Raw genomic sequence first — 72,089 nt, forward strand, 5'->3', positions numbered from 1 at the left:
GTAATCTCGTGAATATTTCAATGTTCCTGTTGTTAAAAGTTACACCATGGCGAACTAAAAGAGAAGACTTCCCACTGGGAGCGTTATAGCCATCCCCCTTGTTCACCAGACATATTAAATTTGATACTTCAAGAAAATACCTACTTGACACACTATTGAAAACCGATTTATGGCACAACAATATGAAACATTTTACTACTGATCCTGAAATTGTCGAATCTGGCCAATGCTTATCATCTGTAACACCTGGTCTAAAGTGTTATTATTATAAACGATTCATTAAAAACAAAATGTAACCCTTACTTCTTTCGAATGCATTTTTTGAATAAATCAAGCTCACTGTACTTTGTGGGCGGGGCTCGAAAGAGACGAGATTACGAGCGGTTAATCCTTTCTCTGAGGTCCACCTTTGTTTGACGAAAGACTATAATATTTTGAAACAAAAACAATTGTTTTAATTATTTATCCCAAAAGCGTGGCGATGTAACGATTTTGGCCAGAGGAGGAAGAAGGTCAATTCAAGATGCAGAAGGAACAGAATCCTCTTGCATTTAAACAGCAGGGTGGTGGCCCCTTGGATTGTCCCAGCGTTTGTTAACACATATAGTGTTACACTCAATTCATGATACCGTTCTGTGTGTTGCATTCCTTATAAAAGTGTAATCCATACTCGCGTATGATGTATAGAGGGAAAGGCCAGCAGAAATAAGACTTAATCTATTTTAATTTTCAATTAATTTAGTAAGTGAGTAATTAGCAGAAAAGTTTTTTGCAGTACCTTCTCCATTTTAAGTCAAAGGGCGAATCATAGTGTATTAAGTATTTGTTATCAATTCTGGCAATAGAAATTTATTTTTGTATCTTCATTGGATCTCGGGGTCGCCTATTTCTATTCTTTCCCAGAGTATACTCTTGGGCTTATGTGAAACTTGTTGCAATACAGCCACTTTGGATTGTGCTGTTACATTTTATAGTACAAAGTGCAGATTATCCCTGAGTTCCTCGACATCATAGGCTTCACCGTTTGAATGTAATTGGTTCAACACCGTTAAGGAAATTCGCCTGTTTCAATCCCCTGTCCATTTTTTCGCTTTCTTCGAACTACAATTTACTTGAGTTCCTCAACTCCGTTACGTTTTGCTTGGTGAATCTGAAATCATTGAAACAAAATGGAGGTTGAAATAGATTATATTGGATTATGGTGGGTCAGTGTATGCTACCAGTCTACTTCTTAAAAAATCCAATGTATCCAGAATTTATCTGTTACCCGTATTTGTTGTTTTATGTATAAAACAGAGACCCGAATGTTTTCGTCTTAATTACCAAGCAAGTGTGACATGGAAATTTTTGTATAGCAACATTGTGTTCATAAAACAGAAAAGCCGAGGGACACTTTTGTTTGTGCTGGGAGAGAGTGGCACTCGTTTTGTTTTTGACGGTAGGGTTTTGATGACTTATAGTATGTACATAAAACAAACTTTCCTGCAGTGTTAGTTTCTTCTCTGATCGTCATGCTTCCTTCGAGACTGCCAGATGATTTTAAAAGACAAAAAAAATGATAAATAGTGTCGAAGAACTAATCGCTGGAGGGCGCGTTTACCAATTCATAATCATTTGTTCTTGGTGATGTATGACCCTTTCTCTTAAAACTGAAAAGCTTCCATTTTAAGGTGTAAATAGCTTTTTTCTTCAGTAAACCTTGCTGCATTAGGCGTGATTGATCTGATGTACAATTTGTCCCAGAGTGCCATTTTAGAGAGAGAACACAGGTTTAGGAGATTAACAGGCAGTCCTGTTACATATTAATGAAGTCGAGAAATACATTGACGTGAAGCTAATTTAGTTAGTTGTTTCCACTGCATTCGCCCTTATTTGGGTTGTGATAGACCCCCGCGGTTGTTGCACACAGAACTGAGAAAGTAGGCTGTGATATCTTTCCAGAGACTACTGAACACCTGATGCAAAAAAAAAGAACCCACAAATGTTGACCAGCTCTATAGGGTTATTTCCTAGTTAACATGCCAGAGATCCAAAATTATTGTAGGAGAGTTGAGACCAAAGGCAAAATAAATAACCAAAAAAGGCACGTTAATATGGTAAATTATCAATCATATATATTTGTACCCTGGTGGTTCTTTTAAATAAATAAACATTTATAATGTTAATTGTTTTTCAGTAGATTACATCACAGAATGTTTGCATGATTTAGAATATGACTTTTGTTACATTCCAGTGGTCGAGAGTCTGACCTCGAGGAACCCCGGGTCACTCAGCTTGTTACCTTTTCAGTTTAGTTCCAGGGCACTCCATTAGAGTTTATCCTGCAGGGATTTTCACAGCCACCCCTTCAAGAAAAACAAACTTCCTGAAATACCCTTGGTGGACTACTAGCTAGATTATAAAAAAGAATTGCACTGGCGCAAAAAAATCCCCTGTAGATATATTGACATGAAATTGAATCCACTGAAATAGATTGATCATGATCTGTGTTGAAATCAAACATGTAGCAACCCCTTTAGTTTGTAATTTTGCATCTCCCTCTGTGTAGCGCACAATAAAATGTCAGATCTCGACAATGGTACTGGGAAAATATAATTGCGGGCGGTTTTTGTAAACGGTTTGGTATTTGCTGAGAAGTTTAAAGAAACGGGGAATTGAGCAAATTTGTTTAATTTATTAATATCTTTTCTTCAGGATTCGGGAAAGCACCCAAGCCGTTCAATTTTAAAATAAACTGTCCAGTACCGCTGTGCGAAATCTGTTGTAGACCCTTAATCCTTTGTGTGTACAGTTAAGGGTTTCTGTAACCCTCTTCTTTTAATCGGCGCGATTAATTAAACAGAAGGAGATTGGCCAGATCTGACAAAATCAATGTTTGTGAAAATGTCTGCAACCTATTTGTGGAAAAAAAGTTCTCCTACTCAAGCTGTCCGCCACTGGCACTCCATGTTATGTTCGTTTAAACACCATTTTTTAATCGTAGCATATAAAGACCTTTATTGTATTCTGCAACCTTGCAAAACTATGAATGGCTTAAAATATTTCCCAAGAAATATTGTTTTTTCTTCTGCTGATTTTTGCTCCTTTAAAATGTTTTGGAAAGTGTTTTTTTAATTTGGAAACGTTGTTACAAAGGAAAGGACAAATTAGAAGAAATTTTCTGTGATCAAAGGAAGAACAGAAAAGCAAGTATGGGCATTCAGGACGCTTGACTTATTCAGACAACTGCTTTGGAACAGAAGGGCAACAAGCGTGTCTTATATTCAAAAGACCGATCTATTCATAGTGCAGGTGCGAAATAGTGTGGCACATTCTGCCACATTATGTAAAGGTTGTTAGAGATTAGTGTTCAGACTTAATAACTAAGGCGCTTGATTTACATTGTAGAAAGCCTCTTCATCCGTGAAAGCAAAATAATTTAACGCGTGATCATTTGGAGTGCGGCTGATATCCTAATACATTTATTGTGTTCGAAAACTAGTGGAGTACTTTGCATTGCTTCTTTAGAAACCTATCATTTACACCCACTGCACTAATCTTAAGATTGGGCATTGACTCTGTGTGTGTGTGTGTGTGTGTGTGTGTGTGTGTGTGTGTGTGTGTGTGTGTGTGTGTGTGTGTGTGTGTGTGTGTGTGTCTCCCTCTCCCTCTCTCTGTGTGTCTTTAGTGGGGGTGGGGTGGTTCTCGCGTGCGCGTGTAAGAGAAGGGGGAGAAGGAGGAAGGAAACTGAAGGGAGTGGTCAGACTGGAAAAGAGGTAAGTGCAAAAAGGAAAAGGGAATGTTGAAACAAATGAGTGATTGCAAAAGCCAGTCAAGTTTGTTAAAAAAAATCAAGATAAATAAGGGATAAATCCTACTTAGACAGTCACTTGTGTATCGGCTGGTTATATTAGTTAGCCATTTCCTGCATTTGTTTCCAATATTATTGGGGGAAATATAGATCGGCTCATTCTTGTTATTTAGTCACGTGACCATATAGACACCACAGCTTGCTCACAAGCATTTTGGGGGCATTGTTACTAATCATTCAAGTTGTATGTCAATGTTTTATAATTTAAATTGTTACTCACACGTTGACCTATAAAAATAGCTCCAAATATTAGATCTATCATAAACACACAAACATATGTGCAAATAAATACAAGCAACCGTAACTAGTTTGAACGGAATACAAGAACGATATTGTTATTATTAAATTCAAAACTGTTCCAAACTAAAAACAAAGTAACCTGAAAAATAAACATCCTAAGTATAAAAGGAAAAAGTGTATCGTTCATCATAATTTTATGGATTGAAGTTTTCATCGTAGTTCATTACTTCTCCCATTTTCATTTATCTCAGGTATATTTTGATGTGTAGCGCAACTGAACTATACCTGGTGGTCACCTCAAAGATTTCAAGATATGAACAATCCACTGACAGGATGCAATATTTAAAACCAATTTTGACAGTGGAGGTTGGTGCTTGCGGAAGTTTGACATCCATATTTTCAGCGAGTGAAAAAAGACAACGTATAACTTTTATTTTAGCAATTATATTGAATTTAGCCTGAGGTGAGCTGCATACAGCAGACTGTAGTTTTCGACATCTAGACTTGCGGTACACCGTAGGGGGTTGTACAGTTTCTATGCATTGACAGTAGACTGTAAGTTCCGTTTGTCACTGGACTAGACACGACTAAGTTATGCTGAATCTAGAAGAGATACAATTTACTAAAAAGTAGTCTCCCTAACATATAAGCCGTGAGTTAAATCTTAAAGATTGTTTCCACATAAAAGGTCGTAAGTCAGTCCATTGCTGTCTGACCCTTGAGTTCCTTGTTAAAAGCATTATTCACACAGCCTCTAACAAAACCTCCTCAGCTTTCACGGAAATGTTTTTATCATTCTATTTTCTTACATGATTCGTTAATTAAGAAAGCTGAATGATTAGAATAGCACCTGCGTGTTGTCAGGACGATTTCTGCATACTAATCTGTACATCTTTATATCTAGTAATTATAACATAAAATAAGACATTGAATAGAACGCAAAGATTTTTTTCTAAGGCCTCTACTAATCCCCTATTAAAGGAGTCTTGTTAAATAATTCAGGACAGTTTCCGGAAGTGGGATTACCGACTCCATTATTTTTCAATGAAATGATATTTCACACTCAAATGAACCTCTGTATTTCTATAACAGCCTCTGAAAGGTCAGCTTCTATTTTCCAGAAATTAGAAATCTAAAGGGGAGCTTGATTCTTTTATGAACACAGGATGACAATAATCTCCTTACCCACAGCCGTAATTAAAAATGCAATGAAGAAACCAGGCTTTTTTTCCCCTTAATGTGGAATTTCACTATTTGACTGCATGTCGCCAAATATAAATGTGAACTTTCTTACCAGGCCACTGAACATACGACTGTTTTATTTCAGTTTTCCGATCATTTTTTTTCTTAACACTACTGCACTGATAAGCTTATGTGTGAATATTTTTTGTACCAAAATCTCAATAGCATGTTTTATGCAGAAAGAAGTGAAAACCTTCTTGGCAAAAACATTATTTTGTCGAAAGAATGCAAGCAAGGGAAAAGTCAAAACGGCAATTTAAGTTTCTATGATTTCCAGTCTGAAATTATTGGAGTTATACTGCAGTTGCTTCGTTTTCAACCAGCATGTTTATAATATGTTCTGCCAGTTCCCAAATACGTCATACAATTTGTTTACGTGTAATGTCAGACAGAGCAATACGCCTATATAAGTATGCACCTGAAATATTGGCAAATGTCAATGTTATCGTTCATTTCTCCTTATATATTTAAATATGGAATGGCGCTGCTGTTGCACCAAAAAATCATATTGAGATATATTAATGATTAAGACATGCCTTACAAACACCAGGCTGGCTGTATTTATCATTTCTGGAAAGCTGATGTTTGCATGCTTGATTGATTTATGTGGAACAGCACCAGATGCATGAGGAATACTGGAGCATTGCATGTTATTAATCTAAACTTTGGGAAATGAACATCACCATATGCATATCGCCAAACCCCGCATTACCTCAACGACAGTTGTGGCTCACTACCCTGAATAAGGATTTCAGGGTTATTTGCCACTTCAGGGAGATACTAAGTTTGCCAGAAACTAACATTTGCCAAAAAAGCGTTATTACAACTAGAACACACCTGACGGCCATAATTTTATACCTATTTATTGAAAGCTTCCAAAACATGTACCATAATACAAGTGATGCATGTTTCAGCTATGTAACGTTAAAATTAATTGACTATATTTTGATTCTCTGTGTTTTAAGGTTGAATGTCACGTTTAAGTGCAAGGGGGTTTTCTAAAAAAAAACATATTTGAAAGAGCATGTAATTTTCTGAATTAAATGTACAAAATTGTTGTTAACAGTGACATTGAATGAACCTTTAAGAAGTCGTCAGTCATCCAAACTTGCATATCTAGGCATCATTTCTACACAGTTATTGATGCTAAAGCAAAAAAAAACCCGCAAAAATATTTGTGTCTTCGTTTGATTTTATAGAGAAAAAAGAAAACAGCGATGAGAATATTTATCGAGAACATTTAAACGAAAGCTATCTTTCTTGTGGTTGATTTATTGCAATTTATATAATGTCTTCAACAAACTGTTTGTGTTTCGCAAGCCAAATGAAAACGTTGGCTATCTGAGGTTATATGGTGCAATTTCACAATTGCCCCTCTGCAATATAAATCCTGACGAACGTAGTTTCAGGATCCGTTTCGGTATGATTTTAAAAATAAGATTAGGAATATAACATTTCATCAGGTGTGATTTTAGTTGAGCTGCTAAACGCCAGCAAGATTAGTTATCATAATTATTATCGTGTAAATCGAAATTCACGAATACATATGCCAAAATTGTGCGACAGTCTGTACAGAATCATCCTCTTTCAACAACATGCATCCTTTATTTGAATTGCGTAGTATTTATAAATATCGTTATAATTACATCAACACTACAAACCGTGTTTTACCGCTTGGATATTTTCTTGAAAGTATGTACATGTGATTATTTAAGTATTCAAAGTCAAGATCATAAACTTATAAAGATTAAGGTGCATTCTATTATGAATGTAATATCTTAGAACTTGTTCCACAGAAGGGCCAATGGTAGATTGTTCGATATTATTGACAAATGCCACTTTTCATTCTTATATAAATAGGTTACATGAATAAAGTTGAACATGGTTCTTGAAATAAAGGTGTTGATTATTCTTTTAGAATGGTAGTAAAATTTTAAAAAAACATGTCTTAAAAGATTTTTAAATGTTTATTGCCTGAATGGGAAAGTAAATAGATTTTAAATATCATTTGGATTCTATGGAGACTCAATTCAATGTTACTAGATCGGTTAAACAGTGTCTTGCTTCGTCTTTATCCGCCCCTGCGTTTTTACCTCTCGTATTTAGGAACCGCATTCACCACATCTGATGTTACTACGGTTTATTATGAATTGTATAAATCAACATATGGTCCACAGCTTCAAAGGTTGACCGAAGCTGTACGATTTTAATAAGTCATGTGGGTGACATTGACGACGTCAGAATCTCTACCAGGGGTGATTGCTTCGGACAAATATTGTTTCTTGGAGCGAACTTCCGTCATTTCTGCTCCTTATTAGTTTCACTACAACCAAGAGTTATTAAGCAACATTATTTAAATTACGTTGTGGCGGGTGTTTTTTTTAACCAAGTTGCGAATATTCCCTTGTTACACATTGAAAGGAAGATATAAATAAGAGGGTGAATGTTGCAGGATCTAACGGTGTTCGGTTGGTGCGGATTGAACATGTTTTATTTTGAACCAATAATGTATTCGCCTTGCAATCTGATGTCTTTAGACTATCATTGAATAATATGACATAGGTGCCTATCATTCCCTAAGAGGCTATACCGCTATTAACGTTACTTGCATTTAGTGGAAGTCAGCTTTTCCCAGAGAAATCCATTTTAAATCACAGTGGAAGTGGGTTTTTTTTGTTTTACTTTAAATCTGCGCCTGATTTATTTGCAAATGCACAATTACATCGTTTTCCCCCATTATTCGACTTGCAGATCCTCGCCTTAGACTAAATGCTGTAGGGCGATGCAACAAGAAGCTGCTGAAATCTTGAACAAGCCTTAAGAAATCTATCAGGACGCTGGGTGGGGGGTTTGAAACCTCTGCTATTTTCAATGTTATATTCATAATCAATCACATATCACTTTCATGTAACGTGTATAAATGCTATGGAAGGACATTGTCCAATATTGCACAGTATGCTTTTAATAAGTATGTTGGTCAGAATGTTACTGAATATGCGGTGATTGTGCATTAGCCGATCTGTTGCTGAAATTCAGTTTTGATTATAAATTCTGACGTCAAGTTCTTTGCATAATATAATCATAAAAAATAAGGTACTGTGTTTTTGATTCATGTGCAAAATCGAAATTTGAATATCAGATTGACTACTTACAAGGCAAAAATATGGGGCACAAATATTTGAGTTGATTACTTTTTAACCAGTACATTGTTTTGTATCCTGGTCGCCTTGTTGTTTAGGGATACTAGTCCTTATACATGCGTTGCTTTGTTGTCAGGACTTATCAGTGAATGGACGTTAATTAATGCTCTCCAGAAGCTTGGATGGGGTGGATGATAGGAAGCAACAGGGGATGAATCCCTCCAAAATGGTTTGTCAACGATGAGAAAGAAAAGCCAGTGTCAATAAAAGAACCACTAATGATGGCCACACGTCTCTCAACATGTTGTCCAACGTGCCTTTCCATCTCTTGTTGACTATAGTCAAGTGTAATAACTGCATAACCTCAGTCAAGCATTATAGCCTTTCACCATGTGGATTAATTAGTAAGTGTTGTCACCTCTTCACTTTTTCTGACCACCATTTTGAACAAATATCGAAGTAAGCAAGTATGTGAACATAGAGCGAATGTCGGATTAAATTTCGATTTCCACTGTTCCAATCACTTAAAATCCATTTGGTCCTTAAAGGTTCATAAATTAGAGACGACAGAAAAATTGTTAAGTCACCGGAAAAATTGCTTGCTCATTTCACCATCAACCATAGCTTAAAAGAGAGCGCATGCGTATAGTTTTATATTCTATTGTGTTTTAACCAAGAAATGGGCCGAACTGTGATATTCATGAATTCGTTCCAAATAGAACAAATTTACTTATAGCTCTTGCTGCCACATTTATGTTTTAAAATATGTTCACCAAAACAGAGACATTTGACTGAAATAAAGCCAGCACTAACCAAAATCATGTGGCTGAAACCTTGCCATCGTTATGGTAAGTTGCCATTTACCTCACCATCGCGTGACTGATTCAAGGAAGCACTTCGCCCGATGTCATATCATATAACTCAAAAACAATTTAAGTTAAACGATGTAATTAAACAATATTTTAACAGAGAGCGATCACATTTTGAAGTCGACTTCCACAATTTATACAAAGATCCTTAATTTTTGTGTGTTAGTTACGAGGGGAAGTATCACCCCTAAACATTTAGGATCTACATTAAGAGATTTGCTGTTAGCAGGCTCTGAGCAACAATTGAAATAAAAACTTGATCACTTTAGAAGACATCAGTGTACAATCAGGGTGGGTGACTATCGAGTACAATACATATCTCGCATTTCCAGCAGCAATTCGATGTGATTTTCTACATCTATTATGATACTGTATTAAGAAACATTATGTACTTAATGTAGTTGCCAATAATTCCCTCGACTATATTGACAATAGATCATTTGCCTGAGATCCAAGTCTCAATTTAAGGTCCCTGAATGTCCATGCAAAATAAAGTGTTTCTTGGACTTGGAAGACGATTATACTGGGAGAAATTTTGCAATCATGGTAATAAATTCATTAGAAGATTGCTTCCCTGCAAATTGCAACTTGTCTGTCATTTTGAGTAGCAGCTATTTACGAAACGAATAGGCTGCTGACTTATTTCATTGTCAATGTACTCAAATTTGGAAACGATTGATTCGTGACACGAAGCTATAATAATCCCATCCGAAAGAATTCCTGATTAAAAGTTAATGTCTATTGTTTCCTTGGGCCTAACTTAGCGTGGACTTTAACATGGAATCCAACAGGACGGAATTGTGACCAGTTTTAAAGGCGACAAGGATAGAGCTATGAATAGTTTAATTAAAACTAGCTTATATTGTTAAACACGGTTTTGTGAAAAAAACTGCTGAAAGAATCTGTTTCAGGTTGAATGCTTTTTAACAGATTCCTTTTTAGTGGTGTCAGGCGCAATGTAATGCCTAGCACTTCTTGTATGGTGCCCATTTGCCGTGTTCTAAAAAAAACCCTACATAATCAAAAAGTGAACAGCAAACAAAAGATGTAGGCATTACAACCGATTGAAGAGCAAGGGGAAAGTGCATCTATTTACTCAGGAGAACTCGGCCCTAAATCCGTTCAGGGATAGTAAACAACAAGGGGAAAGAAATCCACATTTATTGTGTTTTTGTTTGTCCTGTGTACAATCTGACTCCGTTAAGCAATTGTAATCTAAAAGACTGACACGTAATAAGGAATTTTGTTGTACATTCAATACAACCCATATTATTGCGCCGATTACGTTTACTTTTTTTTTCTAGGCACTTTGTTCAATGAAGTTTTACCCATCTTTAATTTAAAGTTAAGTACAAGACCTTAAAGGCAATGTTTTATAAGAGTATTTTGCTAATAGAATTTGGATGAGAGAAATTAATTGAAAAAATAATATGCTCTTTGAGTAATAGAGATCACTGCGACTAAACCTTACTACAATAGTAAATTGCATTGAACAAAATGGCGACCGTGTAGTAGTTTGAAATGTAAAACCCGAGATTAATGTTTTTCTACATTGATATTATATGACTACTAGAAAATGAAATGGTCGATATTAATGCAGGAAACATTCAGTTAGTGAATGTATAAATGTAAGAAAAATCTTAGGTAAATGTTCCACTCATCACTCAAAGATTGTGACCTTTTAAACCACCGCTCCACTTCTATAACAATTTTCTTTCATCAGTTGTACGCATTTGAAGTTTCAGGGATGGACTACCATTTTTGAACACGGATTTGAACAGGTACGGCAGTATTACACCCACACAGAATTGTCCTTTATTCTAAAACGTATCAACAGTTCTAACACTCTCCGGTCTGCTCAAGGTAGTAATACAAGTCCTTCTATCTTTTATCTCTTTAGAAACGGTTTAGAACTAACGGACAGAAAACGCTTGACAGAGAGGAGAACAAATCGCTGACAAAGAACGCTTTCCGTTTCATCAGCGTCGTTAAGACGACGAGGAAGAATCCCTTAGATAATAACTCCCACTTCAAAGAATTTTGCCCTGAATAGAGAATGTACCATCCTTTTTATACAGCCACAAGGGTTTTCACTAAAGAGGACTCGACTGTTTGGTTATTTTTCACCGTGTTTATTTTTCGCCATTCATTGGGTACTTGTATAAAATAAACAACAAGACAATTACTAAAAGACGAATTCCCAACTTATCTGCTCACAGGGCCCAGATCAAACCCGCTGTGCTCCCTCTCCGAGGAGCCAAACCAGTTCGATTCAGACCATCCCTAATCCGCCTGAGAATTCGTCCCAACCCCAAAATATTAAAGATTATGATGAAGTGAAGATTGACTGTACTAACCTAGCATGAAACCAAAGGTCAACGCAAATGTATCTTAATAGAGTGTCTCGAATCGAATGTGCCTCCTTTGAAGGCAGTTTGCTATTGCTCCGTTCATTACCATAGCGATCCTAGTGTGCGGTGCTGATGTACCATAAAACTCACACTTTGGAATTCTAAAACCCAGCTCTTTGAACAGCCCGAGTCTGATTAGAGTCCTTGTGTCTTTTATTTTCTCTCTCGTTCTTTGGGCAAAAAGAAACTCCTAGTGCTTTTAAAAGTTTACAGAAAGTTGAACTCGCTTCCTAAGTAATTATATCAAATAGAAATAGGAAAGAAAAAGTTAATTGACACTCTATCTCAAGCCGTCTCTTTCTCTTCGCTGGAGGTTGTGGGGTTATACTTGATGTTTCATTTATGTTCTAAGTCATGCTTCGCACGAGGCTTTCTTTGCTCTCTAAAGTAGCAACACCGTAAAACAAATATATGTATACACTCATGTAAATGCACACACAAACTTGCTTACATATGGCTCTAAAAGAAGTAAACATTCCGTCCTTAATGAAAAGACTGGACTAGCTCCAGACTTGGCTTTCAGTATTTAAGTATGACTTGTCTATTGCCATAGAAATCCTAACTCACCATGAAGATTCACCGTTGCGAAGAAATACTTCTTTGTAGATTTTTCTGCTTTGATGTCTCCACGAGGATATTCAGGCTTTTGAGTTGAGGCTGCCTGGATTACCTATAGCAACTGGGTGGACATCTGCAACAAGTAAAGAAAAAAGGTGAACAGCTATCCAGCGTAATTATTCCATTTTTAAAATAGAAAAAAATGTAACATTTACGACTCCGAAAGGTTGCAAAATTAATCAACAGTTATTTTAATTTGTTTTATCATTTTCAACGAAAGTAACTCACATTTTTCCTGGTGAATTAAAAATAAATGTGTGAAAACTTTCTCTCCTTACTATTACTCAACTTTTATGGACTTCAGCATTATTCGTCGGTTCCCCCGTCTTCTGGGTCTATTACTGGTCAACAAAAAATAGGTTGCACAGGTCACCATATCTTTCAAGTGAATTTGAACATTTTAAGACAAGAATACTGCATCTTTCTGAAGATGCGTTTCCTCAATTTAAAAATTCGTTTCATGAACACTTTCTCTTTTTGTGTGTGTGTTCTGCAATGGTTTCAGCACTAGATCTCAAGGAAAACGTAATTAAGGGAAAATAACAAACTAACTTATTTAATAAGCTGTGAAGGAGGTCAGACAGCCATACAGACTGGCGGTGCAACAGAGTAAAACTGAGGAAAAGATGATTGGATTATTAATATCTTTTCACAGCTGTCCAGACTTTACTGGAATATATAGTAGATTAGGCTTTCTCTAAGGGAGAAACGAATATATTAACCCCATATTATTTATCTTGCATAGCAACCTAGTCCCCTTACTGTGCAACACGTTATATCCCCATTCGCTAGGCCCCTTACCAGAAAACGTGAAGAGAAAACGACCAGGCTGCGATAACTGCTAATGACAATCCCTAAACTCCTGGTCTTTGTGCGTAAGTGTTTGAGGAATAGCGAGGGAGAAAATAACGATGGTCCATATTTCAATCACTAACCGCAATTTAAGTTTAAGTAACAAAGTTTATTTTGCACTTGGTTGGGATTCCCGAAGGATTACTATTTTTGTCAAATATAGATTTTGATTCATCAAACGTGTCACAGGGGGATATTTGCACTAAACTGATACAAAATTAATTTGTCCACGGTGGTAATTTATCAATGGTTTCTTGTGCTGCATTTTTTCAGCAATATTTTAAACGTGAAGAATATATATATGTTTGTTTAGGAATCACTTATTACTATCCTTGTGTTTGTCGGCTATCATCTGTATAATTGACAACTACGTGGTTTTAGCTTTCCATTGTAAAGTGCAGCAAACAGTCATTTTTCATCTTATTTTACAAAATTTATTAATTTCCAAGACGCATTTATTTATGAGTTTTTGACAATACAATAGGAAACTATGCACAATTCATTCATACATTGGCAAAATACAAAGTGGTTTCAGTACACATTCCAACGACTTCTGCTTAAACAGTAGGGTTTCACCGTAACAATACCTCGGTCTTACAACTTCTTTACCAACTATATTTTAGGGTTCCACAAAAAGGAAAACGTGCTTCGGCGATGTTACTTATTTTCAAATGGAAAATGCGCTTTGAATAACGTACTTGTGGCGTAAAACGATGTACTAAGAAATGTATTGCTCCTGACTATAAAACATGACCAAGTCAATGAGTTAGGGTTTGTTCTTTAGAGGAGGTTAATTATATATGTCACAGAGATAGGACAGAAACAATGTTTTACTATACATATTAACAACAAATAGGTCAATTCCTAGAATGTCTTTAAACCGTAATCCTATTATTATCAATTTATTACAAACCAGTACCCATGTATATCAAAACAGGATCAAAAATACAGAAAGAAAATTATGCTACATAGTCAAAACCTCCATTTATAAAACACTATAATTTACAGAACACACGCTAATGATTTAAAATAATCTAAGAAAAAAATGTACACTGTCTAACTGCCCTGTGATAAAACACTTTGGTTCATTTATACAAAATGTGTTTTATTGTAACATTTTAAATAAATTATCTCAAGAAAAAAAAACAAGAAAACAAGAACGAATTACTTAACACAGACAAACGGTGCATATCAATACCAATATTTATATGATTTACAGGCTTATTCTGTAAAATGTATCATACGAAGACGTTTGTAAAAATGTTTAAAGATCAGACAGGCTTTTAAACAGACAGTATCCATCTTGTTTTGGCCTACAAAGGCTTGTGTACATTACTATTCACATCAGGTGTACCTTCTAACGTTTTCCTGTCTTTCAAACAGCAACGTAATATACTCCCTTGACAAAACGATATCGCAGTTTGTTTCTTTTCCCCAATAAGTAGAAAAATAGCAATGAAAAATTGAAAAGTAATTGGCCTTGTACAATATTCAGTGAAAACAATCCTATAAGGTAGTGGGATGGGCAAGGGGTAAGGTGGTGGGTAGGGGCACTTGTAAGTGATCGGAAATACTTTGCAGCTAAAGGTGCGTTATTCCTGACTATTGACCAACTTATGTAAGATTTTATCAAGGATACTTCCTCTTTAATACATGTCTGCATTGTCTGGTGCATACCAGTGCATTACATCATTTTCACATTACCTAGGCGCTGGGCCTCCAGAAACTTAAGTACTTCAAGTCAAATGTTGCGGCAAGTATGGGATTGCAAACATCTAATAAACAAAGATTTACTTAAGATTTCTTATTGTGAATGCATGTCCAAATAGTTCTGTGCTTCTTGTTAGAGAATAGTTCTGGGATCAGAGTTTCTGTAAGAATGTTCTCCTGGTCCAGGTGATGATGAATTGCTTGGAGGAGTTGGAATACCACTTGCTCCTGTGCTCTGACACACATACCATTCGCTCAGGTTAGCTGCGTGGGAAGATGTGATGGGGTCAAGCTGGGAGGCTGGAGCAGGGGGGTCCCGACCTGAGTCCGAAGACGGAGATACCAGCGAAGGGGTGGAGGATTCGTAGCCCGAGCTTGGAGGAGGAGATTTGCAGTGGACCTTCATATGCTTACGAAGGGAACTGGGGTGCGTGTACGATTTATCACAGCCTCTTACTTTGCAGTTATAGGGCTTGTCACTTGTATGCACATGAGAGTGTTTTTTCCTGTCGCTGCTGTTAGCAAAACGTCTGTCACAGCCTTCAAACTCGCATTTAAAGGGTTTTTCACCTAAAAGGAAACCACAAGGGGCAGAGTGATGAGTCAGAAACGTTAAGGTATTTTTGTTTCATTGTTGACGTTAAGGTATTATCTTCCACTATTAAAAGTACACATTAGTCACTGACCCGCGTTTTAATAAATATTGAAATAACTACTTGAGGAATTAGAGTGATATGTTGCAGCCACTGTCTTTTAGATTGGAGGATAGTTTATTCTGGCTGCTATCCATCATTTAGGCATTTTCCTTGTGATTTACAATAAATGCCTAACACAGCAAAAGTGGGCAACAGCACAAAAAATGATTTTGGTAATTATTTTAATAAAACATTTCAACATCATTAAATCTGAGATTAATACAAAGAGCTATATCTGCAGTAAATATAAAACAGTCAGCTACAGTGTAAAGCTACGTGCTCTCTCCCCCGAACTCTCAAAATGTCGATTTAATATTACACCGTAATTAGCCAAACGTTCAGAAAGCCGTTAGAATAATTTGACCTTCACTTGCTAGGTTGAGACGGCCAATCAACGATATTAGTGTAGTACAAGCTAGTAGTAAGTTAGTGGGCCCATGGGGAAGCCCAGACGCATAAACACTGTTATTGTGCCGTGTCTGGAGCGTCCGACACTACGAGCATGAAGTCTGCTCTGACAATTCCCGAGAGCTCTAAACTCCTCCTGGCTACACATTTCTCCTTCTTTACTATTAATGCTGTGTATAAAAGAGTGAGTAATGTAAGATTAACTGCGACCAATCCTTGTTAACTGTCATTTCACCAGCTAGCTTAGCCTTGGCTGAAATTTTTTAAAAAGACTCTAAAGCTTTCTTGAACTTTGTATTAGATAACTTTGGAAAAGATGGCTACCTGGTGATACGCTCTATAAGCTGTTTGTGCATTCTAATAAATTATTTTAATATCCATGTTTAATTCCGGGTTTAAACTTTAAACGGTAATATTTTATAAGTGAGGTGACAAAACTACTGAAGCCCCTGCTTACCCAGAGGCGATCTTTTCATGCTTGTTGAAATAAATAATGTAAAAGGGACGGGATTTCAATTCAATAAAACCTGCCTATAAAGGACTGAAGCCAATCAAACGGCATGAATATTTTACAAGATAATTACTTTGTTAATAGAATTACTATACTTGCTATTTTTTATTTAAGAATTTAGTAACAATAGTGTTTTCAATTTTAAACTGAAAGAGAAATGCAATATTTATCATAATTACAGTGATTAATTGCAACATATGGAGAACGCTATTTAACTGAAATATGGGAATGTGTAAGCATTCGACGCTACAAAACATTCAGCTCTTTTATTGGTTGACATATTATTTTAAATAAATAGAAATACGGTCGGTCGAATGAAAAGCTCTTGTAAATTAAGTACTCAACACTCTAAACTGCTGAGCTGAAGTCGATGAAGTGCTGGGAAAGTTTGTTTAGGCAAGCACAATACAATGCTATCAAGTGTCAGATACGCACAGGCAGCGCGCCTGTCCTATACCAGCAACATAGCAAGCATTTACATGTGTTATATACTCCACGATTTAAAAGTATGGAACAGAATAACGCCCATTACTTGATATGTTTCTGAAATATCCATTTTATATATTTTGCGACAATGCTCCGTGCATTTTATATTTTATATCCCATAACCAGCAATTTACGGCGCCATCTGTGCTGGTTCATTTACAATGTATAGGGGAAAATGTATTTTGAAATTAATATGTCTCCACGATTATTCTTGTAAAAAAAAGTCTCGAACCACCTCTTGATCCGATATACACTGAAAATGCACCGATCGATAAAAAGCTAACCCACATTTCATGATTACGGGGCAGATAGAAGTTCCAGTGAAGCAGAGTGCCTCGGGTTAAATTGTGTCTATTGATTTCACGGAGAATATCTCTCTCTTTCACCACCCCAAACATTCGCCAACCGCCCCCCCCCCCCACTCCCGCCCTCATCCCCTGCCCCTCCCCCATCCTCCCCTCCGCCAACTACACTGGGACTCAAAACCGACCAATAAAACATGCTTTGCTTCCACCGAATGGATCATAGAACTGGAATATGTGCAGCGTTTAAGGACATACCCGATATTGGGTGAGGGTGGGGGCGGGGAACATGGGGTGTTAGTGGATGGGGACCAGTGGGAAGGTGATGGGGGTGGGGGTGGATTTCCTGGGTCGACATTACCCTTCAATATTTTGCACCCGAGTAAGGCCCCGCGCAAGCAGACTACAACACACAGAACGTGTCAGCGACGTATCGAACTGCTGCTGTAAAACCAATTAATAGAAGCTGTTCTAGAGAGTGTGAAAATTTTACGTGCAGTTTCATTACTTATAGCTTATCCTGGGAAGTTCAAAAGCAGCTTTGAATAAGCTTCGATCGACGCTATTTACTTGCGGCTAAGTAGAGCTAGCAGATGTTTTTGACACATGTCCAAGTTTCACAAATGGTTCTGCAAAAGGCATTTTTTTTCAGAAAGCTAGGCCTGAACACTTGCTTTCATTACTCTTGAACTTATAACATGTTTAGGTTTATAAGTAATGATCGATGGAGACGGTAAGACTTACATACTTCCCAAACAGATGCAAGATATTAAATTGAAAATTAAACTTATTTAAATTAATCCGTTTATGTTTCCGGATTCTTGCAAAAATAATAGAAATATGCATAATATATTTTCTTTAATAATTGTAAATCATTTGCAAAAGTTCTCCCTTAAATCTACTTAATATCAAAACAACGTCCACAGATATTGCTTTGTCCAAAAAAAAAGCCTTTTTAACTGCGTCTGAAAGAAAGAAACTTAGTGGCTTTTAATTTTAGTAGAAATTGAACCAAAGGAGCTTCATAATTTGCAACTGTAAGACTATTTACAACTAAAACGTTTTAAATTATGTATTACCCACAACATTACCAAGTTCTCAAAGCTGCATGATTTATATAAATGCTGTAAAAATTAGGCTATCTTCCAAGACACTCTGCTTCACTCTGCGTTTGTGTTGAAGTCCCACTGGTCATAAATCGAAAATATATTTTATTATTTTGTTAACTTCTGGATACCGAAAGTGATCAAACACGAAATAACGATCCTTTGAAGATACTGACCTGTGTGAGTTCTTTTGTGGATCTTGAGATTTTCTGATCGAGCAAAGACTTTGCCGCAGCCAGGGAATGGACAGGGAAATGGTTTCTCGCCAGTGTGGACTCTGATATGATTTACAAGTTTATATTTGGCTTTGAAAGGCTTTCCCTCTCTTGGACACTCTTCCCAGAAACAGATATGGTTCGACTGCTCTGGTCCCCCAACGTGTTCCACTGTTACGTGAGTAACGAGTTCGTGCATCGTGCTAAAAGTTTTTGAGCATGGCTTTTTAGTGACAGGGTCCGGTTCGGTCCACTTGCAGATCAGTTCCTGCTTGATCGGTTGCCTCATGTAGCGAAAGAAAGCACCTGGACCGTGGTGGGCAGCTAAGTTCATGCCACCGTAGCTATGCAGAGGGGAAGAGGCAAAAGGATCACTCCTGGAACTTGCCACTTGGCCGTAGTGTTCAGACCTGGCGTACATGTCTCCAGGTAGCCCCAGTCTTAACTGTCCGTTCAGATGGTGTCCAGTTGGGGCTGCATGGGGAGGCTGATCATGGAGTCCAGGGAATAGAGAGTGGCTTCCAGCCTCGGGGTGACCATGGTGTCCGGGGTAGCTACCTGTTGTTGATACAAACATTCCGTGGTGAGAACTTGTGCCAGGATATTGATCTGTGAGCCCAGGCATGACTGAGGATGTCAGATCTCTGCGGATGAGGAAGTCTCTACCTGCCGTGATAGCCTGGGCAGTGTAGCTGGCGTGGGAGTGCGAGACCGAGTAACTGACTGCTGCTGCCGCCTGCGCTGGGCCAAAAGCTGCCGTTGGATTGGAGACAACCTCAGCGTGGCCTGCCATATGATGGTGGTGATGATGGTGGTGATGGTGGTGGGGATGGGATGGGCTGAGTTTAAGTGCCGCAGCGGCTGCAGGGTGCCCCATGTGTTCAGGCCCGAATGGACTCGGCCCCAGGCGGGGTTCTCCAGTACTCTCCCCAGGGTGCGTGTGTGCCATTGAGTGGGGATGGCCGCTGAGCCCCGGGAAGCCTGTCATGCTCTGAGGGGGATGGTGATGATGATGGTGGTGAGCTCCTGCCAAATCTACTAATCTCAGCGCTGGGTTTCGTTTGGCGAATGATGGGTCCACCATCGGGCTCCCCAAAGCATCCATGCTTATAATGCCTTACTGCAGGAAAATAATAAAATAAACTTTTTTTTTCAAAAGTTACCGAACTTTAGAAACTCGCCCTTTGCCAACGTGGAAAGCCATTCGGTGTGGAGAGTGCAGACGGATAGCAGCAGCAGGACGCATTGAGAAACTGAATTGAGATTCATGAACAGCTTTGCAGCCCGTCGAGCTCCGCGAGCAACACGCGATCTCATTGGTCAGTTTCCAATGATTGACAGTGCCAGTTACGGACCCCAGACAGGGCACATGCGTATTACACCCCGCCGGTGTTTGATTGTGTGTGTGTTTGGGGGGGGGGGGGGGCGCAGGATAGGGTAGGGGATTGGCAATGGGTAAGGGGGCGGTGAGGGGGTGAAGAGAACATGGAAAAATCTTTTTGGCTGAAGGGCGTGGGATTTTTTTTGCTAGTTTCTTGCAACATACTAATTTTATTAGGAAAATCTGCAACCGTTTTCGCCTATTTTCTGCTGCTCTAAGCCACTTTAGCTTAAATAACAACATTGGAGATCTTTAAAAGTTGATCTGAGCGGGAGTATTTTTTAAAAAGAAAATGCAAATATTTGGCGTTAACTCCTTTCTGTGTTTTAATCACTCACAAATGTGTGTGTTGCGGGAGCGTCAACCAATGATAGATTGGGGAACATTTAACGGTTCTGGTGTATATAAAGTATTTTCAACTATGAAATTAAATTATATGCGCTGATTATTAATGTGGATCCACTCTTGTTTTGGAGGGATTAATAGGGTAAAGAAGGCCGGGAGAGTATGTTGCAGCAGGATTTAAACATTTATGAGGTGTTACACTGGTGTTCGTTTCACAAACAAATATACAGTTATAAGTGTAGGAAAGTTTATCCCTTGCCTGAGCCAGTCAAATACCAGTATCTGCTTAGCAACATCAAACACCGTGTCCCGCACACCGCTTTATTTAGCCACAGCAGATCCTGTGGTTTATGCAAGAATTTAGTTTTTGCGGCAAGAAAGAAAGTTCGGCACTATACTGAAAATGAGGTTATGGCCCTGTTATACTCCGGCCGGAAATTAGTTAGTGATTTTTTATCTTTCCTGACACTAGCAGACTTCCAGGCGTGTTATGTTTTTTTGACAAAATCAGACGGCTGGTGTTCTTAGCGGCACAGACGATCAAAGAGATCCTCAGTCAGAGGCATCTGTTAACTTTTTTTTCTTCCCGAGACTGAGTATGAAACTTTCTCAGCATGTAATAACTTATTGAGTTCTCTCGCCCGCAGTCCCGGCTTGGTAATTCAGTAAGCTAGAGTCCAGGGAAGTTTGGGTTTTCGTGGAGGATGTTGGATCGGACTTGAAGGTGGGGATGGGGGAGGGGAGAGGTTTGTGGGGAATACTTTTATTTTCTTAGGCTTTGTTTTTTTTTACCTCGGTACTGTTTTTCTACAGATTGTCAAGCGATTTGAATTACCGCCTACATCACATGGATGCAAACGTGTTTCATTTTAAAACAAAACGTGTTTCCAATTCCAAAACACAGCTTGCGAAGGCGATCCCAGACCGTGCTTCGAGAATCTATACACACTGCGTAATCTGCAAATAGGAAACCCGCATCGCTTGCGGTGGAAAAGAAAGTAAACTATAGTGTTACGGGAGGCACGGAGAAAAATAACGTGATGATAACTTGCTGTTTGCTTGTATCTTTCTACGGGCACACATGAATGAGAGGATTTTATACAGAACCCCGCTCTTTATAACAGCCTTACGATTTCATATTTTTCTTCTAATACCCGAACGCAATGTTGGTCACAATCCCTCCCCCAACATACAGTCTTATGTCTGCATCTGTAACTTGCTCTCAGTACAGATCGTCCGTTTAAGTCGCTCTGAGTACATGCGTCTGCCATCTACGTAAAAAGTAGTTTAGACTTTTTTTTCAGAGAGGAGTAGGGTGACAAAACGGGCTACTAACTCAAACATGTACGTTGTGGCTCCTCAGATTATTCACCAAGGGTACTAAAGGGGAACGGAAACCTAGTGCTGCGATATCCGTGGATTTAGGCCGTCGTCCTAAACTGATTTGCGGCAGGGCTTGAAGCCTGCAGTCTAGCACACAGCAGACCTACAGTGCAAGAGAGAAAAAAGGTAGGTTTTTTTTCAAAGGGAGGTGGGAGTTATAACGTGGAAAGAAATTTATGGGGGCGGGGGGTGGTGGAGGAGAGAAACAGAAATACCAGATTTAAGCTAGGGGAGAAATAAGAAGGAGAGAGGCGTGAGCAATGTTATACGTGCGGGGAATGTATCCAGAGAAACAAAAAAGAAAAATGGTTAAAAAAGTATGATCAGATGAGAACACGTGGGGGAGGGATATGGGCATGGCGGTGGGGGGAAAAGATCACACAGTTGTTCAAACATTTCTCTTCAGTCATAGCAAGTATCTTGAAGATAATCAAAGGTTCGCCCAATTTGTAAACATTAACCTTCAGAACGTAAGACGGGCCATTGAGGTAATGCAGCAAAAATGTCATCAACGCATATTCACCGTCTAATAGTAATTTCATATATGGGTATTAAAGGCTTTGGGATATCCAATGCAATGATGCTTGCACTACGGTGTTTGTTTCCCCTTTAAAAACAGCAATTTTTTTTAAAGTTGGCATTTTTATTTCTGTTTATTATTTGCATCCACCATATTTTGAATCCATCAAACCATCACGCGGAATGACAAACCGGGCTGATAATCGATAGATTTTTCCGTGTTTTTTTTTATCACCCAAAGCTCTAACGTGTATCAGAGAAGAGTGTAGTGTAGATTTGTGAATGCTGACACGTTTATACTTCAGCCTCCAGGGCTTCGTACTGCAGGCTTAAAATGGAATTTGTACATGTGCTTCTGCATTACCTGATCAAGCCCCCACCTTGGTGTCGGTTTGTCTGCTGTCTTCCGAGCAATTTTTCAGTAGCAACTGACGGTCCCTAGAAAAGAACACAGTGCTTATGCACGTTTCAACATATAAATGCTTCTGTGAACGTAAATATAAAGGAAACATATAAGTAAATGTTATTGTAAAATAACATATTTGTATTTTATGATTGTGGGAATGTTATTCCACATATACATGCACTATTACACATAAAGTATCGTGGACCACTAATTTCACAGTATTGTTTCACGTATTTGAAATAAAACAAAAGAGTAGAAAGGAAGAATATTTCATTACGATAGACATCTAAGGAAAATAAATACTCAGTGTGGCATATACACTGCGTTCACGTTGTTGATTCTTCGTTGGAAATGTAGCTGGGTTAAGTGTTTTGTGCTATAGGTATAGAATGTGTACGGTACGATAATACGTGCACTCATAAGGTTGAGGTGATTCACCAATTCACTTTTTCATATTGTGTGATTGATGCTTTCACACAATCACTTGTTTTATTTGGAAAGATTACACACGTCGGCAAATTACAGAACATTTTTTTTGCTGGAAGAAAAATACAAATTTTGTCCCAAATCGTCTAGAAATTAGCATGTTACTCTTATTTTCATCTGTGGGTTTTTTCTATGTGATTAAAATATCACAGAATAACACGAGGTAGATTTTATATCCCTCTTATGGCGGGTAGTTCACAGCTTCCTGTACCCCATTATAAACAGGAAATTATTACAGAATTCCAGGTTTGTAGACTCCAGGATCAACACGAAAGAAGTCCAACTGAGATGCCAAGGAACTTTGATTACACCTTTGTGTAATATGAAACACAGCGAAAAAAAACTACAATGAATGCAATAAATAGGCATGGTACTCAACTCTAGTTAAAAACACAACTGTAAGTTCCAAATTATTTCCTCGCAAAATATTTTTTTCGAGGAAAGCGTTGAAAGAGAACTGATTAGGGGACCCCCCCCCCCATTTTTTTTATATAAAAGCTCAATTTTGCCGTTATTTTGATGCAATGTCGTCATTAATCGTTTTTGATCACAAATTCGATCTGAAAAGGAGCTAGAAATCTCGTTATTTAGGTTCCCAAGATTCCATGCGTTATACTCGTTTTTTTTCAACCCACTCACTGAACGTTTACCGTAATGAACAAGGAAATACTTCATTTTTACTACAGTTTAATTTGGCTGGTTGCAAGTATGTGAGTTTGTGCGTGTTTGCAGTTTAAATCATAAGGTCTAATCTAAGCATATACTGACATGTTGTCAACAACACAATGAACCAATTGCATTTCTGGGAAAGGGCAATATTTCCCCATTAACTCACCCCCCCCCCCCAAAAAAAAACTTAAAGTGCAGGAACAGGAAACCCATAACAGCATTTTTGAGAAGCAAAATAATATGGGCTAGTTTTATCTAATTGCTAAGATCGACTCCGCATAGTCAAGCTGTGAGTGATTTACGTTAGTAATATACGGTGCTGGAATTTAGTGTCATTCTATCTTGTCAAGATACAATTGCAAATATTTAATTAAATAAGTTTGGTCAAGAAAAAAAAGTCGTGTAGCATGTTTTATGTGCAAAATATACAAACTGTTTATATTAAATAAAAGAAGAATATCCCAGATTAAAGAAAGTAGTATAACTATAACATACTGAATGATAGATACATCGCGGTTAATTAGCAACATCACTGTGTTGCACTTTAAGGTACCGAAAGCAGAGTTACGTTTTACCTTTGCTGCATTTTGAAATGAGATGTTTATTCTGTACTTGGCCTATATAGGATGCCACATACAGGCCCCTCCCCCTCGTAACTGACGATATTAATTTCATGTACCAATAAGTGTTAGACTTTTGTCTGGCTAATTATATTGTTGAAAGTAATCTTCAAGCAGCACCAATTGATTGCATTGTTTGGTTTTGCCTGAGCAATATGTCAGTATCTACATCATATCTGCTTTTCACGCATGTAATTCTGCAGAAGTCAGATTTAAAATGTCAACATTAAAGTATTATTATACGTTTCTTATAATAATTGAAGCAATAAAAGACTAGTAAACCAGAATCGAGGCAGTATAGTCGTTTTCTACAGCTATGGGTTTGTAGACGGAAGATAGCATTTGTTTCAAAGGAAGCATTAGTTTCTCCCATCGAAGGAAGCTGGGATGTAACAACAAGTTACCACCATGGCAGAGAAAAATGGGAGCTCTGTATACAGTTCCAATTAGAGTTAAGATCACTAGATGCACCTTTAATATAGCCACAATATAAACACACTGTATATTAGAACCTAAATTATATACGATATTGAGAGAATTCAACACACTTTTCATAGTCGGAAACAGATACACGTGATTAGTTCATTTACCTGCTGCGTTGACCGTGGAGATAGCCATCGTAGTCTATACCTCACAACTAGTGCATGACTGGAGCTGACTAAATAGCTAGGGAAAGATAGACACAAGAGAACTTGTACCATTATGCATATGATTGTATCTTCGTAGAAGTTACAGTAACCAAGAGCTATATTTATAATTCCCACGTCTAAATTCGGCATTTAACCCATCTCAGCATTATCTTTGCGAATTATATTCCACAATCAAATTATATTCCACAATAAATCCAAATTTAGAGCCACGATACTTTGAATTCTGCAAATTTGAAGCATGCCTTTTGATGCTGCCTTTAACTGTGACTATGTCCACGAGTGGTGCGTTGTATTCTTCTTTTGGAAACTCGGAACAATTATGAAGAAAAGATCTACACTTTGCAGTTGTTGCCGAATTACTGCTAACTATTCACTAAAAAACAGCCTTGCTGACACTAACCCCACAAAGTTTTCACTTCCGTACCTTATCATTATTAAGTAGTTGTGATACTGGAAAGTTTTTTTTCTGAAATGAATCGGAGGGTTATGATTATGATTAAACACTTCCATGTAGATACCTGCACCCCCGATATTTATGAGGATAGAAATCCACCAAGAAGATCAAAGCTTCACTCCTACATTGATCTAAAATACTCATCCAACTTACATTATATTCAAATCGTCCGGAAATGAATAAAATAATGCAAGTGTCATAGAATAATATGGACTTCAAGCACACTGGGTCGAAGGTTGTTGTTACAATACGATGGTCGTCAAATATTAATTCTGGTACTTCCAGGCAGAGTACATTGATCTACAGCAAACAGCTGCTTGCGGGATGTACTGTCACTAATTTGTACAGTATGTGACCACATAAAACAATGTAAATGACCACGGTTTATACTGGAGGTCGAAAACAATGCTAATGGAGATTCCATTGTCCTTGGAAATTATATATATATATATATAGATAGATAGATAGATGATAAATAGATAGATAGATAGATAGATAGATAGATAGATAGATAGATAGATAGATAGATAGATAGATAGATAGATAGATAGATAGATAGATAGATAGATAGATAGATAGATAGATAGATAGATAGATAGATCAATAGTTAGGTTGGTACATGAATGGATGCATAGATAGACAGACAGAGAGAGAGACAGATAGGTAGATAGATAGATAGATAGATAGATAAATAGATAGATAGATAGATAGATAGATAGATAGATAGATAGATAGATAGATAGATAGATAGATAGATAGATAGATAGACAGACAGACAGACAGACAGACAGACAGACAGACAGATTGATATGCATTATGAAGATATATTATTTTGTTTCAACAGCTTATCAAACGAACGTAATAAAACTTTGTATATTCTGGATGGTTAATTGAGAGTGCGGTAATTACCATGCTAAGACTGTTTTTATTCTTTGGTTATTATATAACGTGGTTTCAAATGTAGTATGCGAATTCGAATTCTATGAACAATGCATTTTGCAACAATGCGAGCCTGCATTTTAGTAGTTCGCATGATATTATTTAGATGCAAGTTAGAAATTCGATTATGTTAAATGTCCCGCCGGTCCTGGAACTGGTTATGTCCAGAGTTCATCCAGTGTTAAACAATGCTGAAGATAATGCAGGGGCTGGCAGCGCAATTTTAAGTAAACCACATCAATTCAAAGGAAGTAAAATACAACTATGACAGAGTAACTCTAATTTTTGAAACATGATTTTGTGTATGTCAACGCTCTCGCTCTCTCTCCCTCTCCCTCTCTCTCTCTCGCTCTGTGTGTGTGTGTGTGTGTGTGTGTGTGTGGGTGGGTGTGTGCACGCGTGCAAGTGTATCAGTTAAAAAATAAACTGACCTGCTGAATGCTTAATGCAACGTCATATTCTGCTGTGAGTGTCATTTTGTAAGAATATGCATTTTATTCCGAGACAGCGCGAGCAACACTGAGGGATGTTTGACAACTTAAAAAAAGTGCAATCAATGGTAACTTTTTGGTACAATGTTATAGATATATAGATAATTAAATAGCTAAAAAACTGCGCAGATGCCAAAGGGCCAGCAATGAAGTAGCGCGTAAGGTTGCAGGCCGTGTACTTAGGGATACAAATATTCATTCAGTAAATAATATTTGCAATATATAACGCACAACAGACTTATAGCTTCTGTTTCAATTTCTTCATGCCAGTTTTTAATGCTACACGAACGGTAACATAGCGTCGCACTAGATATCATGTCAGATTAAATGCAACGACCCTTTGTCTTGAATAGTTGAAAAGCTATACGTGTAAATGCATCCAGTAATTCTTTAAAAGGGGCATATTGTATAAAACATCTATTTTCCCAGAAGAAATTATTGATCTATAGTAGGCGTAGCAAGTTGGTTACTCCGCTATAATTTAAGGTATATTATTTCTTTATGTTATTTATCCAAATATATTGTTTGCTACGTATATTTTAATCATCCCATGGTTGTAATTTCGTGTCATCCTTGAATTTATCGTCATTACTGATAACCTGGGATTGAATAGTCCTTAATGAACTCCTCCCTAATTAGTTCACCCCTCCATCCACTTCTAATCCTAAAACTCTGATGAATTTCCAGGTGCAACATGAAAGCATTTTGTGTCCTGTCGTGTATTGAGGTGATTTTTCACTCTGATGAGATATCGATATCAACAAAAGCACACCTATTTCCAAAGTTATGCTTTCTCTCAATGTGCAAAGAGACAAAACTTGCCCATCCTGTAATCCTGAAATTTTGAATTTTTAAGACTTCGAGAACCCTTTAAATTATCCATAGCTGAAGACTACATTAAGTAAAAAGAAAAGATAATTTGTGACAGGAAACCTTTTCTTCCCAATCCCGCGACATCTTGTTAAATTGGGTAAAAAAAAATCTAAATATTGTAATGTGGAATTCATATATAATCGCAAATATACTGGAAATAATTCCAGAATATGGAAATAACCCCGTATGAACAAATCACCTAATGTACTAATCGCATCTCTAACGGTGATCTCAAGGCAGGCTGGTAGATAATGGGGAAAGACAAGGGTGACCTTCAAAAGTTCTGCCTCTGGCCCCTAAAGTTTCTCAGGCGAACCTCAGATGGTTGAAATTTTAATTCAAAGTCATCTGCTGCTTGAACTCAGTAGGCATGTTTGTCTAATCGAAAGTATAATAAATCTATCTAAATTCCAGGTTTTGGACATTATTTTAAACAGCAGTTTGAAATAATCTGATATTGGACCTTGCCCAGAAATCTCCAGAATACCAGAATGAAAATTAACTTTGCTTTGGTGAGATTATGCTTTAGTGCCAATGTCCAAATCATACACATTTCCGGTTGCTTGGTGAATAGGATTTTTTTTCAAACAAAGCACATAGATAAGAAACAGATCATCGAAGCTCCCACTACCGAAATCCTGTTATTTCTACTATTATGTATATACCTTATGTTCGTGTGATAACATTAAAAATTGTGTATGCATTCCGGTTGCTCTTTTAAATACGGAACAACTGCATCTTGAACAATTGTTTTCTACTTCGACTTTCTAGTTCCAGGACAGCTAATATTTTCGAAGGTATGCATTATGTGGCATTGTGTGGCTTTGGCACATGTGGTCGGTCACGGGTCAGGGGTCAAACGATATGGTATTTCAAAAGTCGGCGACTTCAGAGCGATCCTTGCGCGCAGAAGCCAACTGACTAACTTCATTCGAATCAGTTTTAATAGAGATAAGTATAATAAAGGAAGCGATAGCACACGAAATCAAAGAACACCATGAACACAAGGAAATTCGACATCAGAAACATTCAAATTAACTTTTGAATTCATTTAAATGTCATTCCAATAATTGGAATATTTACTTAGGGGAAGAAAAGAAACAAACACCAGTTCATTATCTCAGAATTCTAAGGCGCTTGCTTACAGGAGAAAGCCGATAAACGACACGCGTTGCTCGGCGCACTTTTTGAAGAGCTCCCACTGTACTGGAACATATATTAGGACAGAAAACAATTCTAGTTGCGAGTGTGTGTACAAGCAAAGCTGCATTTTAAGGAGAACAACGGCTAATATTTATTTGTCACAAATAAACGATTGAAAGATTAACTTCAAATTATAAATCAAATTTCAATTTTAAATTGAATTCAGGGAAATAACAAGAATTTTAAATCAAGTAAAAACAATTTCTTTTGTAAACTAGTACTTCAGCCTCCAGGCAAATGTCCCCCCCACCCCCGCTCCTCCCTTCATAGAACAACCAAATGCTTTGCTATCCATCGACCGAAAACAATCCGAGGGATAATATCGGTACACACAAGTGCTTTCGAATGGAAATGCATAATTCAAAGCCACTCGCACCTAGTTTTGCTTTTATTAGAACATGATGGCCCCTGACAAGGGCTTTTCTGAGGAAACAAAAATCTGACTGATATCTCTATTCTCTTTTTAGTCAATTGCATTTACATGAAAGATGATGGAAATTCAGGGGTCAGGAGTCGTTTAGTATAAGTCACTTGAATACACGTGCCTCTTACCGTCCTCCACCTGTTGAAGAAGATGTCTTCGATCATTTAATTCAGGTAACTGAAGTAAAAAAAATCTACTTTGTAGCGATAACTAGGTAGTCATTCTTCATTTCGCCTTTTCAAGGTTTCTGGAAGCAGTTAGGGAATGTATGATGAAGCAGAAATGAGCCGTCAGGATGATATTTTAATGGCTTATATGTCACGTCGGTGCATGCGGCTTTGAACTCAAGCAGCCTGCGTTTCCTGCGGAGAACGCCGCAAATCCCACTTGATAACTTCTACCATCCTTCAACTTTTAAAATCAGTCCTTCTTTGTATATTGGGAGAAGTAGTCTAAAGATAATGCTATGGGAAACGTTTACTTTTCATACTCTTAAAGTGTCCCTTTAGAATTTGCACACTCAATGAGCAGTAAATCTTTTTGAATCAAATTGCTCCAGCTTCTGCTTCTAGACTGCTGTGATTTTAATATCAATGTTTTCAGTATATTGCATCATTTAAAGCAATGCTATGAGGCTAGCTATTGTAATCACCCAGTAAAACAATATTACGTTCCATTTAAATCTTAACAATGTAGGATACCCAAAGTACGACCAAAGTAGAAAAAAAATATTTTTGTGCACACGTATGGGATCTACTGCGTCGGAGTAGTCCACAATTTAACCACAATTGGTATCCTCGCATAATACAAATTTAGATCATTAAAGTACCTAAAGGTTATGTTCGTACTCTATTCAATATGCACACCGGCCGCATGTTTTCGGCAAAGTAAGCACACAACCTCAAATTGCCGTAAATTGGGAGCCCAAGAGGCATGCATTTTAATTTGTTTTTTTGCTACAAGCTCTTCGTGTGAACATTGTCGTCAGGCTCCTACCATGTAATGATAAACTTGCTTCCTTGAGCAACAGCGCTGCTGTAAAATATATCCAGAACTTCGCTGCCGAGTAACATCCTAAGGCAGTCAATTAAATGCCGGGCTTTCGCTTACGCCAATATCTTCGCGCGAAAAAAAATATTCGCAGTTAACCTGTTGTACTTTAATAGGAGATCCTTTAAAGGGTATTTGTTTGAAAAGTAAGCACGCGAAAGAGTTCGTGTAAATTGGGTAACCACAAGCTGAATTGGAAAGGGGGCAGTCTGCAGAAAACAAGACAACTATTTGAAACCAGTGTCCCTCCAAAGTGACGGAGATAATTGTTGAAGGATGCGGTAAGATTTCTTTGTCATAAAATTAGACTTTAACTCAGAGGTTTAGCTTCATGGAAGTTCATTGAAGTGGTGAACAAAAGGTAAATTGAACGATTCCGATTCTTTGTTGGCTTTTTACGTTTCTATTACTAGAATGTAATTAGACTTAATGAATATGCAAACCGTTGGCCTCACGTAAATAATTAAATTACTTTACAGGGACACAGTAAATGGACTTTAACAAATTTGGGGTAGCGGATGGCAAAGTGTAAACTAAAAGATGATGTGGAAAGAAGCTACATTTTCCTTCGCTGACGATGTTCATAAACAAGTTTCTCTTTCATTGTCCGTAATCAATGCAAAGAGCACCACTTTTTTTTAATATATAAAAGAGGGAAATCCTTCCTTGCAGCTATTCTGCAATTGTTTGAGGACCTATAGATATGTATAGAGCAGTTCATTGTCACCATAGTAAAAAAAGGCCCCAGCAAGATGTTTTCAATCGCCTTTTACATGTGGAAAGACAGGTTAATCAAGGGTTTCGTCTCGAAAACAACCAAGTGTTGTATGTTTGTACTGAATCCAAACATATGCATTTTCCTAACCCAATTCAATAGAGTGTTCTTTCTCTTTTTGCTCACTCATCTGGGTAAGTGAATTTTCACCGGCGATCAAAAAGCTACTGAACAACAAAGGAAGCCGCCCGTTTTTTTGCTAATCTAGTGGCACATTAACGAATTTCAAACAGTCTGACAAGGGGTGACTGAATTGTGAAGTCGAAGAAGACAAGAGTTTTCTTCTGCTCTCTCTCCCACCCCCTTTCCCTCCTCCTCTTTCCATATTATATATATAAAAAAAGAGAAAAAGAAAGGAAATCTGGACGGCAATAATTTATCAGGAGCGACTGTCACGCGCGCACAATACCTGGGATTGATGAGGCGAACGGGCCAATCAAGAGGCGGGATGTGCGCCACGAGCCGTTGATTGGCGCCAGGGCACAACGGGGCAGCGCCAGCCCGGCCAATCGGTGTAGACGCCAGGCGCCACGTGACTCCTCCCCCAACTCCCATTCATCAAGGGGATGGTGTTGTCTTTTCAATTCATTTATCTGCAGGAATGATTGCCGCTATCATTCTCGAGCTCACCGCCCGGCTGATGAGGTGAAAGTTTCTCCCCAGGAAGATAAACCGCAAAAGACAATATTGCATGATTTGCGTTTGCAGAGGGGGAAAATATCTCCAGCAAATTCCCACACGCTGAAGAGAAAGAGAGAAAAATAAGGAGTTTTTGCAAGTCCTCCAAACAGACTCAGAGACTATTTTATATTAAGCAAGTTTCGTTGTGAATTGTTTGTAGCTTGCTTTTATATATATTATTATTTCTTCTCTACTCCCATCGCCAGACGATGCTTCTGGACGCTGGACCTCAATATCCTACTCTAGGAGTGACTACCTTCGGATCATCCCGACATCACTCAACAGGCGATGTCAACGACCGAGAAGTGGGACTGGGGATAAATCCTTTCGCTGACGGGATGGGTGCTTTTAAAATCAGCCCCAGCACTCACGATCTCGCATCGGGTCAAACTGCCTTCACGTCGCAGGCTCCAGGCTACGCCGCGGCTCTGGGTCACCACCCCGGCCATGTGAGTTCGTACAGCAGCGCAGCGTTCAACTCGACCCGGGACTTTTTGTTTCGCAATCGGGGCTTTGGGGAAGCGGCGGCAGCCAGCGCCGGGCACAGCCTGTTCGCTTCGGCCGCGGCCGCGGGCAGTTTTGCGGGACCCCATGGACATACCGACGCTGCGGGGCATCTACTCTTCCCGGGGCTTCACGAACAGGCGACGACTCACGCTTCTCCCAATGCACATGTAATGAACGGGCAAATGCGCTTAGGCTTTTCTGGGGACATGTATGGCAGAGCAGACCAATACAGCCAGGTCACTAGTCCCAGATCGGACCACTACGCCTCGACCCAGCTACACAGTTATGGTCCCATGAACATGAACATGGCGGCTCACCATGGGGCCGGGGCCTTCTTTCGTTATATGAGGCAGCCCATTAAGCAAGAACTGATATGTAAATGGATAGAGCCCGAACAGTTGACGAATCCTAAAAAATCCTGCAACAAAACTTTTAGCACGATGCACGAACTGGTTACTCACGTAACAGTGGAACACGTTGGGGGACCAGAGCAGTCGAATCATATCTGTTTCTGGGAAGAGTGTTCAAGAGAGGGAAAGCCTTTCAAAGCCAAATATAAACTTGTAAATCACATCAGAGTCCACACTGGCGAGAAACCATTTCCCTGTCCATTCCCTGGCTGCGGCAAAGTCTTTGCTCGATCAGAAAATCTCAAGATCCACAAAAGAACTCACACAGGTATGGCGAATGTATTTTTTTAAAAAAGGAGAAATGAAATATTACGGAGTGTTTATAACCGTTTCTATCATTTTAATCAACGGGACACTCATTTATTCAGTAACAATTTTATGAATATATGTGCAAATAAATAGGTATATCAGAATAAAATTCATATGTTTAGCACTTTGATGTTCCTTAACTCTTGATGCTCCTTGTTGTCGTTGCTGTTCTTTAAAATATAAGAAAATATATACTTACCGCGGTTCTACAACATCCAATGCTATACTTAAAAAATCCAAAATTCAAAGAGAATCAGTTCACTTAATATATGTCGTGGTAGAGCTTATTTTCAATTAAATTATCAGCGATCTTAATTTTTATCTGAACTGGAGAATACCCATGGTTACTTAGTTTCGTTACAAATTCACAACCAAAAGAGCATGTACTTGTGTTTCCACTCCCTCCAGTTTGGCATATTCATTGATAATATTTTTCTATATATGTGTGTAAGTGGATGTACAAAAAGCCGCGAAATCAACTTTCGTAGATACAGACGTTCTATTCATGTAAATATATTCGCGCATAAATAATATGTTCGTGTTTGTGTATGTGTATGAGCGCGCGTCCCAATACATATGGGCATAATATGTGGCCACCTTAAACACATACATTTTCCCGAGTTTATAATCTTGTTAAAACTTGGTTCACAATGTGCGTTTGTGAAAGAAAATGCACTCGACAACAATGTCGATGTTAATGGTACATAATGGTTAGGTAGTTGTAAAGATTTAGTAAAGTCGAGATTTAACACTTTCTCGACTGTAAAACCTCCAGGGGCACTTAACAACAATTCACTTCACTGCATGAGATGTCCACTAACTCTTATTTTAAATAAACAGAATTGGAAACGGTTTAATTAAAGCGAAAATGTAAATAGAATTAGCAAACAATCATTTCCGTTGTCTGTTTAAAATGCTATTTCAGTATTTGCGTTACAAAGGCTGCTTTCGTCTATCAGGGAAGCTGTGCTTGTGTCAGGGAGAGTCAATGTTTTAAATAAGAATTAGAATCCTACAACTAGTCTGGTAGGTATTTTCAACTTTATCCGAGATACCGTTGCAATTCAAAGAAAACAATAAGCATGTATATATGCATGTAAGGCCGCTACGGCAGCTGCAGTGTCTTGTAACTAGTCACTGTCGATAATATAAATTAAGTAAATGATCAACATTATTAATCAGTGTTATTCATCCTTCATAAAATTCCAGACAGAGGGGATGGGGATATAATCTAAACATGCTGCAGTTATTTAGGATTTGCGAGGCATAGTTGTAAATTCATGAGACAGGGTGATCCAAAATACGTATTTGTTTTCATGATGGCTGCTTTTCTTTGTTTTTTTTAAAATAAGTTTAGTACTTTTGTATGTACACACACGTACATACTCAGTCATACACACCCACACACACCGACACACATGTAGCATATATAATATATATGTAAATAATGACTTTCCAAAGAACTAAAATGGTATTAATAAAAATTGTCATCGTTGATAGGCGAGAAGCCATTCAAATGTGAGTTCGAAGGGTGCGACAGGCGTTTTGCTAACAGCAGCGATCGCAAAAAGCACATGCACGTGCACACTTCTGACAAGCCGTACCTCTGCAAAATGTGTGACAAGTCCTACACTCATCCCAGCTCTCTACGAAAACACATGAAGGTAATTTTAAAAAAATGCAATTTGCATTGCAAAGTATTTAATAAATACAATGTTTTGGGGGTATTAGGAAACGGAATGGTCATTTTGAATATCTGACAGCTCTGTGCAGATTAAATTATGGAGCAATATCCCTTTTATAACCTTGTATGGTCAATATATTTTATTCTATCATAGGTCAAATTTAAATATCGCCTACAGTTATGAAAAAAATCTATCAGGCATTTTTGCTCTATTTGTTTACATAGCAACTCTTGGCGATTGCAACATTTTTGAAATAGAATTTTTGAAAAGGCCTCATTATGTTAAGCGATATATTATATAGAAATACATTTTACATATTTAATGGAAAGCCCTCACACAAACGCTATAGTTGTCTATAAGGCTATTTTTATATGGTGGATGGTTTTTGTAGGTCCACGAAGCATCCTCTCAAGGGTCACAGCCTTCTCCTGCGGCAAGTTCTGGCTACGAATCCTCAACACCCCCTACCATCGTGTCGCCCTCCACAGAAAACCAGACCAACAGTTCAATGTCCCCGACATCTTCTGCAGTTCACCACACATCCAACCACAGCACGCTTTCATCGAACTTTAACGAATGGTACGTTTAAGTAAACCTACATAAAAATACAAAAAAATACAAAACTTTTCAAAAAAGACTCCAAAGTTACGATCGCGAGGAATCAAAGACAAAAAAAGCTGCCAATAGACGCCGAAAGGAATAATAAAAGAAGAAACCAAAACCTTTCAAAGGTTTAGTAGCGAATCTTAAAATGCATGTAGGACGATGCTATTTTTCTAGCCATTGCCAAGTGCTAGATTTAAAGAACGATCTGATAAAGCTCTGAAATTGCATGTGTTCTATGGCAGCGGCCTTTTTTCTTTCCTTTTTGTAAATATAGAATTACTAGTTTAAGAGTCTAATGTTTGAATCCTGTACATAGACATATCACAGGGGATTTGTCAACGTGGTATTTGCATATCTGGGCGACGGTTGGAAAAATGCAATTATTTGTTTATGGATGGCAAAAAGTTACTATAGTCGATGTGTACCAAAATGTGAATTACTTTGTATTTGTCTCAACTGAGCGTCAGAAAGTTAGCAGATACTATTGTTATTAATGTGCTTTTTGTATCCAGTGCAAACCTTTCGTCCCAAAGTCCAGTCAGAGTAGTGAAGTGTTCAAAGTGTTGCTTGTTATGTCAAAAAAAATATCGTAGTGCAAGCTTGGAACTCCGTGTTAAAATGTAACTTTGTTTTATGTAAGACGATATTAAAGCAAAATAAGAAATTTATCTGTCCATTGCCTTCGCAGTTGCGATAAATTTATGTATATATTCCCAATCTCCATATTTATCCGCATGTACGTAATTTACCGGTATTACGTGTTACAGATATTCGATATTTATGAAAAATGCATTCGTATGTAAAACCTAGTTTACAAACTGTTCCATAACATTTCGTACAATATTAAAGATTCCAAAATCCAATGCGCTGCATTCAGTATTTTTATTCATTCGGCAAATGATTGCACGTCACAGAATAAAATAATCGTGGAAACATGGGGTAACTGAAATATATTTTTCTGGAATCTTCTATTGAAGGCTAACAAAAGTGCATTTGGAGATATAAAAATGATGGATGAAAACATTCCCTCTGATCACTTGAGATCACTAATTAATAATCATGCCTAAATTTTTGAAATCAAAATGTTGGACCACTGTCTAAAAATATTTTGAATTAACATTGCGATGCTTGCTTTAGGAGCCATAAACTATTAGAGGCTATAAAAGAATACCCCAATTCGACATAAATATTGGCGCAAGATATTATTTGTTGCATAGCGTAAAAACAACCGCCTGACTTCACAGGAAGTTAGCGAAAGAATAATGTGTCGTTTTTGGACGCAGTTGTTTCTGGGAATACTATTTCCATCAACGTTGCAATTTTTGAAAACCACTATATTTAAAATAGATCAATAATAATTACAAATACCTTTTAAATATTCAATTATGGCAGATTTCTTAAACTTTTTTCAAAGGTAGGGGCAACATGAATGTATGTGTTTTTACAATTAACTAAGGCCTTTGTAGCTTCATATCTTTGCGATTATAAGCGTTAATAGCTGGCATTAATTGAAATCATTCTTAATTTATGTTCTTTACTGTGAATTATAACCAATGGTTCTAAACCCAACCACTTAGTGCAAAATTAAATCTACAAGAAGACAATTTATTTTATGTAATCTGATTTTCTTTATGCGTCTTTACTTATTTAATTCCCATCCAGTCTAAAAAAATCCGTTCCATTCGATGATGCTCTGATAGCAAATTACTAAATGAGGAAAAAATAAAAATCTAAATTACTTATGCTTAATGACTGTAGCCGAACGCCTGTTTCACTAAATCAGATTGTCTTCTTTGCTATTTACTTTGATAGATTTGCAGGCTATATTGCTTCCACTAACTTAGCTACGCTTGTTGGAACTGTTGGGCTTTGTTCTTCATTGTAGCTTGCATGACCGCCCCATTAAGCAGACAACATATCAACAGACAACACAAATCATGATGCTAGCTAAAGTTACGAATTCCCGTGATGTCCATGGAGTACACAACAGAAACTGACCTTCCGGGAGATGAGATTGATAGTTTAACTGTTTTTTTTAACGATTAGTGTTAGTAGGGCCAGTGCTATATGGTAAATAGGCGGGTTAGACAAAAATATAATTTCATCTGGTCCAGGAATTGTAATGTAGCATTAAATGCAATTAGATTCGTAAACATTAGTTCAGCAATCATACTCTGAAATGTGATGTTTGTATTTTATAACACCGCAATGAAATAGCCTTAACTTACTAATAGGCATTTCGCTGAATGCCGATTTTGCCCAGCGAAGAGAAGCTTCATCCAATATTTTTAGTAATTAATAATCTTGCAGACTTTTCTTTAAACCGAGTGGCAGGTTAGTGAATAATAGCACTTTTGAAAATAATCTTTACAGCAGCCGGTAACAGTCAGCCATAGCAGTGTTCAAAGTAAAAGCAAATCATAGAGCGCCACCTTGCAGAAAGAAGGATTGCGAGATCTCTGAAGGCAGAGTGAGCTGCGAGTGGGTTGGAGCTTCACAGAGCAGTAACATTAAAAAAGGCCATTCACATCCATGCATACGCATAGATGCATTTACATTTTTTTATTTGTCCATTTCTGGAGCAAAGGGGGAGAAACATCAAAATCAGAGTGTTGAATTAAAATACACAAAAAATCATCTAACCCATTTGAAAACATTCAATGAATGCTCCGTGGAAGTATTTAATATGGGTTACGTAAATGCACAATATTGTAAGCCCCCTCCCCCAACTCCCAGCTATGCCGTACAGGAGAGCTTACTGTTTGTAAACATTTTTTTTTGCCGGTTGCACTGCCGTTAATGGACAACGCATTGCCAGTAAGAATTATAAGTGTTGCCCTAATAATTTCCGATAAGTTAGTAAAGAAAACAAATTTGCAGAATTTATGTTTAGGTGCCTGTGTGAAGCTCACCACACGCAAGATAAAGGTTGCGAGAAAGGCGCAATGCGTTTTGAATATGGCCTGCAGGTTGAGACATTGCCCCGACACGATAGTGTGTCTTCCAGCTCCAGCTTATGGCAACTGTCAAACGTATTGTCCACTCGCTCTGTATTTCCTTAAGTTTACTTGTTTTTATACATATTTTAGTGGCAAATGCGAAATCTAATATTTATTACTCCGCTTCTCGAAACCCATTGGTATTTTGTCGAAGATTAGGACTGTTTGGCGAATAGATAGAAACAAAAGTTTGGCATGTATAACTTCTCTGGATGGAAATTAAGCACCAACGAATATAGTTTCAATTTCAAGTCACTGCGAGCAACAGCCAAATAGTTGCAAACAATAGTATATTTTTAATTGTACGGCATATCTCAAATGGGCCTGGAAGTAGAAGAGCAATCTTACTGGCCGATTGTATGTTATCTTCTTGCTTAAATTCAAAATGTACATAAATGTTTATTGCTATTGTTTCATGGTTTAACAATTGTTGAAGCCCGCGAGGATTCGAGGTAGAGTGTGCTGTAACACTTTTTAGCTGAAACTGAAGATCACGTTCTCAATGGTCTGCTTCGGAAGATATGCATCCTCACCTACTTTTTTATTTAAGTGTGGTGTAACTAGAAAGTACAATGTAGAGCTGCATGCAAAACGTATCCAGTGCATTTTCTTCTGCAGGATATTTTATTTATGGAGAGACGTGTTCCAACAGCACGAGACTGTGTTGATGCTATCTTCATTTTTGGTTTCCCCTACACAAATCCTTATTATTGTTATTGATAAAATTTTGGAAGATGGCAAAAATAACAAAAAGGTCGGGATTTCACCGAAAACGTTTATCTGTTTGCAGCGTTCTTAATACACCGAATACAATGGTGTTTCTAATTAACGGTTCCTATCCTTGTGTGGTGGGGCAAGGTAACTGAAGGCACATTATAGTAATAATTGCAATGTCCCAACCTTGTCTGTATGGATTGATTGGTCTGTATAGTTTTGGAGTAGGAGGGTTCGGGCTATAAGAACTCTTCACTGGCTTATTATGTTGTTCACCCTGTTCCAATTTTATCAGCGTGTGTCTCTGTTAAACAGCCCCAGTCATAGAAACCTCCTGTTTCAATTGTTGACAACTAGAATCAGGTAAATAAGGTTATAGGTACGTATTTGTAAAAAGATTTCGGCATGTATATTGTCGCTGTGGTCATTTACAAAACAAGGCATTGTGAATTGCGACCAGCTTTTAAAATGGAGTTTCGAACTTTTGTCTTTTATATTTCCCTATTTACTCGAGGAAAGCAAGTTGGCTGCCATGGGCTTTCGAGAGCTGTGCAATTCAATAAAGAAACACGATCAGCCTGTGGAATATCACTGCTATTTTTAACATGCAGCTGGAAGCTGTCATCAATTTGTAATATTTATTCCAGCGATAGAAAGATAGCACGACATCGCACGGAGTTTCCAGATGACGCACTCGGCACAAAAAAGGTTTTAGTGGAATTAGTATCAAAAACACGCTATATTTTGCGATACAAATCCCGCCGCAGTAACGAGGAGGATCAAACATTAACAGTTTGACGCAATGGTTAAAGGAAAAGAAAAAAAATGTTTGCCGCTATCTTTAAAAATTGTTATTTTTCTTGCTTTTAATCCCAAATGATTTTTTTGCACCATAGAGGAATTTGTGTTATAGTAAAAAAAATTCTGATACTTCTCTCTGGTGGAGAAGCGGTGAGTTGTGGAATAGCCAGTCGCAGTACATGCGCAGTGCGCTGAGTGGAAATATGGCCAACAGTGCCACACGTGCTGGTGAATATTTATTATAATCACCATCTACTGACCTTACAGCAAACGCTGTCCACTGATTCCGAGCAGGACAAATTAGTTGCCAGTCACTTATGGCAGCTTTTAATACAGGTTAATGTGATACTACAATAATTAAATCTGCATAAATTATGATACTTTAAATGTCCCCGCATACATATTTATAATAGCAATTGATACGCAAGCAGAATTGAAATGTTAAATTACTTTCCTCAATTCCTTGATGTACAACATTTATCCAAATCAAGATGGTTAATTTATTGATATACGCATTTTAACATTTTCGGCTGGTTTGTGTAAGAAATGTGAACGTCACTTAGCTATTCAAATAAACCGATCTGAAACCTTTTTATATGTTGGGATAACGTTCACGTTAAATCTGCATTTTTTAAGTGTCCGCGGGGAGCTTATTTGGACCTTATCAGAATTTCATAAAACATTTCCGATATGTACAATTGCATCTTTAAAAGAGAACGACGATGGATACCTCAATATTCCCATGTAAATACTGACTACTGTCATCGAGGGGCAGACAAAGTGAGATTTTAAATCATATACTAAGCCAGATTATTCATGCTGCATATAAACATGTTTGTGTGTATGCACGAGCATATATTACATTTACATAGCTGATGATAATATGATAATGATACGATTATCATAGGTATTTTACGGAATTATTATTACAGATCATATGTCAGAACAATAAATAATCTTCTGGTCTATTCAATCTGACTGTTCACCAGGTCCAGTTCAAGCAATACGTCAACTTACATTCGCTTTCTTAATAACCATTTAATAAATCTAACATCGATTAACAGTATTTCAATTTTATTTTTCGTGATTTATAAATGGTCCCATGTTATGTGTAGTATGGATTTCAGCGAAAACAATAGACAATATTATTAATCGTTGTATAGTCAGAAAATATGCCGGTTGCAATAACTGTAAATGTAAGTTCGCATAGTCGAGCAACTCCAACACTTAGTAAAATGACTGACCAATTTGTGAATTGTTATGTTGCATTTTTTCCCTCACTTAATCTATCAGGCAATGAACAACACAGAATCCAAGTGCATTAAGCAATTGATTTACGCACATGAACAAAACATGAATTTACTTTGCTTTTTAAAGTGAAGATAGGAATTCCCTTAAGAAAATATCGGTTGCGTTTGGTTTGCCATAGTCAAAAAGACGTAATATTATAAATCGCTTTTACTAGGTATTGAGAATACATAGCAATCATAATGTTAACAACAGGAGCGCATGTAAATAATCTGCAAGCAAAATGAATTTATGGTGCTTTGATATTTTAATGTAGGATTTTCCGCCGGTTTGCCTCGACAGGATTTCGAATCAATTGGAGGTAAAACAAAATTACATGTCACGTTGATGTCGTGAGTTGATTTTTCTTTACTTTTAAGCAGCTAATTTCGGTCCCAGAGCAGCTATTACCCAATAACCAATAAAATAATGTTGTATTTTGTCGCGTGTATTAGGCAAACATTTATGAATAACAATTGTAACACTAATAAATACGGCATGTAAAAATCAACAGACGGTTATAAATTTGAATGAATATTGCTATTGTTAACTGGTGTCTGAGGTTTAATTGTTGATGCTGCTACATTATCCTAATTTCAATAGTAATTATTGAACTTTAATAATTGGACTTATATTTATTAAAATATCACAATATATTCGGATATTATATACACACGTGAGCACGGCATTTAAAGTGTTTATTAAAATCTTACTTATCTGTTTATCTTAATAACGGAAGTAATCTATAAATGCAGACCTGATGAAAATGTGCTTATATTCACCAAGGTGATTTACGTATGTTTTACAATGTACAAAGATTGTGCGTTTGATAACGAATACTCTAATTTTCAAAGATCCAGCTTTGCATTTCTGTGGGTGTCCACCAGCATTTCGAAAAGTAACACGTTACAGACCTACAAAAGTTGACCGACAAGTGTTTGACGTATCACGAAGAATATATTTATGTTTTTTTTAAAAGCTATGCTCGAATTTCAAACATATACATCACCGTGGGTATGGTGTCATTTGCTCAGATTATTTCCTCCGCAGGAACCTAAGGTAGCATAAAAACAGAAACCGCTCTACTTTAGAAACTGCCATTGAAAACCATTTGGGAAATCAGTGACTATGTTGCTAATTGAAGATTGTGATTTATAACTGGTGTGTGATAGATTTCAGTGAAAACAATGAAAACTGTTACTAATGGTTGTATAGTCAGAAAATATGCCGGTTACATTAATTATAAATGTAAGTTCGCACAACGTGGTAACTCCAACCCACACTAAAGTGGGCTGACCAATTTGTGAATTGTTATGTTGCATTTTCCCCCATTTAATTTATCAGGCAATGGACAACACAAATTGTGAAGCACCAAGGGTTTTGATTTTTTTTCTGATTCATAAAAGATGGGCAAAAGCAAAACTAACGCAATTCATCACGATTTCCCACGAAATTACTTCTAAACTTGTCACAATTATATTTGTACATGTTTATTTGCATATGGTGTGTTTGCACATTGCTGATTATATGTTGCATTAGTATTTACATGTCTTTGAGAGAAAACTGCGTGGTCGGACTTTGCTTTAGACTACATTTTGCAATTCTGTTAACAACCTACCAAAATTAAGCCACAAACGAAGTATGAAATACATATATTTTCCCCTGCGAGGTCCATTGCTTAAATTGCGAAATTGCTTAGTTTGGGCTTGTTGCTAAGGAAGATTCCTACCAGGATCACTAAGCCCAAGTGGAGATTGCTTTAATACTGAACCTATTCAGCTACTTATTGCGATGGTACTTATTATTAACTAAAAAAAGTGTTATAAAACAAGCAAGTAATATTCATCAGCCATGAATGCCACTTCTTTGTGCTTATGAACTTATGGACATAAAACGTAAATGTAGTTCAAACGTTTACATACAAATTGGAAATAAGTAGTTCGAATAAACATATCGACAGGAGAGAATGAAAATAAAAAACAGGTATACTGATACGCATTTGTTCTATATATCCATATGCAATTTTAATTATATATGAAACAAAACGATGTGATATAAAGATTTACTGCCTATTTGGCGTTGGTTAGGAGCATGCAGTGCTAATCCATACTGTTGTTGCTGGTAATTTTATTTTCTTGCTGTGTTTATTCATGGTCGCTGTGTATCTCCCTGCCACTGATTCCGGGTGAGAGGTTATCCTTCATAACTCACTTGCCTATACTCGACGTGCACTTCGCTTCCATACCCCTCTGCATATTCTAGTTTTGTTTATTTTTACTCAGGTAAAAAAACTTTGCTGATGAACTTTTCGTTTCCTTGTCTTTGTGCACAACTATTTTAAAATATTAATGAGGTATTGAATAAGAGTCTCATTGTTAAAGTTATATAACTTTAAAGAGAATATAATTTTGCATTACTTGTTTCAACAGCAGACTGTTGGACATTTGTCCTTTTGCAAAGGATGAAGCTGCAAGATGCACGCCTCTGCCCCACCCTTCCACTTACACAAGCTGCCCGGGTCACCCGTGGCACCACTCACTACCCAGCTGCCAGCCCAGCTGCGCCAGCCCAGCTCACTACCCAGCTACCTCACCGTCCAATCACACTCCGCCCACTCCACCCTGCAACCGCGGTTGAATTGCGCGGTACCAACCCCACCAACCCCCACCAACCCCAACCCCACCACTTCGCCGCCTGCAGCCGGGTGGTCCAATCACATTCCACCCAACGCCCCCCCCGCAGCCAATCACTTTCCACCCCGCGTTCTGCGCGCGATCGGAGCGGTGCCGGCTGATTCCCGCCTAAATTGCACGCGCACAGTTCTGCGCACCGCGTGCGTCAACCGCCACGCTCCAGAAACCCCACCCCCCCCCCAACCGCCAAGATCACAGGGACCATTCAGGGTTTCCACTAAAATATTTATTTCTAAATTGTATGTATTTTTTTTACAGCAGGATCCGACTTTCTGGCACATCCTGTATCATCCATTGGAGTAGTTACCATGCAGGATAAGGTTAACAACCCCGGAATGTGGTAACTGGGTGCAAACGATGGACACTATCATCACACCCTGCCTTCCATATACATTCGATGGAGATATATTGAAGATCGTTTCCCACTCTGGAAAGGTCATGGAGTGGCATAGAAACCAAACTCAATTGAAAAAAAAATGAAGCTCCAGCCAGAAACAATAAGAAGCAGTTGTCAATAATGCCAAATCAAATTCGTATGGATGCTGGAAAAATGATTTTTTTAACCAAGCTGCTGGAAATGTTTAGCACCAGAGGAGAGAGAAACGGAGTTAATATTTCAGTCTGATTAGAACAGCTGGTGTAGTCACGCCTTCTCTCCACCAAAACAGTGGCAGAAGCAGCAGCTTTACAGCGGACAGACACTGAGGGAGAATCTTGTCAGGCCCTTAAATCTACCCAAGTCCAGCAAAACCTCTCCAAGAAGATGTCACACACTATTTGCAGCAGGCATTAAATGGAGCACGTATAAAGCTTGGCTTAAAATGTGGCTGGCAGTTCATTGCATCCAAGGGGAAGCTAGCCAATCTTTGGAGTGAGAAATGAGTGAAAAGTTTTGCTGTTAGGATCTGATAAAGTGGGTGAAATTAGGCAACAGAAATAATAAGTGATTGGGCTGAATGGCCTCATTCTGTATAAGTTTTTCTCCCAGACTTGTCTTTGTTTGCAATGCTTGGAACAATAAAGTTTTCTCTGTACTCCCTTAAAAGGGTGGTAAAAGCAAAGAAGACCCATGATTTCAAAAAAGGCATTGAGAAAAGAAACTTGTAGGACTATGGGGATAGAACAGGAAGATAGGACTGACTGGATTTCTGAGCTGAGAGTCTGCATGGACTTGGTGGGCCAAATGGTCTCCTCCTTTACTGCAATGATTCTTTGATTTTATGACTTTAGTTTGAGAAATCAACAAAAAGCTACAAAAATGAGATTCTGTCCTGAATAATAGCAAGAATTGAAATATCGTGAAACATTTAAATCCTAGGACATTAGGACAGAACGTCTTGATCATTGGATAGAATTTTTAAAAAATCTTTATGGATAAATGAACAGTGCATCCAGAGATCTGTGCCCAATTGAACATGGAACTTGGTTGCCTTCTGAAGGACTGCTTAACATTTACCAACGAACCGTAGAGATACCAGCAGATATTGTTGGAGGTTTCTAGCTGTTTACCAAACTAAGAGGTAATTCTTAATTAGACTTGAGCATGAGATATCCTTAATTTAGTTATTAGGCAATGGGATTTTCTGATAGCACAATGTTACAAGCTACTTTCACTATGCAGGTATGATCAGGAAAGGAGAGAAGAATTTGGTGGAATAATATGGATAGTACCCTACTCAAATTCCTCAGTCTGGCTCACTGCAATTGATCGCACTTTATGTTCTTAAACTTCCATCATAACGTGTTCCAACCTGAGCTAAAATTAGTAATGATAACAAGCTTGTTAATGATGAGGTTCTTGATCCAATGATTCAAGCAGACTGCTTTAATATTCTTTCTAATATTCAATTATACATACATTGCTCATCCAGTGACATTTGATCTAATCATGATAGCTTGTCTGGTTAATATTGAAGAAGCAATTGCTCCTCATTGAATTTCTAAGGTAAGACAGTCAAAAACAATTAACATTTTTTTCAAAAAGGTAATCAATATTATTGTAAGTGTCAAGTAGGTATTGGAAGTTTTTGTTTAATTTTATTCTTGAAACTGAAAATGTTTTCAAAACAATATACAAACATTTTTATAAAAAGCCTTCCCCATTATATAATTTTGTTCAATGTTAGGATTGGTTGTATCAATTTCAGCTTTGAGGAATGACAGCTCAGATGGATCAGTTTTGCACTTCACTTTCCCATTTGACATATAACTTTAAACAACTTAAGATTTTAAGTTGCAGCATTGTTGTCCTTGTCATGCAGAATGTATATTAAGAACTGGAGATGAGCCTCATTCTTTTGGACTCTTGTTGTAGAATTAAATGGTCATACACAACAGTTTTCCATATGTTTCAGTGAAGCTTCATTATAGTTAACAAATGAACCTGATGTAGGATTGAAATGACCAGACTTGCATTTATGGTTCAAAATACATTTACACATGTACAGCACAAGATTTTAATAGCAATGCAATCTGTAGTCCATAATCTCATTTACTTCTTAGTCTGAAATTCTGATTTACTGCCTATTATATCTTGATGCCTGTAACATCGCAACCGAGATATATATATTTCTTTTCATTTAGCTTCAATTTGTTTGGTTGAATACAGTACAGTTCCAATAATCTTGTATGCTTAGGACCTTGGTGGTATCAGACCAGCAGATTTTCTGGAATATTGGATGTTATTTCTCTTAACACCTAACACTCTTTTAATTCACATTTTTTTAGATGTTAGACTATTATAATAACATTTTCAGTGAACTTGGTAAGTTTAAATGGTACATGGGAACAAGGGTGCTGGTGATGTTCATTGGCACACGTGAGTGAGGGCCCCTGTGACTTAAAGGGAGCAAGGGAACAGAAGCCCAATGTATTTAAGGGGATTGTGGGACCTCTGGAATTTCTGAGTAGTTGGATAGTGGGTTATCAGAGTTTTTCTATGGTTTGCAAATTTGGAGATGATCAAATAAGGATGAATCAAGCTTCTTGTTTATCTGATACCAGAATGAATCACATAGGGATTTTCAAGTAAAATAAATTAGCACTATTATGTCACATGAAAAGGACAGGTAAATCTATTTGGTGGGAGAAGTTAATGCTGATTATGTAAAATTCTATCCAGAATAAGTTTGCTAGTGTGCTGTTAGATGCAAAAAATGGAATTATTCAGCAAATCCCTTTCAAAAAAAGAGTTAAATTGGAATTCATGTTTGCTACTGTATTTGAAGAGAGGGTGCACTGTGGCAAACTTCCAGTCATCTGGATGACTTCTCAGATTTATTATGTGGATCATTGGGAACATAGCTGCTTCATAATTCTGGCAATAAGTTCATCTTTGTGAATATGAACTGAGTAAGTGATGAAAACATAAACAGACTTTCAATGAGTCCTGATTTTGTTAAACTGAGCATATTTTGTTTTTATGATTTTTGTTAAATAATGCAATTTTGTAGCAACAAATTCTACTTAATTGGCTGATTATGTCTCATATCCTGCATGCATATAATACTGTGGAAGAGTTTCTGCCTTATCACAATATATTTTTGTTGATGTTATGCAAACAAAGAACATAGGATTTTCAATGGCTTCAGGATTTTTCAAAATCACATAATTTTAAGCTGTTGTCATCATTGTAACATATGGTAACACAACAGCCAATCTATATAGTAGAGTCTAAAACAGCAGCAAGTTAAAAGACAAAATAATTTGCTTTTTGGTGTTGTTTGAATTGAAAAAGAAAACATTTCCATATTTTTTGATGTGTGTCTAACAATCTTAAAGTCCACTTTGTTTAACATACTTACTTGCTTCAAGTGGAGGACTGTAAATCTTTGAAATGAACTGTGAATCTTTGAAATTGTCTACCCCTGAGGTATAGATAGTTGTTGATTTTGATAGGTTTTTGGAATTCATGGAAACCAAGGCATATGTGATTGGGCAGAAATCTGGAGCTTAGGTACAAGATCAGCAATGAGGGGCTGAATGACCTACTCTTTCTGCTATTTCTGTTATTATGTTCTAACAATAATCTGCTATTATGTTCATCTCATCCAAAAAAAAGTATGTCAAAAATGCATCCCTTCCTGAATAGAAATTATCCTCTTCATTTTTTTAAGTATGCAGACTACTGGGAATACAGATGGAAGGCATCGTGATTTTATTAAAATTGTGAGGGTCAGTATAACCTTGAAAATATTATATTTCATTCATGCCAACTTTTCAAATAAAATTATTGGAATAAATAATTTTACATTTCGTTGTGAGACTAATGATATGTAGGCTTATGGGTTAACTTTTTGCCATTGTTTATATATGTGTATTTATATTTTTCAACAGAGCATAATAAAATCATAGGAATTTATGGCAGAGAGGGAAGGCATGTGTTTGTTATGTCCAAGTTAGCCAGAATATGGAGGTAACCTATATTTAGGTTACTCTGTTCCCCAGCTCTTGGTCTGTAGCTTTGTGGGTTATGGCTTTGTAAGCACTTATCAAGGTACCTTTAAAATATTATGAATGATTCTGCTTCCATCACCTTTCTGGCCGAGAGTTCCAGACCCCATTATTCCCTGGGTGAAATTCTTTTCCCTGAGCTCTCTCCTAATCTTTCTGCCGATTAATTAAAATCTATATCTTTTAGTTAATCTTTCTGCCAGGGGAAATAGCTCCTTTCTGTTCACTCTGTCTGGTGTCTCACAATTTTGTATTCCTCAGTTAACTCTTCCCTTAGTGTTTTTCATTTGAAATAAAACAACCTTGGACCAGTCAAGTTCTTCTTTAACTGTCATTCTCCAGCCCTGACAACATCCTTGTGAGTTTCCTCTGTAACCTGCATTTACCCCATATCCCTCTAAACCATTCCTATCCATGTACCTGCCCAAATGTCTTTTAAATGTTGTAAATGTAGCTGCCTCTATCACTTCTTCTGGCAGCTCATTTCATATACCCACCACCCTCTGTGTGAAAAACTTGCCCCTCACGTCCCCTTTAACTCTTTCCCTTCTCATCTTAAATTTATGCCTTCGAGTTTTAGACTCCCCTACTTTGAGAAAAAAGACTGACATTCACTCTATTTTTTCCCCCCTAATTATTTTATATATCTCTATAAGGTCACCCTTCAGCCTGTTATGATCCAGGGAAAGAAGTCACAGTCTATCCAGTCTCCTTATAACTCAAGCCCTCCAGTTCTGGTAATATCCTTACAATTCTTTTCTACACCCTTTCCAGCTTAATAACATCCAATGGCTAGGTGACCAGAACTGCACACAATATTCTAAGTGTGGTGTCACCAGTGTCTTGTAAATTTGTAACATTTTGTCCCAACTATTGTACTTAATGCCCTGACTAATGAAGGCAAGCATGCCAAGTGCCTTCTTCACTACGCTGTCTATCTGTGTCACCACTTTCAGGGAACTATGTATTGTACCCCTAGGTCTTTTTGTTCTACAACACTCTCTAGGGCCCTGACATTTACTGTTTAAGTCCTGCCCTGTTTTAACTTCCCAAAATGCCATACTTTGCATTTATCTGAGTTAAGTTCCATCTGGAATTCCTTTACCCTCTTTTCCAGTTGATCTACATCCTGTTATAATCTTACCGTCTGCTAAACTAGCAATGTTGGTGTCATCCTCAGACTTACTAACAATATCAACTACATTCTCATCCAAATTGTAAATATAGACGATAAACAAAAGGGGACCCAGCACTGATTCCCTGCAGAGCACCGCTAGTCACAGCCTTCAATCTGAAAAACAACCCTCCCCTACCATTCTCTGACTGCTATTACCTAACTAATTTGTATCCAATAGGCTTGCTCACCCTAGATCCCATGTGCTCTAACCTTCTGGACCAACCTACCATGCGGAACCTTGTCAAAGGACTTACTAAGCCCATGTAGACAATGTCTAATGTCCTGCTCTTGTCAATGCTCTTTGTCACCTCTTCAAAAAAGTCAATCAAGTTCGTGAGGCTTGATTTCCCACCCACAAAGCCATTCTGACTATTGCTAATCAGTCCTTGCCTTTCTAAATGCTGGGTAGGTCCTGTCTCTAAGAATCCCCTCCAACAACTTTCCTGCCAATGATACTAGGCGCACCGGCCTGTATTTCCCTGGCTTGTCCTTGCAGTCCTTCTTAAATAAACACACAACATTATCCATCCTCCAGTCTTCTGGTACCTCACCCATTGCTAATGGTGAAACAACAATCTCTGCTGGGCCCCCAGCAATTTCTCCACTACCTTTCCACAATGTCTGAGGTTATACTTGGTGAGGCCACAGGTATTTATCCATCTTTATGCTCTTTGAGACTGCCAGTTTAGTTGTGGCCTAACTTGTATTTTATACCATTCCAGCATGAACTCTGTGCTTTTGTATTCTTTGCCTTGACTGATAAAGGCAAATATCCTATATGTATTCTATTTTAACTTATCGATCCCATTCTCTTCAGGGATTCATGAACTTGCTTTCATAGATACCCCTGTTAGCCTATGTAGCCATTACTCAATTCATGAAAGGGATGCATTCCTGGTAAGTGACTCATTCAGTGAAATTTTATAAATGGATAAAGCTGGGTGAAATGCATTATGGATATATTTTGGTACCCTGTCCAGTATTCCTGTAGGTGGAGAGTGGCATAATATTAGTTATCAGAAAAATATATATATATATGTATGTGTGTGTGTGTGTATATATATATATCTCAAAGATGCATCCCCCAAAGTGTCAATGGCATTATAGTAAAAATTTGTAAATTGAATGTTTGTAAGTTGGGGAATTCCTATATTTCTTGCTATCTTACTACCTATTATGTATTCTCTCACCTTGTCTGCCCCCCACCACCCCAAAGTCCTTCTTCCAGTTGAATTCTATTTCACACTTCTCACTTACCTAACCAGTCCATTGATGTCTTCCTGCCACACAGAACTTTCTTCCTCAACATCAACCACACTACCACACTGCTTATTTTGATATTGTGAATAATCATGGCCTCTAAATTTAAGTCCGAATTTTTAACGCATATCATGGAAAACAAAGCACCTAGTAATGACACAGCCACCCAGTCACTAAAATTCACATTGGCTGACTGTTGCCATTTGTTTTCTTCTGCTGAGCCAATTTTTAATCCATCTTTGCATCTTCCTTCAGATCCTACGGGCTTTTATTTTACCAAATAATCTGCTTTTTGGGACTTTGTCAGATGAACTGTTAAACTGTCATATGAACTAACCTCATTTATCCTCTTTCTAGCTCTGAAAAAAATCAATCAAGTTGTCAATATAACCCCTTTCCCTAACAAATTCATACTGACTGTCCTTGATTTAACTCATCCCTCTCTACATGTTAATTTTTGCCAATGATGTGCTTACCTCCGACCCCACATGTATGGTCTATCCCTTTCACCTTTCTCAAACAATTGCTTCAAGAACCATGTATGTAGCCAAAGAAGATTGGAAAATGATAGGCAGAACCTGAACTTTTTCTTCCCTGCTTCTTTTAAGAGCATAGGAAACACCTTATCTGAGCATTATCCAACTTTAAAGATGATAGACCTCTTAATGTGGAATCTCTGTTTTTATCATTTTGAATACTTTGTGTTAATCCTTCATAATTATGCACACTCTAACTGAATTATGATTGCTGCCTCCAAAGCATTCTTCCACTGCAACCTTTTTCACCTAACCGGACTCAATCCCTTAAACTTCAAGTATCATCCTTTCTTGTTGCACTTACTATGTACTGCTTCAAAAAAAGTTCCTCTGCAAGCATTTCAAGAATTCTGCATCTCTTTTACCCTTATCTCTGTGATAGTCCCAATTATTGTCAGGTAGTTGAAATCCCCTACTATTATCCCCTACTGTTATCTTGTTATTTTTGCACTTCTCAGAAGCACTTCTACATATTTGCTCTTCTATCTCCCTCTGACTGTTTGGGGGCCTAAGTACACACTCAGCAATGTGACTGCCATTTAATTGTTGCTCATTTCAACCCATATGGCCTTATTTCTTGATCTTTCTAGCATATCATCCCTCCTCAGAGCTTTAATTGTTTCCTTAAACAATTTTGCTCCCTCTCCTTTTACTTAACCCCTCTTTATCTCATCTGAAAACTGTGTAACCAGGAATGTTGAACTGCCATTTCTGCTCATCTTGAAATGATGAATTTCTAATGACTACAATGTCATACTCCCAAATGTCTTTCTGTATCCTCAGTTCATTGCCTTTATTTCTAACACTTGTGGAATTAAAGTATACATAACTAGGATTACCAAATACCCTTCCTTTCTTCCTATCATAATTTTTTGAATCTTATCAAACTTATTCCCCTATCTCCACACTCATTAAAAACACCCCAACTTCAAGATTCAATGTTGTCTCGACCTTTTCTGAAACTGTTGTTAGGCCCTTATCGCATTTCCAATCCAGTCTAAACCTTCCACCGTGTGACTGATGATCCCTACAAAGCATTTGCTATTAAAATAAAAGCTGAAAATTTAATAAGTATTTTAGGTCAACACTTAATACTTACCTGCTTCACTGTTATACTTAATTAAATAATTGTTATTTTCCTTTTAATTTAACCCTATTTATTTGTACTTATATTTAATATTGTGTAACACCTTCTCCCTCTTAACCAATCCTCACATTAATGAATATACCTTCCTATACACTCTATTGATGACGTGCATTCTGTTGCTATTCTGTTTCTGACTCGGTCTGCAATAACTAAATGTCTACTTATTAAAAATCAAGTATATTCTGTCCTATTTTCAACCCTTCTACTCCACTAAACTCACCTGCACCATGCTTTCTTGCAAAAATATCGGACAGTTAACCTATTCATGAATCTCCGCCAATGTTGTTCTGCAACCAGTCATTCAGAAACATACACCCAATTTATCCATTTTTTGAGGAAGCTCTTCTTCAGCCTGTACGATTTAACTCTGATGTTATGACTTTGAAAGGAGTATCAATGCATGGGGAATACAGGTGAAAATTAGCTTTTATAATATGTGTGTAGAAAATGGACCATTGGAAACTAACAATTTCCCATTTGTCCATTGTTGATTTCTGATGAAGGCCATTGATATGAAACAGTAACTCTTGCTCTCTCTACAGATGCTGCCTGAGTTGTTGAATATTTTCTGTTTTATTTCTGTGCTTTGTCCAAATGCCTAGCATGATCGCATGGGCTATAAGTATTGTGGCAAGATTGTCAGTGAATGATATACTTAAGGTTGTGTTTTATTTCATTAATATTAAATCCAGATCCCATGAAGATGTATTGCTGCTGTTATCATTCAATTATGAGAGTAAGCTTCCATAAAGTAAACCCCTGCAGAATAGAATTTCTTCATAAGTCACAAACAAAAACAGATGGTTTAAAACTTAGTGAATTTATTACGTAACAACACATCGTGAAACCACAGGCATAAAAAAGTATAATCAATGCTGGATGTTAGAAACTGGCTTACATAAAGGGTGACTTCTTTACCAGACTATAAGTTGGATAAGAAGGGTTGATCTGGATTCATTTTAAAATGAATATTTCAGAGTTGCTCATGAGGGGATGAGGTGACATATTGGACTACAACCCAAGTTTGATAAGCTGCAAGAAAAGGTCACATGGTGATTAATCATTAAGTAGTAAATTTTTAAAAAATTTTTTTGGAATTCAGGCATTTCTGGCAAATATGTAAAAAGTTGTGTGACTTGGAAGAGAACCTGGAATGATGGTGCTTCCATGTGTGTCTTCAACCTGTTGCTTTTGATGGTAAATGTAGGTTTGGAAGGTATTTTCGGAGAAGCTGAGACAAATAACTGTAGATGACACAAAATGCAACTATTGTATGACAGCATGAATGGGTACCAAACAAGCAGGCTCCTTTGGTCCTGGATGGTGTTAATTTTATTGAGCATTGAAGCATGCACTGTTTTATTTTCTGAGGACTGGTAAATGGATTTGAAAATTGTGCGATCAGATAGACATACAAGTGTACAAATTTGGAGCTGGTGTAGGCCACTCAGTCTCTTGAGCTATCTTTACTATTCAACTAAATCATGGTTGTTTTGATTATGACCTGAATTCCACACTTGTGTCTATCCTTGGTAATCTTTCACCCTCTTGCTAATAAAGAATTTGTCTATCTCTGCCTTACAAAGTATTCAAAGACTCTGCTAAAATGTTGTTGAAAACAAAAGAGTGTTATTAATTTAAGTTGACGACTCTTTGTTTCTTTGACCTTTTATTCTCATTCTGATGGAGTATTCAACATGAAACAACAAATCTACTTGATGCCACACTTGGTCAAGTGCTTGGTACATTCCCATCTTGATATCAAGGGTCATCACTTTCACCGGGGTGGGCAAAAGGTGGTGATAGGTAGATGTGGGTAAGAGAGAGCGACCCTCCCACCCTCCTTCCCCACAAAGCCCCCCATCATGCTTCTTCTGCTTTAAGTAATCCCCATCCCATTCCCCACAATCCCCCCATGCTTCTTCAACTTTAAGTAATCCCCACTGCCTCTTCTCCACAAACCCCCCACCATGCTTCTTCTCTTCTTCCCTTTCCTAGCCTATCTCTCTTTTATCTACCCCCCTCACTTTTTTCCTTTTCTCTCTGTACCTTTGACCCATCCCCCATTGGATCTGCTCTCCCCTCCTCCCCGGACCTGGCTATCACTATCTCTTACCTGCATCTACCTATTACCACCTTGTGCCCACCCCGCCTCCCCTCTTTTGTCCACCTATCACTGCTCTGCTTTTCCCTCCTATGTATTGGGCTTCCCTCTTTCCTATCTTCAGTCCTGAAAAAGGGTCCTGACCCGAAATATTGACCGCCTGTTTTTCTCTACGGATGCTACCTGGCCTGCTGAGTTCCTCCAGCATCATTGTGTTTTTCATTTGGACTTAAGCTGTTTGGTCCATGTTTGGATCAAAGCTATGATGAAGTCTGGAGCCAAGTGATCCTGACAAAACATAAAATGGGCATCAATGAGCAGGGGTTTGGTGAGAAAGTGTTGCTTTCAGATGTTTAACAATAACTATCTAAATGAGTGCTGAGTGGAGCTAATATTTATTGGTTTCTGGATTTCATATTGGCTAAACCACCACTTCTGCTGTTCTACTTCTCCCGGTCTCAATCTTGTCACAGAAACTTTGTTCCCTCTGCCCCTCTTTCCTTTCTCAGCTCTCTTCCCTTTCTTTCAAACTTATTTCATTTCTAAATTTCCTGAAATCCACAGTACTGTAAGGCATAAACTCTGAATGGAAATCAAAAATCAGAAGACTGCATATGCTGGAAATCTGAAATAAAAATAAAAAAGTTTTCTGATTACTTGGTTGGTCAGCATCTGTGGAGAGAAAAGCAGTTCTGATGGAAGGTCATCCATCTGAAAATGCTGTCTGACCCGACAAGTTTTTCCAGCATTTTATATTATTATTTTAGCCTCCCAACAGATTTGGCTGATCAAAATTAGGCATTGATGAGGTGCTGCAGACCATCTACAAGGGCAGAAAAGTGCATTGGCCTGATCTGTAATCTTATAGCTCACCATTTTTCTCACTTTGCTGTTACCATGAAGAGAGGGAATCAACAAATAATCTGCTGGAGGAACTCAGTGGGTTGAGCGGCGTCTGTGGGGAGAAAGGAATTGTCGTCTTTTTGGGTCAAAACCCTGCATTAGGACTGATGCAGGGTTTTGACCCCAAATGTCAACAATTCCTTCCCTCCCGCATATGCTGCTCGACCCATTGAGTTCTTCCAGCAGATTGTTTTTTGCTCCAGCATTTACATTTAATCATGTCTGGTTTAATGAAGAGTGCAGGAGGACATGTAAGGACATGAGATATCAAACTGCAGCATGACATCATGTGTGCTACATAACCAAAACAGCATGCATCAACTGATCAGCTTAAAACTCCTGCAGTTTTTCCACATCTAGTCATGAATGGTGGTGGAAAATTAAATAAGTTATGGGAGGCAGGGGCCCCAGGAACATCCTTATCATTAAAAGCAGCAAAGTCCAGCACATGAGTGTTAAATACAAATTGTGCTGAGTGGATCATCTATCTCAGCTTGGTCTCAGATCCTAAACATCACAGAAGCCAGTCTTCAGTGAATTTGATTCAGTCCACATGATATTAATAAATGGCCAGGAGTGCTGGACATAGTACAGTGGGATAAGATAACATCCTGGATGTAGTACTGAAGTCTTGCACTTCAGAACAAACTGCGGTTCTAGCCGAGCTTTTTCCATGGAGTTGCAACTCTGGTGACTGCCCAATAATATTTTAAATTGCTGAAGTGTGCCCTGTCCATAAACACCAGGGGAGATACTCTTACCCACCCCTCCCCTCCTAATCAGTCTCAATCATCAACAAAGTGGAGAAAGGTGCCATTGACAATGCCATCAAACAATATTTATTCACCAAACTCAGTCTGGGTTCTCCCAAGACTTGGGTTTGAAAGCTCATCACAGTCTTGGTGCAAACATGAACCAAAGAGCTGAATTCCAGAGTAAAGTGAAAGTGATCAAGGAAGCATTTAATTGCGTTAACGCCAACAAGTCTGAGTAAAACCAACATCAAGGCAAAAACTCTTCAATGGTTGGAGTTATACTATGCACATAGGACATTTATTGTGGTTGTTGGTCAATCATGTCAATCACTCTTCACTGTCAATCAAAGTTGGAGGATGGAGTGGTGCCAGTGCCTCTACTTTCTTCGAAGCTTAAGAAGGTTTGGCATGTCACCAAGTTCAAGAACAACTACTTTTCTACAACCATAAGGTTCCTGAGCCGACCTGCATGACTCTAATCTTACCTCAACAATGGAACACTACAGATGACCTCTTTCACTACCATAGACTTGTTTCTCATTGTGTTTTTTTATACTAATGTCTTGTTTTTGCACAGTCTTTTTTTCTTTCTCTTCACTGTTTTGTATAACTTATGTATAATTTATATTCTGTGTGTTGTCTGTACCTACATGCCTGTGATGCTGCTGCAAACAAGCTTTCTATTGTACCTGTACCTCACCGTACTTGTGTACATGACAATAAACACGACGACTTTACTTCATAAATAGAGAAAATAGTGCAGAGCGACTTTAGGTTTGAACTGCTGAGGATCAAGAGCTATTCAGGTTCAGATGATCATCATCTACCTGAAATTTAACCTTTTTTTTCTCTCCACAGATATTGCCTGATCTCTTGAATGTTTTCAGCATTTTATGTTCCTGTTTTATTCTGTGAGTGCTTCTGTGGGCACATCATTGGCAGTTCTATTATTGGAAGCTCTGGATTAGGCATCACAGGTGACTCAGGGAGGGTTGGGAAACATGGGACAGGAGGCATAGAAATGCCAATGTGCAAAGACCCTATTTCCACAGAGTATTTAGATACTAAATTATACCTGGACTTCTCCAATGTGTGTGATATATTCACAGGATCCGGTTTTAAAATGATATCATCTGTGAAATCTGTGACATTTTGGAGGTCAGCTTTCAGCTATGCTCTTGAATGTGGATTACTCTCTGTATGGTAGTCAAGGTTATGGTTGCTGTCAACTTCTTGGTCTCTGGATCACTTCAGGTGGCCACTGCAGATCTCTGTCACATTTCTCAATTTGCTGTTCAGAGCAGCATTTGAGAAATCACCCTGGATCTCCATTCATGGTGAAAGGATTTTTTGTACTGTGTATCTGAAGAACTTCTCCTGGGTGGAGAGCATGTTTCTACTTGGATCAGAATGAGATTTCATATGGGTGGAGATAATGGTCTTCTGGCTCCATACAGCCTCCTGCGATGTTATGGAGGTGGACTCTTCCATACATCCTGCCAACTCTCCCACTTGAACAGGCAGGGCTTACAGTGCACCATCTCACTGCAAACCTAGATTAGCCTTGTCATGTAAGCATCCCAATCATTGTTCTCATCTGAGTCCACCACTCACTACTTCTGGTGAACCCCAACTCTAGACGATCACTGCCTCATTTCAGACTTCAGCCCACTATTGTATTTGTCTATTTTCATGCAGTCCTTTAACCTACTTTGTTCATGTTTTGTGGTGCTGATCTTCAAGGTGGTCCTATGGAACGTCAAGCACAATGGCTGTCTTCACGGAAAATTGTGTCTGATGAATTTGATTTGAGTTTTTTGAATAAGTATCCAAGAGGATCAATGAGTGCAGTGTGGTAGATGTTGCCTACATGGACCTTAGCAAGGGCTTTGACAAGATCCTGCCTAGTATGCTGGTCCAGAAGGTGAGATCATATGGGATCCAGGGTGGGCTAGCCAATTGGATACAAAATTGGCTTGGCGGAAAGAGTCAGAGGGTGGTAATGGTGACTTGTTTTTCAGATTGGAGGCCTGTGAACTGTGGTGTGCTGCAGGAGTCATATATATTAATGTTTGGGATGAGAATGTGGTTGGCATGATTAGTAATTTTTCAGATGACACCAAAATTGGTGGTATGGTGGACAGTGAAGAATGTTGTCTAAGGTTGCAACAGGATGTAGTGCAACTGGGAAAGTGGGCAAAGGAATGGCAGATGGCTCAGACAAGTGCAAAGTGATACATTTTGGAAAGTTAAACTAAGGTAGGACATACATAGTGAATGATAGGGCCCTGTTGAGTGTTGTAGAATAGAGAGACCAAGGGGTATAAGTACATAGTTCCCCCAAAATGCCAACACAGGTAGACAAGGTGGTGGAGAAGGTGCTTGGCATGCTTGCTTTCATTAGACAGGGCACAAGAGTGGGGACGTCTTGTCACAGTTGTACAAGATGTTAGTAAGACTGCAGCTGTAATATTGTGTGCCGTTCTGATCACCATATGATAGGAAGGATGTGATTAAGTTCAAGAGGATGCAGTAAAGATTCACAGGGATGTTACCAGGACCTGAGGGATTAAGTCATAGATAGATAGGCTGGGACTGTTTTCCCTGGAGCATAGGAGGCTGAGGGGTAACGTCATAGAGATCCATAAAATTTTGAAGTGGATTGACACAGTCTTTTTCCCAGGGTAGGAGTCTTGGTTCATGGTGAAAGGGGAAAGATTTAAAGAGGACCTGAGAGGCAAGTTTTACATACAGAGGGTGATTGGTATATGGAACAAGCTGCCAGAGGAAGTAGTAGAGATGGGTACAATTACAAAGTTTAAAAGACATTTGGACAGCTCCATAGATTGGACAAGTTTAGAGGGAAATGGACCAAATGAAGGTAAATGGGACAAGCTCAGGTATGCAACTTGGTCAGCATGGATGAGTTGGGCCAGAGGGCCTCTTTCCATGCTGCATAATTACGACTCTATGATGCAGTTTGGTTACCATTCTGATCATCATCATCATCTTCTCACTTCACTCTTTTCTCCTGCTTCTCCATCTCTTGCTTCTCCTGTAGATACTGTTGCTCATCTTATTTGGTGTTAAGATCGTGTGATGAGGGATGAGGAGGCAACAGGATGTCTCTTCTGTTACCCTGCAAAGACAAAACATAAAAGAGGTACACAAGTAAGCAGCATTCAAATCGGTTTTATGTTGATCGAGCAGCACAGTTGATAATAAAGAAGCCTACTAATCACACTGAAACATCATTCATGAGCATTCTGGCAGATTTTGTAAAGCCTCTGCTCATGAGATAGGTTATGCCTTGGTGGTTCCTCTGCTCATGATAAAGAGAATCATCTCCTCCAGTCTGACGAGGTGCTGCATTTGAGAGAGCTTCTCCCTGGTGTGGGTGTCCTCCTTCCTAATCCACGGTGTGTTAGGCCAAATTGATGAGATAAAAGACATTGAATAAACTTTTGTGTATTCTATATTTGGAGGTGACTTTTTTGTGAATATGCTGAGGGTACATAATATCATTGGTAGGAAGAGAGTGGGAGCTGGGTAGACAGAATGGAGTGTGTAGGGAATGTGCATGTGTGCTGTGTGTGTGCTGCGTGTGTGTGTGTGTGTGTGTGTGTGTGTGTGTGTGTGTGTGTGTGTGTGTGTGTGTGTGTGTGTGTGAGACCTATCTTCTGAGATCATGAAATTTCTTGTGGCATTGCTCCATTGTGTGGCCATTATAACATCTAGAGTCACTTCCTGTCAGCTCCTTTTTGTTTTGGCTCCTTACTCATGGTGCACAGGGTGCCCATCCTGGTGTGGATCTCCTTATAGAGACTTTATGTAAATTGTGGAGAGACTTCCCTATCCTTTGTAGCCCCTCACTCCTCCAATGCAGTGTGTTTTGCTGATTTCTGGCTGCCATGAGAAGTGAGCCATTAGGGACTGATTGATGCCCTTCTCTGACTGCAGCTCTCAAGTTTTCACTGGCCTATTCAGAACTACGCAGGTCACATTTTAGCTCTAATTTCTGTCTGGAAAACATACTAACATTGTTGTTCACTTAATTTTGACCAATTTCATGTTGTTTTGTGGAGAACCCTAAATGGTGCTAGTACTTCAGGCAACAATGTTTTGGCACACCAAAAAAGGTGCAATCAAATTTATGGACATATTTGCTGAATAGGTTCCAGTTCAGATGCTGGCAATTATATCAGTCAGCACCTTAGTAAGGGTGCTCGTCTGTGATAGCTAATCACATGATTAAAGATCAATTAAGTTGCAACATGGATTGATGAAAGCCCTGTTATATTGGAGCTGAATCCTCTCACAAACACTCTTTCGTAACTGCATATTTAAACTTGTGTTATAGCAGGAGGAATCCTAAGAGGGGTATTTAAAGAGATAATCCACTCTGGCTGCCTCGGTAAAGCAGCCAACTTAATCAAAGATCACATGCACCCTGGATATTCCTTCTCCCTTCTCCCATAGGGCAGAAGATACAAAAGCCTGAAAGCACATACCACCAGGCCTAAAGGCAGCTCCTATCCTGCTGTGAAAAGACTATTGAACAGTCCCCTGGTACGATAAAATGGACTCTTGACCTCACAATCTACCTCGTAATGGCCTTGCACCTTATTGTCTGCCTGCACTGCACTTTCTCTGTAACTGTAATACTTTATTCTGCATTCTGTTATTGTTTTCCCTTATACTACCTCAATGCACTGATGTAATGAAATGATCTATATACATGGCATGCAAAACAGTTTTTCACTGTAGCTTGGTACATGTAACAATAATAAACAAATTTACCAATTTACTTGTTGGTTATTGCTTATTGCTTTCTACTTGTTATTGTTCTACATGTGTTTGATGCTCTCTTGAGATATATATAGTTGAAAAATTGACAGGGAGTGGTATCCCAGGTATTGAAGGAAGTTGTTTCAGATTAAAAAATCTTGCCCAAACCAATTACTTCCATTCATGGCTGCATTATTAGGTTTTCATAACAGGCGGAATAAGGAAAATGCACAGAGATGGACTATTTGATGGAAGAGAGAAGTAGGTGAGGGGGAATGACTCTCAAAAGAATGCCATATCCCCCACTCAAGTTATTCAGTGATTACGTGGCTTTGTGAGGATTTCTAAAGGAAGGTGACATTGTTTGCATCCACTTTGCTTCTTGGTAAAGCATGTTACGCCCAAGATGTAAATGAAAGTTATTCTATTTCATCAATCCCGTGCATGACATGTTATGCAGATTACATTCTGGCAGTTTTCATAGTCTACATTTGATGCAAACTGCTGTACTATCTCTTTTTGAGTCGTCATGACAAATGAAAAGTGTAATTCATTGATTTTGGTATGTGTTATGGACTCAGTGAAAGTCCCTTTAAGATAGAGTGTGTATGTATGTGTGTGTGGGGCGTGCTTACGTCAATAGAAGATAAAGGACGTAATGACGTTATTGAAGAAGGCAGAAGAAGAAGAAGGAGAGAGAGAAGGGAGAGAGACACCAGCCTGCTTGTTTTCTCTATCGATGGATGAGAAACAATAACTGTGTTTGCCACTGAAATCCATGTATGGAAGTTGGAAGTAATCCGGTGGAGTTCACTTTGTTGCTGACCTGTAGAAGGAAACAGGTATTTGTGTGTGGACGACCACGGTTCGGATGCTTTTCAGGGTGAGGAAGTCACTACCGAGTAAACACTGAAGTGTCGTTTGGGTTCCATCGTGGAACATTTGGATTTCGTATGTACTCTCTCTATGTTTTTCTACATCTACATCTTATCTTCAGACAACGGTGGTTGTTGAAGAAGCCCTTGCTTATGTTTCACTTTATGGCTTGCGGAACTGAACTTTAAGAACCATTCCGGAACTGGGAGTTTTGGACTTTGTCACACACACACACGAAGAGTTTAGTTTTGGGGTTAACGTTCGAGGTTTAACATTTTTTTTGAATTCTAACATACTAACATTTTAACTTTTATTTTACATATTATCATAAGTAGTGATTAATAAAATAGTTTTTAACACTGAATCATGCTCAGTGTGTTTCTTTTGTTGCTGGTTTGTGACATATGTCAATGCCAACATAGGTAACATGTAAACAACAATTGGCATGTTTCATTTAGTAGTCCTGACCATTGACATGCTAAAAAGAAATGATGTAGTGACCTGGACAACTCTGGAAAACGTGGTAATACTTGAAAGAGTGAAAATCAAGTTTTATGGTGTTTTCTGAATGTTGCACAACTTCATAATCATGAGGGCACAAACCTTGTCACTAGCTATTTGGCGAACTGTCACTTAAAAGGAGGAGGGGCTGGAGGAAGAGGAAGATGAACATGAGAGAGGAGACAACTTAGGCTGTGCATAAATAACTGATATTACAACCACAATTCCCTAACCAACTAGAGTGTCATATTTTACCTTCCCTCTCTTGCTGTTCATCTAAATAGAGTGTAAGAGTAGAAAGATCATGGTAAAACATTTGAAAAAAATTAAGTCATAGATAGAGACGTGTGTATAGTTTAGGTTGTCATGCCATAGGAAGGATGTGATTGCATTGGAGAGGGAGCAGAGGAGTTTCAGCAGGATGTTGCCTGGGATGGAACTTTTCAGTTTTGAGGAGGAACTGAATAAGAGAGGTTTGCTTTCCTTGGAGAGGAGGAGGCTGAGGATGGAACTGGAACTGAGGAACATCTGAGGAGACTCCTGATAAAGGAGTACCAAATTCTGAATGGCATAAGAGAGAATTTTTCTCCACAGCAGCTATGTCTAAAACTAGAAGGAATAAGTTGAGAGTAAAGGGTAGGAGGTTTAGGAGGATCTGAGGAAGAATTTTTTTTTTGTAGTGGCTGGTTGGAAACTGTAATGCATTGCCTGAGTGAATAATGGAGGAAGGTACCCTTATAATATCTGGATGAATTGCCAAGGCACAGATGTCAATGGACCAAGTGCTGGTAAAAGGGATTTGTATAGATGGGTACTTGATGGGTACTTGATAGACATTGTGGGCTGAAGGCTCCTCTTTCATTGCTGTATGTCTCCATGACTCTATGATAAAATCCATGGCCACATGGCACAAATAAAAGTCACTGCAAGATAAATATTCCAAAAGAGGTTTATATATCAAAACATGCCATTATGCACAAAAAAAATCAATTAAGCAGACGAGAATTTCCTTCCTGCCTGACCTCTATGTGCTCCTGTCTGTCTTAGTGTGCTATGCAGAATTACACTAGTTTCTGAAGCATGTCTGGTGGAAGCCTACCGACTTTCAGTGAAGGATGTTGTAGATAGCCTTGCAGGATTAGTTCGTGGATCTCTGGACCCAGAAGTCCTGTCTTCTAAGTGCTCAACTGACATAAGCAAAGTTGTATGGCTGGCAAGCAACAGGAAAGTCATTGGTAAATGGCTGGAATCTGTAGCATATCTTCATTGTGAAAATAGCAGATTTGAGTTCCACAGATCCATTGCCACTTCAAGAATAATTCATTTTTAAAATTCTGATCCCTGTTTCCATATTTCTCCAGATTTTTTTCCTCTCACTGTAGACGCATCTCACCCTACAACAATTTATGATCTCAATTTTCCTGCAGCTCTGGATTCTTGGCATTCTTAGCTTTAATCACACTATTCTTGGGTTCCCTGCCTTCTGTTGACTGGAGCTCCAGGATTTAGGTCCTAGAAACAATGAAAGAATAATAATAAAGTTGCAAGTCAGGATGTTCTGTGACTTGGAGGGGGTCTGCAGGTGATGACATTCTCATTCACTCCTGTTCTTGCCAAGCAGTCATTATAGCATAGAACGAGCCCATTCAGACTCTCAAGTCCACTCTTTGTAGAGCAATCCAGTCAGTTCCATTACCCTGCTCTATCATCATGGTCCTGCAAGTATATTTCCTACATGCTTATCCAATTCCCCTCAAGATCTTGACAAATTTCAGACTATTACCATTAATTGTGCAGAGGAGACCCCCACTGCCACATCACCTTGTATATCTTACCCCAAAACTTGAAATTTGTATTGTAAAAATTCTACAATTTGCTATTTTCTCTGCTTCTCTCCTCTCCTCCTTTATGATGGTCTTCTAATTCAACATGAGCGGTACATGCTCAGTGCAACTGCAGTCCATAGATCAGAAGATACTTTGGAATAGGGAGATGTGAAATATGAGGAGGAGAATTAATAATGAAGATAACGGTTATCTATCCTGATATCACCTTTATGTCTGGGTGTCTACTTTTGTCATGTTTACGCATTCGGGATATTTAACTATGTTAAAGGCACTGCATATATGAAGGTTCTTGTGAAATAAAATCAGAAAATGCTGGAAGGATTTAGCAGGTCAAGCAGCTTCTGTGGAAAGAGAAAGGTTTTGTTGTTGTACATATTAAGGATATATGATTGTGTACTATTTTGGCTAAACAAAGACCTGAAGCACAATATGAAAGAATGCAGGCTTATAGATTTGTTGTTTATGTGTTGTAAATAAATGGAGAAGCATAGGAAATGAGCAACTGGGCCATTCAGCCCAGATATCCTGGCATCATACAGCCTTCTACTTCTCCCCCAAGTTGCATAATTTCCATGGTGGAGCTAAAAACGAAGAAAAAACTCAAACAGGTATTATCTTTGAAGGGCCTGTAGTATAGAAGCTTTCCTCACCAATGTACAGCCTTAGCTTGACATTTTAATTCATATGCTTTTAGTGCAACTGTCTCACAGCTCCAGCAACCTGGGTCCAATCCAGACCTCTGGTGCTGTTTACATGGAGTATGCATGAACACTTTGTGACCCTGTGGTTCTGCTGGGTGTTCTGATTTTCTCCCACATGCCAAAGACATGGTGCTTGTTAGGCTAGTTAGCTACTGTAAATTACCCCCAGTGAAATTAGATGGAAAGAGAATCAGAGGACTGTTAATGGGCAAGTCTGAGAGAATAGGTTGCAGGAAAATGCATGGAGGAATGGGTTTATGGGATTGCTCTGAGAACTAGAACAGACATGGTGGGTTAATAGTATCCTTCCATTTTGTAGAGAAATCTGGCTGAAAATGTAACATTGATAGCAGCTGTATTCTGGTTTCTCGTCCTTTGTTTTTTGGGGTTTTGGAAATTATTGACAGGCTAAACAGTTGCAGTTAGGTACGAGGCTATCTCATCAAGAAGGGTGGTTGGTAGGGAGAATTGACAAGAGGATCATCTTAGCTTACATTTATGCCAATCTAATTGCACAATATTTCTGGCAGATGTATCAAGTTTTTTTATACAAGATATTAAAATAAATACAGCTCTAAATGGTCAACCACGGAAGGGTGCAGATTGTGTTGAATATATTTGCAGATTGTACCATTCTGTTTGAGAAGAATAATAGAAATGTTTATGGGGTTGTCCATTGAGGCATAGAAAGTTAGCATTCAAACAAATCTAATTTGTTTTTCATCTGTGAAATATAGAAATAGCAGCCATACTTTGCAAGTTGTTTAATATAAAGATTTCACACATTACATGCTTGATGAATGATCCACTACCTCCATTTGATTTCAGTTAAACTATGTTTTATTTTGTGCTTCTTATGGTGCGACATATTGAAAACACATTTATCAAAGATAGTCTGCCACTTCTATTATAATTCTCATGAACATTAAATTTGTCATGTTAATACTTGTTGGGATTGTAATTAAATGGAGGAGTCCCAAAATGCCAAGGTAATAAATGGCACCATTATTGTGAATAACCAAGACAGGTGGGTTCTGATGAGAGGCCATTTATCTGAAATTTTTATGCAGGGTTTTGACCCAAAATGTTGACAATTCCTCTCCTCCCACAGATGCTGCTTGACCCACTAAATTCCTCCAGCAGATTGTTTGTTGCACCTGAAATTTTAACTCTTTCTCTCTCCACAGATGCTGCCTGACATTCTGAGTATTTCCAGCATTATCCAGTTTTTTTTTGCTTTCATATTTACATAACCATTGTGTTTGTTGTCCAAAGACCAACAATTTTCAAAATACACTTTGAAAATTTCTCCTTTGGAATATTCCAAGTATCCTTCCTGGTATCTCTTTATGTGGTTCAGTGTCAAACATTGTCCATTGTCAACATAATTTAGGGAAGGTGACTCAAAGATTGGCCAAAGAGTTGACTTTAAGAAGCATCTTTAAGGAAGAGAAAGCAGCAGAGAGACTGAATAATTTGAGGGAACAAATTTTAGACCTTAAGGTCTATGCAAGGCGTGATTGCCAATGGTACTAAAACTAAAACTGGGGATATTCAATGGCAAGAATTGGAAAAGCACAGAGAAATTGAATAGTTTGCAGAGCTGGAGCAGGTTCTTGAACTAGAGAATAATGAGGCCACGATTGAGGTCAAGCTCATTGTATACATTCTATGAGCTTAACCTCTATCATATGTTACTGCATATCATGACTAGAAATGCTGTGCCAAACTTCAATTGTTGTCATTTTTGCAAATAACAATGATTTATACATAAAAGCATTGAAATTAAATTGCAGCATACTTAAAAACACTACAAATTGCAATTCAATTTCTTTCCTGATATTAAGAAGCAAAAAGCAGCAGATGTTGGAATTCTGAACTAAAAGCAGGTCATGCAGAAACTCTGCAGAGATTTTGAAAAGTCATTGACCAAGACATAAACTATGCATCTCTCTCCACAGATGCTCCTGACTTGCTGTATTTTTCCAGCATTTTCTGCTTTTATTCCTAGGTAGATATATTCTCTCTTGAGGTAGTGTAATGAATTATAGAATCATTACAGAACAATTGGAAAACATTCTTGTCAAGTTAGTCTAATACCCTAGCTCGTTCCTCATAACCCTGCAATTCTTTTCTTCTTCCATATCTGTTTGGTTCCCCTTTCAAAGTAATGATTATATTTACTTCTACCATACTTTCAGGCATTAAATCCCAGATCATGATTATTCGCCGCATCAAAGGTTCACCAGACTGAATCTTTGGATGAAAGGGCTGTCCTATGAGAAGTGACTTGGTTTATTTAGCTTATATTCTCTGGAGTTTAGAAGAATGAGTGATAATCCCATTGAAGTCTATAAAATTGTTATAAGGCTAGGCAGGATAGATTCTGAGAAGCCATATCCCATGGTTGAAAAGTTTAGAACAAGGGATTACTGTCTGAGGCTAAGAAGTTGACCATTTAGGGCTGAGATAAGAAGAAACTTATTTACTTCAGAGCGATGTAGATATTCTTTAAGAGAGTATCTTCAAGACTGAGATTTTTGGATTTTAATAGCAGCAAGGGATATGGAGAAAAGATAGGAAAGTAAACTTGATATAATTCATAATCCTTCTGAGGTAAGGTTGGATGAGTGTCTTGTATTGTTTGTTTTCAGTTTCCAGGATATATGTCATGTCCTTTCACATTAAGATTATGTTTGTTTGCAGTACTGTTGTTATACATGTGCTGATGATGGATTATAAGGAAACTATTTATGAATACCCAGAGCATCCTTCTTGCATTATGTGCTGCAGAACAATATAATTTAGCTTTTTTTCCCCACTGTTTAATCTTCATCTGCCTTTATGCAATGTTGTCCATTCATAAATTAGATAATTTTCATGTAGAAGAATTAAATAGGATAGGACCAATGATTAATCAGATAGAAGGTATCAGACACTAATTCAAACCACACCTCATTCAAATTACTTGTTGAGTCTGCTTCCATTTATAGTATTACATGCTGATATTTCATGTTTTCATATAACTCATTTTGAAAAATTTCAGTTGTATGCTGGGTTAATAAATGGACCAAAATACTGAATGTGTTATAAACTATGCTTGTGCATGCACAACAAACACAATTCCAGTCCATATTATTCCTATTAACTAAGATAAAGCCACAATCAAAATAGTGACATTGCTACTTACACCTTTATATTCATTTAGATAAGTGGGATGACTACTTAAAAAAATGATAGCATATAGCAATATTGTGTTGCCGGTTTTGTGCAGGGGGTAATTTTAATGGTGGTTTGGGAGAGGTGGAGAGGGGGAAGACACTGAATGCACTGAATGACTACTTAACTGAAGCTTATCACAATCTGCCAACATGACACAAATGCATTAGGCTGCATGTAGAAAACTCCCACTGGAGAGCAGGTTGGCAATTTCAAGATGATTTTTCATTAGGAACAATATCAATAGGAGAATGGGACTTCAACTCAATGTACACAAGTTTCTTGAAATTTTACTCAGTTCAAGGGATGGGCAATAAATGAAAGTCTTGCAAGTGTCATTTTCATCCTGTAAATAAACAGAATGATTAACAACATCAAGAGCTTCAGGAAAAGAATAAGCTTCTCCTGAAATACCTGAAGTTTCTCAAGAGAGAGGAGATCAGGCGAGTGATCCAGTTCACATTGAGTGTATAAACAGGGTCTGAGTTTCCAAAAACAATAATATATCTGCTGCTAAGGTATTGCCAATGGCAGATATTTACAAATAACTGGAACAAGTCATGTTTTCTTCTGGACCTGGTGATGTTGCTTAACCTTGTGTCAATGTGACTGTCAAAGTGACCTTTGCTCTCAACTTTTCTGAAAATGACAATGTATAGGTTAAATGATAGGATTAGTAATCTCGAGGTATGGACTAATAACCCAGAGCTATGAGTGCAGCCAGAGAACTAAAGTTCAATTAATTAAATAATCTGGAAGTAAAAAGCTGGTATCAGTAATGATGATCATGATCTGCAAGACTGTTGTAAAAAACACATGATTCACTTATGTCCTCAAATAAAGTAAATCCACTGTCCTACTTAGTCTCTTCATGACACCAGATCTATAACAATGTGTTTGATTTTAATGGTCTAACAAACTGTCCAGTTGCAACAAAATCCTAGGTTTAAATACAATAGGAATGAAATCAGATGGACAACAGGCTTCAAATAAGGCACTGGATTTAAACTTGGATGGAAAAAGTGCTCCCAGTTAGTCAAACTTACAGGGTCTTTCTCACAAACACCTTGGTACCTGTGTTTTATTTGGAAGCACTATCCCACAACCCAGTCAAGCAACAGCCTAATGTAGTTCAGTCACAAAATCATAGCTTTTAGCAAATGTTCCAGCTTCCTTCATCATGATCCTTGGGTAGGTTAATACCCCAGTGGGGTAGACCTACTGTTAGTCACAGTACAGTAATATATAGTTGGGAAGGAGAAATATTTATATTCCTCAACATTGACTTTGGATTCCATTAAAAGTCTGTTGATGCTAGATTAAACATGAGCAAGTTGCCTGCTGATTTTCACCTACTGTCCTCCCTCAGCTGATGAATTAGTTCTCTTCCATGTTGGGCAGCACTTGGAAGAAGCACTGATTATACTGTGGGTGATGGGACTTCAATGCCCTTCACTAAAGTGGTTCAGCTGCACTACCACTGATCTAACTGGTTGAATTCTGAAGGACATATCTGCTTGAGTGGAATTGTAGCTTCCTGAGGAGGAAGCCTATTTCACCTTCTCCTCACCAATATATGTGTTGGAGATTTATTTGTCCATGAGTGTATTGGTAGGAGTGACTGGTGTATGGTCTTTGCAGAGACAAAGTTTCATCTTCACCTGGGGGATAAAATCTCGTCTTTACACTTTCATTGTACTATTTGTGATAGATTCAGACAAACCTACCTGTTCAAAATTGAACATCCATATGGCACGATGAGACTATCAATGGCAGCAGAATTGTATTTTACCACAATCTTTAACCTCATAACCTGACAAATTTCTCAGTCTACCACTACCATCAAAACAGGACAATAACCAATCAATGAAGAATGGAGAGGACTTTCTTAGGGGCAGGACCAGGCATACTGAAAATTGAGATGGCAACATTTTGAAGCTTCATCTCAGGATTTCATGCATACTAAACAGTGAAGGCACTGAAGTATCTCATAACACATAGGTGAATCGACTTGGACCTGTAAATAACTAATGGAAAGAAAAGGCACAAGAATATTCCCATCCTAAATGATGCCAGTACACAGCACAAGTGGTAAAGACAAGATGGGATTAGATGCCACTAACTTCAGCCAGAAGTGCTGCAGAGATGATTCACCCTGTGGTCTCCCTTACCAAAAAGTCATCTTTGCCAATTTATTCTACTCCATATGATGAGAAGAATGACTAGGATGCAGCAATGAGATTTACCAGGATGCTGCCTGGATTAGAGAGTATGGATTATGAGGAGAGACTAAAGGAGCTAGGGCTTTACTCATTGGAGAGAAGGAGGATGAGGGGAGACGTGATAGAGGTATACAAAATATTAAGAGGACTAGATAGAGTGGACAGCCAGCGCCTCTTTCCCAGGGCACCAATGCTCAATACAAGAGGGTATGGCTTTAAGGTAATGGGAGGGAAGTTCAAGGGAGACGTCAGAGGGAGGTATCTCACCCAGAGAGTGGTTGGTGCATGGAATGCGCTGCCTGGGGTGGTGGTGGAGGCTGATACGTTGGTCAGGTTCAAGAGATTGTTAGATAAGCATATGGAGGAATTTAAGATAGAGGGATATGTGGGAGGAAGGGGTTAGATAGTCTTAGGTGTGGTTTGAAGGGCGACACAACATGGTGGGCCAAAGGGCCTGTATTGTGCTGTATTGTTCTATGGTTCTATGGTAATGGCTGCAGGATTAGAGAAGTTCCTGGCTATGGTGCTGAAGATTTGCTCCAGAGCCAGCCACAGTTCTAGGCAAGTTTTTCCAGTACAGTCACAATACTGACATCTCCCTGGAAATGTAGAAAATTGCCCATGTTTATCCTGTTCACAAAATGGAGGTTGAATCTCCCCAGCTACTAATCATTGGCAAGGTAATGAAATGGTCACCAATTGGTATCTCCTCACAAATAACTAAATCACTGATGTTCAGTTTGGATTTTTCCAGATTATTGAACTCTAGGTCCTATTAAAGCCTTGTCCAAAGATAAGGCTTTGGACAAGGCTTTAATTCCAGATATAAGTTGACAGTGATTGCTCTTGACCTCAAAGCAGCATTTGACTGATTACAGCATCAAGGAGTCCTGATAAAACTGAAGTTAATAGAAATCAAGGAGAAAGTTCTCCATTGGCTAGAGTCATACCTTACACAAAGGAAGTTGATTGTTGTTGCAGATCGATCAGAACATTGCTGCTGTTAGTTTACTTTGGCATGCTTGTAAGCTTACAATTGGTGCTTATCTTTGAAATTTGTTTTTAAGTAAGGTGCATGCTTCTGCAAAATTTGTTCTTGTGCTTTGGAACATGATATGAACAATTCTTTGTGTTGTTAAAAGGAGAGTAATTGTGGGTTACTCAAAAATTCTGGCAGAATTTAACACTGTTAATAAGTGAGAGTAAGGTCTCCCAAAAAACTGTTTCAGCGATGCATGCCATTATTAATATCTAAATCAATGAGCAGGTTCAGGGAATAGTGTGGAATGTGAATTGTTGGTATTTGCTGGTCCATTTATGCTACCATGAAATTTCTTTCATGTGTGTTTAGTCTACCTATTATTTTGAATAGGATGTTGGATTTTCACTTTTATTTTAAATTGAATTCACTGAAGAAGGTGAGTTAACGAATCTCCCTAACTGTGTGCAGAAATCAAAGCAGGAAATAAAATTGGGTTTCATTCCTGGTTAGAGTAAATTGTTGTTGGAGATTCTAAAAAGTCAAACTTCATTTTTTTACCTTTTGTTCTAATTTCCATTTTGTTTCTATTCTCTCAGATATTAAT

The 72,089-nt window shown here is 38.1% G+C and overlaps 2 protein-coding genes across 5 annotated transcripts; one reads left to right on the forward strand and one right to left on the reverse strand.

Annotated features, from left to right (window-relative positions):
• Positions 1-13,655: 13,655 nt before the first annotated feature.
• On the reverse strand, positions 13,656-31,889 carry zic4 (zic family member 4). 4 transcript variants are annotated; one of them, XM_052017212.1, is made up of 5 exons: positions 31,733-31,889; positions 25,055-25,130; positions 22,664-22,721; positions 18,617-19,213; positions 13,656-15,502 (listed from the first exon to the last, which is right to left on the reverse strand). In XM_052017212.1, the coding sequence occupies exons 1-5, from the start codon at positions 31,876-31,878 to the stop codon at positions 15,066-15,068; spliced, it is 1,314 nt and encodes a 437-aa protein (XP_051873172.1). In that variant the 5' UTR covers positions 31,879-31,889; the 3' UTR covers positions 13,656-15,065. The 4 variants fall into 4 exon arrangements, with proteins under 4 accessions (XP_051873172.1, XP_051873173.1, XP_051873174.1 ...); XM_052017213.1 differs by lacking the exon at positions 31,733-31,889 and adding an exon at positions 30,495-30,762; XM_052017214.1 differs by lacking the exons at positions 25,055-25,130; positions 31,733-31,889 and adding an exon at positions 29,627-29,748.
• On the forward strand, positions 15,482-36,384 carry zic1 (zic family member 1 (odd-paired homolog, Drosophila)). The gene is made up of 8 exons (XM_052017215.1): positions 15,482-15,549; positions 18,755-18,833; positions 19,815-19,974; positions 21,745-21,890; positions 29,542-29,671; positions 32,211-33,189; positions 34,731-34,894; positions 35,307-36,384. Exons 6-8 carry the CDS (start codon positions 32,214-32,216, stop codon positions 35,502-35,504), a joined length of 1,338 nt encoding a protein of 445 aa, XP_051873175.1. The 5' UTR covers positions 15,482-15,549; positions 18,755-18,833; positions 19,815-19,974; positions 21,745-21,890; positions 29,542-29,671; positions 32,211-32,213; the 3' UTR covers positions 35,505-36,384.
• The last annotated feature ends 35,705 nt before the right edge of the window (positions 36,385-72,089 follow it).

Source organism: Pristis pectinata, chromosome 6 (assembly GCF_009764475.1).
Source record: "Pristis pectinata isolate sPriPec2 chromosome 6, sPriPec2.1.pri, whole genome shotgun sequence".
Lineage (NCBI taxonomy): Eukaryota > Metazoa > Chordata > Chondrichthyes > Rhinopristiformes > Pristidae > Pristis > Pristis pectinata.

Excerpts from the sequence above, each read along its gene's own strand:
- zic1 (XM_052017215.1), top strand. The coding sequence starts at position 32,214 with ATGCTTCTGGACGCTGGACCTCAATATCCTACTCTAGGAGTGACTACC. Across the intron at positions 33,190-34,730 it reads CCACAAAAGAACTCACACAG|GCGAGAAGCCATTCAAATGT; the intron begins GTATGGCGAATG and ends CATCGTTGATAG. Across the intron at positions 34,895-35,306 it reads CTCTACGAAAACACATGAAG|GTCCACGAAGCATCCTCTCA; the intron begins GTAATTTTAAAA and ends TGGTTTTTGTAG.
- zic4 (XM_052017211.1), bottom strand. The coding sequence starts at position 19,760 with ATGGATGCTTTGGGGAGCCCGATGGTGGACCCATCATTCGCCAAACGA. Across the intron at positions 15,503-18,616 it reads CCACAAAAGAACTCACACAG|GTGAAAAACCCTTTAAATGC; the intron begins GTCAGTATCTTC and ends GTTTCCTTTTAG.